The following is a 72,089-nucleotide window of genomic DNA, read 5'->3' as shown; positions in this document are numbered from 1 at the left end:
TGCAGACAATGTGACAAACGACAACGACGTCAATATATCCCACGACTTGTAATGTCCACAGTTATCTGCAAAGAACGGCCGTGTTATAAGTATCACAACGATGTATATCAAGCACGGATTACCCATACTGCACCTCTGCAAATCCTCATTTCTATAGGAAAACCTAGAGACAGCATTCAGATGACACTTTTTTAACATGATCCAGCCCAGGTTAGATGTTTTTCTGAATTTGGTCCTCACCATGATTGCGCGTTACCGGATGATACCCGGCCATTATTTCCCTATTATTGCTGATCTGTGCTTGGAATAATCAGGACTTTATGAGAGAAGCGGATGGGGAGAGGGATCCCCAGTAACGGGACAATGTTCCTTCTTCTTGGGTTCTCGGACTTGTCTCTTGCCGCCCAGGCCTCTCTCTTCATGTTCTTCCTCCTTTCTTATCTTCTCTCGATGGTTGGTAATAGTCTCATCATTTTGGCCGTCACTCTCAGTCCTCAGCTCCACTCTCCTATGTATTTTTTCCTCAAAGTTCTTTCATTTATTGAGCTTTTATCCATCAATTCCACCGTTCCTAAGGCTCTTCACGGCTTCTTCTGGGTTGGGAGGACCATCTCCCTCATGGGTTGTGCCACTCAGTTCTTCGCCTTTATCCTGGCTGCAGCTTGTGAATGCATTTTGCTGACAGTGATGGCCTTCGACCGGTACATGGCCATATGTCACCCACTCAGATACCCGTCTGTGATGACCGTGAAGGTCTGTTATGGCTTGACAATGCTCGCCTGCATATTCGCTATAGTAAATGCTATTATACACTGCAGCTTACTCTTCAGCTTGCCTTATTGTGGTTCTCATCTTATAGCTCATTTCTTCTGTGATGTTCCTCCAATCATCAGTTTATCCTGTGTCAACACGTTATCTATTGAAGTCTATCTATTTATTCTTAGTACTACTGCGACTGTGCTCCCGACCATACTAATCGTGTGTTCTTACTTCAGGATCCTGACCTCCATATTCCTCCTCCACTCTGCAGAGTCCCGGCATAAGGCTTTCTCCACCTGTGGCTCCCACCTATTCTCCGTTATTATTTTCTATGGGACCGCCATGTTTGTTCACCTTCGATTAGGAAATCCGTTTTCTTCTTATAAAGACCGAATGTTGGCATTGTCCTATTGTGTCATAATCCCTACTATTAATCCCTTGATCTACAGCCTGAAAAATAATGACATGAAGAAAGCTATCGTCAAACTTAACATAAACATTTTCATTTTCCAGGAATAAACGCATAACAAAACTACAAATAAAATTACTAAATCTAGATATCCAGACAAGTAAAAGTACAGACACAACCTTTAATGTTTCTATCCGGACTAAAGAAGATGAAAGACGCGTCTTATTCCTCCCTCCTCAGACTTGTAGTTGCTCTATGTTAGTGAGAGGTGCGCTATCTCCACACAGATCTCTGATGCTTCACATAGAAGGTTCTAGATGCCGATGGGTCTGGAAAGAAATTTACAAAGGCACCAAACAATGGTCACCAATCCTTCCACTGTCCGGAAGATCAAATACAAGTGGAGAAGACTTCACACAACTTTTCCAGAGCAGATGAGCCTAAGAGCAGATCAGAAGATGCTGAAAGACGCCCCTAAGGCTGGGTTCACACGAGCATGTTACGTCCGTAATGGACGGAACGTATTTCGGCCACAAGTCCCGGACCGAACACAGTGCAGGGAGCCGGGCTCCTAGTATCATACTTATGTACGATGCTAGGAGGTCCTGCCTCTCCGTGGAACTACTGTCCCGTACTGAAAACATGATTACAGTACGGGACAATTGTCCTGCAGTGTGTTCGGTCCGGGACTCCTAGAGTCGTACATAACTATGATGCTAGGAGCCCGGCTCCCTGCAGTGTTCGTTCCGGGACTTGCGGCCGAAATACGTTCCGTCCATTACGGACCAAACATGCTCGTGTGAACCCAGCCTTAGAAGCCAGAACATTATGCGGGACTTACAGGAAGCTGTCACCATGACTGAGGTCACCGGGCAGGAGTGGACATGTCCTGGTTTGTGACTGCTTTGTTGTGTGACAGTAAATGTATTTCTGTAATCTGAGGGTCATGCGGAGCTGAAATAATACAAATGACATTTCCCAGCACAGAGGGAATCATCATAAAGGTAGTGCAGCGTTTGCTCATCGTACTATTGTAGAAAAATAAAATACATTACGTAATAAAAAAGAGGGTAAGTAACAGAAGGTGGATTCTCGCTTTAACCCCTTAAGGACCAGGTCTATTTCGGCCTTTAGGACCAAGCATTCTTTTCCGTTTTTTCCTCCCCGCCTGCCAAGAGTCATAACTTTATTATTCTTATGTCGATATAGCCATATGGGGGGTTGCTTTTTGCGCGACAAGTTATATTTTTCAATTGCATAATTTTTGGGTGTATATACAGTATATTATATTGCTTATCATTTATTCATTTTTTAGGGAAGGATTTCAAAAAGTAACGGCTATTCCAGCATAGTTTTTCACGTTTTAAATTTATTCCGTTTATTATGAGGTGTAAACAGGGCTGGCCTTAGGATAGATGGCGCCCAGTGTGAAATGATCTTTCGGCGCCCCACCCCATCATTAAGAAAAAATGCCCCATAAAAAAATGATAATGCCCCTTTAGTGCCCCCATTCAGTATAATAATAATATTTAATAATATATTATAACCCCTTCAAGGACACAGTATTTTGAACTCAGAATCACATAAATAGTCACTGAGTGATCGTCTATATAATAGTAATAGTCTAAAGGAGAAAATGATACAGCGCCTCATTCTACAGGTCACTGTCGTCACAAAGTGCTGAAATAATGCAGTGAAAAGTGCTCACCTGAGTGGGTTGTGCAAACGTCAGGCACAACTGCGGTGTATTTATAAAACATATTACGTCAGCTGCAGCTGGGCTCCGACCGGGGGGGGCATAGCGGGCCATTGCTGGTAGACATGATAAAGCAAAGAAGAAACAACAAGAACCATTCTGAGAGAGCTGCTGACTAAGGATCAGGCAGTAGTGGCAGTATATAATGTAGCAGCAGTACTTTATTTATGGCTACGCGTTTCGATGCTGGCCTAGCATCTTCCTCAGGCCAGTGATATGGTCCAATATGTTGGGGGATGGGAGGATAATATCCAGGGCTGCCACACTTTCATATATTTCTCAGTGGTAATTGTATTCAGTTTTGTGCAAATCATATTCCGATTAATACAGGACCATGTTAAAGTTAAAATCAGGGGATGTCCATTGAAAAATATTAAGGATTCCAGCTGCTAGAAGAATATTCTCTGCTGACTTACATTGTGCATAGCTGAGATTGGGTTTTGCTCACAATATACGTACAGCTGGTGTCCTATGGAATGACGTTTGTAGAAAATCACTTACAAGGGAAACTATCCCATTCCAGAGTGGACTGACGGTAGGGCAGGCCGATCAGGGGCATAGCTAGGGGGGGCAGGCCGACCAGGGGCATAGCTAGGGGAGGGGCAGGCCAACCATGTGTGGTATTCCCTGTCCAGTGATTGCAGCCTCGGCCACACGTAGGGGGCACAATAAGGCTAATTTATCCCTTTTCTCTGGAACCATGTAGGTTCTGTGGAGAATTCATAATGAAGTTTCCATAAGAAAGACTCGTCAACTTCCTGTGCTCATCATATCACACAATATATACCATGAAGGGGTCGGCAGACACAGATATCCTCCCTGCATTGTCGCGGTAATGAGAGTTTACAATCCCCTTTCGTTGTATTTCATGACTGTAGAAGAAGGATGAGTCCTACTCTGGAGGGTTTACATATCGCTAATGGTTCATACGAAGTGTATTCTAAGTTTTACAATTCTCAGTGTAGGAATTTAGAAAAGACAACGCTCGGCTGATCCGGAAACCTCTCCCATTCATTGGGTGATGAGTGGAGTGGAAGGTGTTAATAGCGATCAATCGTGATCCTGTCATCAAGTTGTGAAGTCTTGTTAGTTTTTTGACTAATCCACCATTGAATTCACCGGGTCCAACCCAGGTGGCAGTAAGTGGTAATAAAACATGGGGAGGGCTGCGGAGATTTTGGATTGAAACTTCACCTTAAATCTGACCATTCTCCAGAGTAGGGGGGAGTGTAATGTGGCGGCTTTGCCCCAAAATTTTAGGAGCAAATGATTATGCCAAATACCGGCCAAGTGTAAGCGGCTAAGCGGGAGAACTCTAAGATAACCGAGAGAGGACCAGGACCTGCGTCATTTATCGAGGCGAGTTGTATTAGCCGTGCAGCGGGATAACATATTAGCAGGTTCGGGACTCAGAGCCCACGTAAGCGCCAGTCCAGATACAGAACTCATCTGTGGGTCTTTTGTGTGACTTAATGAGAGTAAATCTATATTTTTGTAATGTTTTCAGATTATTCAGTAAGATTAAAATAGGGAGAGTTCTGAATGAAAATCATATACGTGGGAGAACAATCATTTTCATTGCATGCACTCACGACAAGTAAGACCCGGCCCATCTGCGTCAATCCTCCATTGTAGCTTTTTAAAAGGAAAATATTTGGTTTGGTATAAAGATGTAATATGGGGTGTCAAAAAAATTCTACGTACAATAGCTTTAGGGTGCACAACTGGGATCCAAGATTAAGTTGAATCAGTTTGACGATGTGTGGGGGGTATCAGAATACATAACTACGATTATTGAACATTAACACAGGCCCCGAATGGAGAGAAGATCTATCCAAGAACGTCATCAGGGTGGGAAGGGGTGTTAATGGCTGGGATAGGCTTAGGAAAGGATCATCCACAAAAAGCCTTGATTTATATTCCAAGTCTTAATAGGCCCCCCCCCCCTCCTAATATTATGATCAGACCTAATTGCACTCGCCAGGGTCTCCATCGCCATCGCAAAGAGACAATCCATCTGGGGACAATGGACAGCCCTGACAAGTTCGTCTTGTGATGGAAATAGGTCTTAGTTATATTGAGTCCATCTAATGTCTTGGTATCTTTAAATTGATTGTTAAGTTATAGAGACGGTGATCGGGGGTCCGTAATATTCAACCAAATTAGTTTAAATTCAAAAAGTTTTGAATTTTGTTCTTTTTTACATAGTTTCATAGTTGATAAAAAAAAGCACACAGGTCCATAAAGTCCATCCTATAATCCTACTGTTTTTATCCAGAGGAAGGCAAAACCCCCGTGAGGTTGATGCCAACTGCCTCATTAGGGAAAAGTTCCTCCCCGACCAAATCTGTCAAACAGAATAAACCCCGAGATCATCGTCCCATCTCCAGAATCGAGTACTTATTACTAACCACTGACTTTACCTTATAGGACCATGAACGATGCAGATGACGAGCGTAGAGAAGAGTGGGAGGGATGAGGATACTACAATGACATTGATTCTGGAATATGAGTGATGCATTGGGGAATAATATGTATAGCGGCTGACTGACCCATTATGCTCCATGTAATGGTTTCATATTGGAGGCTGTTGGATTATTATGGAGACGGGATCTCCTCCTTGGATCTGTATTGGGTTATCTAATGGTCTTCATCACAAAGTTGTAATCCCAGCACCAAGTAATAGAGTGGTAGTTGAGATGAAATGTTGGTGACGGTGGTAAAGAACGTGATCGGGTCCCCGCCCGCTGCATACATAATAACAATACAGCAAAATTCATCTAAAACGACACCTTACAGTATAAGATAACGCCCATGAGGATCCGACTTCACCTCAGAAACCAGGATTGGAAATAATTTTTAACCAATGTTATTGTTCCCCTAGTTTAATTAACACGAGATGCAGTCTAATAAGTGGTGTACCTGGAGGTAAAATATCTGGGGCTCCGGCAAGCAATGTCGGAGGAGGGTTCAACGTGATCAAGAAACTTGAGGGGGGGATAAATTCTCTCACTTGTGGGATAAGATTTTACATTTAACCATTTAGATTCAGTACTATGAAAAGAGTAGAAACATAACCATATAATCATCGCTGGGTTATTGACCAGAGTGACATTTATCTATGCTTTGACCTCTCGAGGATGTTAACGCCTTGTAAGCCGAGAACGCCAACACGATAGAATAATAAACATAATATTTTACAAATGTGAATACCCCGTGGGAGAGGTGACGTTGTGGAGTCAACAAGATTGACCAGTCCGAGTGCAGCCATTTATTAGCACGGGACCTTCAATGATTAAACATCATCAGTAATTATTAAACCAGAATAGGAAAATATGTTCTGAACCTCGGAGCTCAAAATAGATCCAAAACTATAGCAGTATAACACTCGCTACTGTCCGGATCTTGTCACAGATATTGAAGATCTTTCCCCATCGTAAAGCAGGCACAGTGATAGTTGTCAATGAGGTGGGCCGACATGTCTGCAACCACCAACCACCTGCAAGTCCTTCTGGTGGCTTATCTGGAGGACTCTCTGCTCGGTAATGGATCTGAGGTCCCTGTAATGCCGTAGTGAGAGGCCTCATGGTGCCAGGTCATCTGGTCACGCATCACATAGCATTGGAGCTTGAGTACTATATCTTGGGGTATGTCTCTTGTATTTGCTGTAAGAATTCAGAGACAGCTCGTGGAAGTTCACTTGTTTTATATTTCCACGTAGGTCCATCTGATTTTGTTCTGCTCACCTGGGGATTGATGGTTCTGGTGACTGTAGTTGTGCCTCTTCTTCGGCTGACAAAGCGCAGTGAGCTGAAGAACTAGGACCCGCCATGTTGGGTGAGATGGACGTACGGAAGAACTCCGGTATAGTTTGAGATGGAGTTGACATGGGAAGTGGAGCTCCTCTTTTTGGTCCTAGTCATGATCCACTTTAGCTGGGTAATGTATTGCTGCTGGTGTAATGGAGGCCCGTTTGACTAAGATGGAGCGGAGGTCATACGTAGTGCGTCCTTACACGTGAGATGCGTGCATGTGACTTCATTTAGGCTATTTATTGTGAATATGAATGATTAAACATTGTCATATGACTCTGTGAAGACACTACACCCTTCTCTAATTGTCTTCCATTAAATCATTTATTTATGTATTGTTATTGCGATCAGAGTTTCTGAGGTTCTTTAGCAGTGATGTTTCCTGAGGGAAGTTATTACATCTGCACGATCCATCGTATGTGCCGCCCTGAGGTCAGTCACTGTGTAGGGAGGGATATTATATGTCACTTCTGGTACAGGGACAATACAATATCCTAATATTCCACTAAATGACCCCAGACGTGACTATGTGACCCTGTCTATAACATCACGACTACACATTGTAACATTGTTATCTCTTGTGTCCATATAATATCTCTAACCAGCGACAAACGGGTCTCTGTACAGAACCTTTATTCTGGAGATCAGCGGTGCCTGAGATCACAGACGTCACCATTATCACCTAATCACCTATATCTATGGCACATGAGATCATCACAACTGGACATCGCTTTAAGATCTACGCATGACCATGCTTTTGTGAGGAAAAGTTTGAATTCCCCTCCACGCCGTTATAATGACCTCCTAATAATGATAGTGGTGCCAATGTGTTCAGTGTCTCCATACGACTCCTCCGTTGCTGCACAACATTCATCCATGACCACTATTGATGATGTCACACAACCATTCTATGTTGATCTGTTATCATGCCCCCCTTGTTTACAGGTTCATGTCCACCTATTGTCAGGAAGGGACCTTGCATCGCAAATAAAGGGCTCTGAATCTAGAGTGAGGGTCCGGCTGCCCCCCATAACCATGGTGAAGCTCAGGGAACACCTAGGAACCTGCTGCAAAGCCCTGGAGATCTGGAGATCTACTGAACTGGATCAACACAGCGAGACGCACTTTATTTAGTGTTGTGGATTTTGGCTGTAATGAAGATTTTCAGTTGCCGTTTTTTGCTCGTAGACGTGATATTCCATGTATTACCAATGTAGAGACAGGAAAACCGGCAAAGTGGAGATGTAAACGCCGTCTAGACAGGTCCATACCTGATCCTTCAGAAAGAATAGCAGACATAATTTCCAATGACAAAAGGTAATTGCCAACAAGTGCCTCGAAAAATAGCAACGTTTCACCCACATACTGGGGTCTACGCCATTTACTGCCGGATAGAAGTCCAGTTAGGGTGAATTAACATCCAATTATCTAATAATTATAACAATAAATAAGAAAACATTTCTTTATTAGGAGACTTTATATGTAGACAAACAATATGACTCAGGAAATTGTCATTTGTCTTTATTTGTTTCAGGAATTATAACATCAAGAAAAATGTAATTCCAAAAATACCTTTCGACACTACAACCTCCTCCAACTGTCTTTCTTAAAAAAAAAATTCAGGCATTGACATCAGGAGAGAAAATGTGAGATTTCTCCACAAAGCTTTAGATATGACGGCACCCGTTGAATCTAGTGACCTACTACTGAGTACTCTCCACCCTCCAACACCTACTAGTGTATAACAACCTACAAGAAAAGAGGCCAACGCTAAAACCTACAATCTACAAGTCATAAACCAATAGGATAAAAAGTCAATTCCTGCTGTATAGGAAAGAGTTCAGTTTCCATAAAGAAGATGAAGAGAAGAGAGATCCCCAGTAACGGGACAATGTTCCTTCTTCTTGGGTTCTCGGACTTGTCTCTTGCCGCCCAGGCCTCTCTCTTCATGTTCTTCCTCCTTTCTTACCTTCTCTCGATGGTTGGTAATAGTCTCATCATTTTGGCCGTCACTCTCAGTCCTCAGCTCCACTCTCCTATGTATTTTTTCCTCAAAGTTCTTTCATTTATTGAGCTTTTATCCATCAATTCCACAGTTCCTAAGGCATTTCACGGCTTCTTCTGGGTTGGAAGGACCATCTCCCTCATGGGTTGTGCCACTCAGTTCTTCGCCTTTATCCTGGCTCCACTCTCCTATGTATTTTTTCCTATGTTCCAAAAAACACTCAACAGTTCATCTACTGTCAGGCCAAACGGAGCTCTGGGCAGTCATATTGTTTACATGGATGGACCATTATGAGAGTAAGTCCACCAGCAGGATAGCTGCCTCTGGACAACCTTACTAAGTGTCGAGCATGGAGCAAACCTTTTTGGTACAAATCAATAAGAAATTTATGTCAATTAATTTGCGTAAAAAAAAAGACACAAACCAGAGCAGAAAACAGGCACATCTATAATAATAGACCTTCCCCAAGTCCAAGGTTTTTGGGTCGAGCTTCTTTTTCCTTTTGTATTCCTCTACTGATCTGTGAATTATTTCTGTTGTTTTTATGTTATTATATTTGACAATTATTAGAAGAGGACACAGCACAGAGCACAGTAATGATTTATAATATTGTTCCTGGGACTAGACCTCTAAGGACTGAGAAGACGATATAATAAGGCAGCTCTTCTAAGCTCTACTCATCGCCGGCCTGAGGTGAGTCCCTGTGTGTGTGTTTGTGGGGGGGGGGGGATTTATTACAATTGGCTTTATCCGTTATTATAGACAATATTCTTGATCAGTTTTGCTACTGCCGAGTCAGACATTAGATCGTGGACCCAGATTTGTCATCATGACTTCACATTTGGAGAACCTGAACCCTTCCGACCCGTTCACTACAACCCTTCCAACCCGTCCATCTCATTTACTAAGCAGACGATGGATCCTGTGTATCTTCTACCTCAATATTAGGTTATCACATGAGCTCAAGTGTCACTGACTATAAATGACTGAAGCTGTGAAGCTTTTATCCAGACTAGAAGAAGTCCCAGACCAGGGAACCCCTCATTGACATCACAGTGCCCTTCTAGGGGACCTTTCCTGGACCCTTAGCCAAGTAACGTGCCACCACTGATATTCCACCTCTGTCTCATTTGCTGAGGTCCTACAATGTTAGTGAAGGGCGTTACTAAGTAATCCTGAGCTGATATCCCCATCAGATCACTATAATATCACATTCCCAGCTACTGTTATCAATAAAAGTCACGAGGAGACCAAACATGTTCACAAGTGCCGGGTTTAATATACAAAATGTGAACCAGCGACAAGAGGGAAAAAAGTGGGCGCACAGAGGGCGAGGTGAGGATCCGATGTCACATCAAGACGTTACCAACAATTCATCAACGTTTTCCACTCAATTGTCCATACATGAAGTGAAGAGGCCCCCGGGGTTCATGCAGTCGTGATAAACCCTTTACTTACCCTTTGTTTGCTGGATTGCAAGATTTGAGGCAAAGGTTGTAATGAATATTTTAAAGGCTATGTACATTGTTTTATTTTTTTATGAAAAGGTCAATCAGTGTAATTGGTGCAACTTTCTAAGTAGTTTTTATTAAAAGTTAACTATACCTTTTTTGATACAGCTGCTTTATATAGAGCAGCTGTATCATCCGCTGAATCCTGTACCTGTCGGGTCAGCGGGACTGACGGGTTCGGGTCCTGCCTGTCTCTGACAGTTCATAATATGATAGATTACAGGTGCGCAGGACCCGCTGTCACTGGACTCGTCAGTGTGGCTGACATGACGGATTCAGCTCTCAGCACTAGATACAGCTGCTCTATATACAGGATACAAAGCAGCTGAATCTCAAAAAGTAACAATAATTTTTAATAAAAAACAATTTGAAAGTTGCACCAATCACACTGACTGACTTTTTTTTTTTTAAATAAAATAAAAATGACATTTGAAGTTGTGCACAGCCTGTAAGGATTTCAGCTATTTGTATAAATGTGTTGCCGGCCAGTAGACATGAGGAAACCTTTATGTCACTTTTGAGGTTCTCGGTGATTGAGGGTCTGAGGAAATTCTCTCTGTGAAGTCCCAGCCGGCGTTTGTCTTCAGTGTCCTCATTAGTGGGATAATGTCGTCCTCTGCAGGGAATATTAAAAAAATGAACGTAACGTAGGGGATTCTAAACATTAAAGTGGGTAAAAGGTTTCTGCCCCCACCACAAGTATAAGGAATGGAAAAGATAAAAATAAAATCCAAAATAGGAAAAATAAATAAAACATAAGCGCCATTCTCACCCTACAACCAATTTCCCTCTCTACCAAATTCCTTAATTTCTCCCTCCCCTCCTCCTGTTTCTCCCCATGGACATCATCATCATCTTCTTCTTCTTCTGCTTGGACACAGATTCTTCCTTTTCTTACGCACTCCCTAGACACAATCCTTTCCTTCCTCCCGGTTTCTCCAGGGTGTAGGATTGTCAATATGGGATGAACGGCAGATTTGTTGTCAATTGTGTAACCCTTTATGGTACTGACAGCGGCTCTGGGCCGGACATGCGGTCGCAGCTTAATGACTTTTAGGTCCTTATATGAAGCTGTCTGACAAGGAAGGAGTCCTGGACCACAATGTCGCTTACTGCGCACTCCACCCAACTACTCGTAGTCCTTCTCCTCCTCTTCACACGCGGTAAATAACATGGGTCTGACATCCTGTCCAGTCCTCTCCTCGTTCTTCTCATGGACCCCAAGCAGAACATTATCCCTCCCTTCTACTAATTCTTTGGGCAGAGATTTTGTCCATTGCAGTGTTATGTGGACAATGTATGGGAGTAGTCAATGGCGGATTAAGAAGACCATGGGCCCTGGGCTGTTACCCAAATTTGGGCCCCCCTTCCGCACCGCCGCCCTGCCGCGCCGTAACTATTTTTAACGCCACCTTTTTGGTCAAGCATTAACAAATGGGTGTTATGAGTCCCCTTGTCACAGCGCGGTGTCCCCACATAATGACAGGATCACACTGTGCAGGGACACGTCCTACTGACAAGGGGAATTGTCTATCAGTCCTGGACTGCAGAAAGACTTTTTGTGAAATACAAGGATTTCCTATAATAAACATGTCAGGAGAGGTGACAGATTTTCTATAAATCTAGTGACTCACAGGTGACGACGTCTCAGATTCTAGTCGTTTTTTTCCTCTTTTCTCATCCATCCGGTCCAGAGGTCATGACGACTTCTCCCGGCCGTGACTCATTTCTGCAGAATTTGCCACTCAGATGTCTGCGGCTTCTTACTTTTTCAACATTTCAACACCTATAAACGAAAATAAAATTATCATGGTGCCACATACTGTGCCCCTAAATATAATAGCACCAAACACTGCGTGCATGAATATAATAATACCAAACGCTGTAAAACAACATACACACAGCCCCCTATACATAGTGCCACACACAGCCCCCTCTACATAGCGCCACACACAGCCCCCCTGTACATAGTGCCACACACAGCCCCCTGTACATAGCGCCACACACAGCCCCCTGTACATAGCGCCACACACAGCCCCCTGTACATAGTGCCACACACAGCCCCCTGTACATAGTGCCACACACAGGCCCTCTATAGATAGCGCCATACAACCCTTCCCCTCTTGTAAATAGCGCCACAGAGCCCCCCCCCGTAAAGAGAGCCACACACATACCACTGTGGAGAGCGCCACACAGGCCCACCCTTGTATATAGTGTCACACAGCGCTCCCCCTTTTTATATAGGGCCACACAGCGCTCCCCCCTTGCATATAGGGCCACTTAGAGCTCCCCCTTGTATATAGGGCCACATAGCGCTCCCCCTTGTATATAGGGCCACTTAGTGCTCCCCCCTTGTATATAGAACCACATAGTGCTCCCCCCTTGTATATAGTGCCACACAGCGCTCCCCTGCCCCTTGTATATAGTTTAACAGAGAACTCCCCCCTTGTATATAGTGTCACAAAGCACTCCCTCCCTTTGTATATAGTGTCACACACCGTTCTCCTCCCCCTTGTATATAGGGCCACCCAGCAATCCCCCTTATTTATAGTGTAACGGAGAACTCCCCCCCTTGTATATAGTGTCAGCGCTACCCCCACCTAAAAAAATAAATATATATTTTACTTACCTTGCTGCGTTCTCGAGGCGGCTGCACAAGCTGGACGCATGTGAAGCCTCCGGACTAGACGCATGCGCAGACCGGCGTGATGCAGTACCTCGTCACACCGGCCTGTGCAGGGAGTCTTCCCAGTGGCTGATAGGCTGCAAGCCTAATGTGGCCTGCAGCCTATAATATTCGTTTGTATCTGAGGACTCAGATACAAATAAATGTGGCTGCCGCTAGCATCGGGGCCCCCTCTGGTGCTAGCGACGCCACCGGGCATGAGGGGGCCCGTGCGGTCTTGTTCGGTTCGAGCGGCCATGGGCCCCCTGGGAGCCTTGGGCCCTGGGCGACCGCCCGAACCGCCCTAATGATAATCCGCCATTGGGAGTAGTATTTAGGCAATGTGTGGTCTCATCATATAGACACTGAATAGCACTTTTAGTTGGGTATTAAATTACAGTTTTGTTTGGCAAACATTTGGCAGCGATATTTGCGCATTAGATGGTTGTATATTTTGGATGCTGTATAGAGGTATTATATGGACATGCTAAATATAGCAAGCGGTGAGGTGGGGGAAACGCGGAGAGTCACATTTTGATAAGACCGGCCCTGCAACAGGTCAAGAAATCTGAAATTTGCTGCAGAATGATACTACATCTGTACAATCTCTCAATCTTCTGCCTAACAACCTACTGTCCAAAACATGGCAGAATTTAAAGTGTGAAGAAGTCAACTGAGGAAGGGTTGTCTACAAATAATGTGCCCAATACTTCACACTAAGACCATGATATATATATACATAAACCAACTGTCCATTCATGCTTTGTAGGGAAGAAACTCGTCTCCTAAAAGAAGATGAAGAGAAGAGAGATCCCCAGTAACGGGACAATGTTCCTTCTTCTTGGGTTCTCGGACTTGTCTCTTGCCGCCCAGGCCTCTCTCTTCATGTTCTTCCTCCTTTCTTATCTTCTCTCGATGGTTGGTAATAGTCTCATCATTTTGGCCGTCACTCTCAGTCCTCAGCTCCACTCTCCTATGTATTTTTTCCTAAAAGTTTTATCATTTATTGAAATTTTATCCATCAATTCTACAGTTCCTAAGGCTCTTCACGGCTTCTTCTGGGTTGGGAGGACCATCTCCCTCATGGGTTGTGCCACTCAGTTCTTCGCCTTTATCCTGGCTGCAGCTTGTGAATGCGCGTTACTCACAGTGATGGCCTTTGACCGGTACATGGCCATATGTCACCCACTCAGATACCAGCCTGTGATGACCGTGAGATTTTGTTATCAATTAACCCTTTATATCTCTTTTTTGGCAATTGGGAATGCAGTCATCGAATGTTACTTGATATTCAGTTTGCCCTATTGTGGTTCTCATCTTATAGCTCATTTCTTCTGTGATATTCCTCCAATGATGAGTATTGCCTGTGCCAATACATTTATTGTTGAAATCTATCAATTAGTTATTAGTTCAACGTCAACTGTGCTCCCGACCATATTAATCTTCTGTTCCTACATCAAGATCCTGACCACTTTATTCCTCACCCACTCGGCAGAGTCCCGGCAAAAAGCTTTTGTTACTTGTGGTTCTCATCTCGTCTCTGTAATTATTTTTTTTGGGACCGCCATGTTCGTTCACCTTCGATTGGACAATCCATTTTCTACTTATGAGGACAGAATGTTGGCACTTTCCTATTGTGTCATAATCCCTACGATCAATCCCCTGATCTACAGCCTGAAGAATAAGGAAATGAAGAAAGCGATAAGAAAACTCAACCTAAAAATAATAGATTTACATTAGACTACGATTGAAACAAACTTTTTCTCAATTTAAAATGAAGGACTCTTTTCTCTACACTGTTTGGTGTTCCTGTTTAGGGCCAGTTATAAAAACTACTTTTACTAATCTCAAGATAAAAACCATGAATAAATCACCCGCATAATAGACAATGCGATAAAGAGTAAATTTGGCACAATATCAGGGATGGGGGACGACGACAAATAAGACACTGACTATATCTCCCCTCGCCATCCTCTGATCATCTTCTTTTCTCCATGGGTGATCACTGTTCCCAGCCTTTCGTCCACTCACATCAGTGGATTTGTTTCCAGACGATCACTTGCACGGATTCTTGGAAAATGATCAAAACTCGATCCTGCGCTAAGGGAAAACTTTCTACAGTATTTAACAGAGAGAGTTTAGAGAAATGGAGAATCAAGTTATGACCATGTTCCAATAATCCATCCAAGTGATCGTCTGGAAACAAATCTAGTGATGTGAGGGGACGACCGGCTGGGAACATTTATCACCCGTGGAGAAAAGAAGACGCTCAGAGGATGGTGAGGGGAGAAATAGTCAATGTCTTATTTGTTCCCCCCGTCCCTGATATTGTGCCAAATTTACTGTTTATCACATTGTCTATTATGCGGGGGATTTATTCATGACTTCGATCTTGAGGTTAGTAAAAGTTGAGTTTTATACAGTATGTGGCTCTTGTCGGTGAAATATTTGATATATAATTTTTCTGCTAACTTGTACGATATACAGGTGATACTCAGTAAAAGAAATGTTTTCAATGATGATGACGCTTGAGGAAAGAATGACCATTAATGACCCTTTCCATTCACATAGTTGGCCGGTTCTTGCGCCCCATAAGATACCCAGCTATATGTATTTTACATTTATCTTTTCTCTCTGCCGGCATTGTCTCAGTAGCCCCTGAGGAAGATGGTGCGAAATATGCGTTGAGGGGCTGGACAGTGTGATACAGGAGTCCATTATGGCGGCTCGTGGGTAATTTGAATATATTGTTGTGATTTGACAGAGTAGCTCAAATAGTTGATTTTGGATTGGGATTTTTTTCCCTTTTGTTATTTTGTTTATTGCTATTATCCTGGAAGAACTTTTTGTCCATATAATCTTCCCAACATGTCTGACTCATGAATAAATGATTCCTCCTATTGGCGCCTGCACCTGACATTGTCCACTATGTTTTGAGTAGAGGTTTTATAATTGTCTTTTCTCAGCTTTGTTGTAATATGTGTAATAAAGATATATTTCTATTAGATGCGTTGGGATATTCTGTCTTTATATATTGACATATGGAGTTTACACGGGATATTGTAGGTTTCTTTCCTTCATAGAGGTTGACATCACCCCGGTCTCAGCAAAGACAAAGGGATATATTCTTCCCTAGGAGGTTCAAGACGGAGGAGGAGTGGAATAGCAGAGGCGAAGGAGCGATGCACTAGTAACTTCTCTTCCTTCTGCTTTTAAAATATATCCAAGAAGTGCAGATAGGAAGGTGGAATTTTAGTAGAAACGGAGACAGATCCTAGTGGAAGGGAGCGACGACAATTCAACCAGGACAAACAATGATGGAAACCAGAAGACCAGTGGATGGATGGAGTTGTCTAAGCCAGGGCATACTCAGAAGAAGAACTGATTAAGAACTGAAAAGTTTGAAACGCGTAGGCGTTTTCTCCCAGGATTTTTTAATTTCTTGTTTTAATTTTGACTTAAGTAAACAGTTTTGTATTTTTTCACATTATATCGTGTGCTGGACCTCTTACTTTTTTCCTTGGATTTCTACCTACTCCCGAAGTAGCTCTCTTGCCCGTGCACCGAATAATCATGGAATGTGGCGTCTTTACTTTGAATGAGTGGTGAGCGGACCCATTTTTCTTGTATATTTTTTACTCAGATTGAGGATATAAAGATCCCAAAAAGAGCCCCTTATTTTTAGATATATATTATGTGACGTAGTTTAAACAAACACGTGTGATACATCATAAGGACAGTAGACGCTCTGATTACCATGGGATTACTGTAGTCATTTTTGTATATATAGGGGAATAGACTTTGCCACCTTTGTATTGGTATCAGTATTTGTGTTGTTTGTACAGTCTGAAGAAAGGACGGAAATTTCTGAAACGTGTCACCAGTAAATGTGACTTTATCTTTAAGAGCGGCCCAAGTCATCATCATCACCCAGACAGGATTGCGCATTTAGAAAGCTTTTCCCAGAGTGGGGCCTATTGTACTAGAGCTTTGTGTATTAGGTTTTACATCACTGCCCTCCTGTTCTTTATTTATTATTTTTTGGTCTTTTTTTGTCCATGTACCTCATGGAGCAGAAAGAAATTCATATTTGTAAATGTTTTTTTTTTTTTATAAATCTGATGATAAGCAGCCCTAAGTTATAACCCCACTCTGCCCATGATGTTTAATGCTTCATCATTTCTGCTTTTTTCTTCTCTGTTCGGTTCTATTGTCATGAAATATTAGAGGTGCAGCCCATTTGTCTGGTCAGTGGTTGTCAGTTGTGCACTGGAGAGCTGGGGTACAACTATGATGGAACCCAATTGTCTGGTTTTGATGAAGGTTAATGGATTGGAGGAGCAGCTGTCACCGGAGTGGAGGAGCAGCTGTCACCGGAGTGGAGGAGCAGCTGTCACCGGAGTGGAGGAGCAGCTGTCACCGGAGTGGAGGAGCAGCTGTCACCGGAGTGGAGGAGCAGCTGTCACCGGAGTGGAGGAGCAGCTGTCACCGGAGTGGAGGAGCAGCTGTCACCGGAGTGGAGGAGCAGCTTCAGACCCGACCATCTACAAAGAAAATGACACCAACATTTCATCAAGAAATGCTCCAGGTGTCGTGGCCTTGGCTCCCATATAAACAAATCCCACAGGTATAAATTTCTTCTATTACACACAGAGCACTTTGACATTTCCTCATAAAGACCCCATAATGGCAAAATGAGCACAGATCTGATTAGAGTCATAAAGCAGCATTTGGCCAAGAGAGAAAAGATTCAGGTAGTCAAGCTGACGTCTTATAACTGTAGACTTAGGAGAACTATAAGGAGCTCAGCGGGTCACACAACGAGATAAGGTAACATTAGATCACACAGAGATTACTAAGCATCTCATTTCATAGGGGTATAACATGTAAGAATAGATCACATAGGGACAGATCATGTAAGAGTAGATCACAGGGACAGATCATGTAAGAGTAGATCACAAGGACAGATCATGTAAGAGCAGGTCACCTAGGGACAGATCATGTAAGAGTAGATCACCTAGGAACAGATAATGTAAGAGTGGATCACATAGGAATAGATCATGTAAGAGCAGCCAACATAGCAGCAGATTCCATAGGTGCAGATCACATAGGAACAGATCAAATAGGAATAGATCACATAGCAGTAGATCACATAGGAACAGATCACATTGGGACAGATCACAGATGAGCAGACCACATAGGAGTAGATCACATATCAGTAGATCACTTAGAAGACAACATAGAAGATCACATAGAAGATCACATAGAAGATCACATAGAAGATCACATAGAAGATCACATAGCCACAGATCATACAGAAGCAGATCATAATTGAGTTCTGAATTGCTTTCTGTGGGGCACAGACATTTGCATTCTAGAAATAAATACAAAATAAAGGATCAGCTGTAAACCAGAAGTCTGAATTGTTACAGATGCTGATGCGCAGATATATACAGTGTATATATATATATAGATCCAAACAAGATGTCAGCCGCACAGCCTCAATCGTATGTGGGTGCACGCCCGCCCAGGTCAGGGCTAATGGACCTGATGCAGGTAGATCCAAGAATCAGGCAGCACTCCAAATCCTATCTTTATTACCTCATATATTATATGCTATAAATTCTAATATAGAGATCTTTTATTGCCCCTCCATGTCCTGTTGGAACGGTGGGGTGTTCCCCTTTGGTTCTCCTCCCTGTCACTCTCCGTGTGTGCTGTCACACGTCATTTACTGGCAATGCCCGTTCGTGATATGGCTGAGTGGCGTTTCCGCTCTGGTCTGCGCATGCGTAGTGTGACTATCGGCTTTTTGACAGTCTGACATTTCTGAGTCTGCGCAGTAGCGACTTGGGAACGCTGACACCAATGTACACATGTGGAGTTAGGGTATGTGCACACACACTAATTACGTCCGTAATTGACGGACGTATTTCGGCCGCAAGTCCCGGACCGAACTCAGTGCAGGGAGCCGGGCTCCTAGCATCATACTTATGTACGACGCTAGGAGTCCCTGCCTCGCTGCAGGACAACTGTCCCGTACTGTAATCATGTTTTCAGTATGGGACAGTTGTCCTGCAGCGAGGCAGGGACTCCTAGCATCGTACATAAGTATGATGCTAGGAGCCCGGCTCCCTGCACTGAGTTCGGTCCGGGACTTGCGGCCGAAATACGTCCGTCAATTACGGACGTAATTAGTGTGTGTGCACATACCCTTACAGTGGAGCCGGGTCCGTATTGTGGTGAAGCCATCATATGTTGGGATATGTACGCAGAGGTACTGTTTTCACTAATCGTGTATAATTATGAGGGTTATTAGACTTCTATATTCTACACATTACAATTTGTTACTTTGATCAAAATCGTTATGGATAATGTGACCTAAATGTACCGTCTCTGTTTAACATTGTATATTCACACCTCTTGTATATCTGTTTTAAAACTTTATATATACATTTGTATTCAATTGGCACTACTTTTTTTATAATATATATTTGATTATGGTTCTCCTATATATATGTGGCTATGACATGACTTTGTTCACTTGAGAAAGGCTCTTGTGTTGAGCTGAAACGTCATGTTTTTTCTATGGACCAATAAATGCACCTTTACTATTTTGCCTATACTCTGGAGTGCTGCCTGGTTTATATATATATACAGTCCAGCAATGGAAAAACACAGCACTCCAAAATACCAGAAAATCAGGCCATGTGCTCGTCACCCGGGGATGAATCAATTCCCCTATTTTATGGATAGAAGACAACGTAGAAAGCAGTGACGGCACCAGGACTTCAAGGCAGATGCAAGCAAAGTGGATTTATTCACCTCAAAAAAAAACAGCAACGTTTCGGTTCAACAGGAACCTTTCTCTAGCTAGCTTGAGATAGTGCCCTACATATATCTCCCCCTATAAATAGTATTCCACATATAACCCACCCCTGTATAAAGTGGCTCACATATAGCTCCCCCTATAGTGCACCACAGAAGCCCACCCCTGTATATAGTGCTCCACATATAGCCCATCCCTGTATATAGTGCTCCACATATAGCCCATCCCTGTATATAGTGCTCCACATATAGCCCATCCCTGTATATAGTGCTCCACATATAGCCCATCCCTGTATATAGTGCTCCACATATAGCCCACCCCTGTATATAGCCCTCCTGTAGATATAGCTCACCCCTGTATATAGTGCTCCACATATAGCCCATCCCTGTATATAGTGCTCCACATATAGCCCATCCCTGTATATAGTGCTCCACATATAGCCCACCCCTGTATATAGCCCTCCTGTAGATATAGCTCACCCCTGTATATAGTGCTCCACATATAGCCCATCCCTGTATATAGTGCTCCACATATAGCCCATCCCTGTATATAGTGCTCCACATATAGCCCACCCCTGTATATAGTGCTCCACATATAGCCCATCCCTGTATATAGTGCTCCACATATAGCCCATCCCTGTATATAGTGCTCCACATATAGCCCACCCCTGTATATAGCCCTCCTGTAGATATAGCTCACCCCTGTATATAGTGCTCCACATATAGCCCATCCCTGTATATAGTGCTCCACATATAGCCCATCCCTGTATATAGTGCTCCACATATAGCCCACCCCTGTATATAGCCCTCCTGTAGATATAGCCCATCCCTGTATATAGTGCTCCACATATAGCCCACCCCTGTATATAGTGCTCCACATATAGCCCATCCCTGTATATAGTGCTCCACATATAGCCCATCCCTGTATATAGTGCTCCACATATAGCCCATCCCTGTATATAGTGCTCCACATATAGCCCACCCCTGTATATAGCCCTCCTGTAGATATAGCCCATCCCTGTATATAGTGCTCCACATATAGCCCACCCCTGTATATAGTGCTCCACATATAGCCCATCCCTGTATATAGTGCTCCACATATAGCCCATCCCTGTATATAGTGCTCCACATATAGCCCACCCCTGTATATAGTGCTCCACATATAGCCCATCCCTGTATATAGTGCTCCACATATAGCCCACCCCTGTATATAGCCCTCCTGTAGATATAGCCCATCCCTGTATATAGTGCTCCACATATAGCCCATCCCTGTATATAGTGCTCCACATATAGCCCACCCCTGTATATAGTGCTCCACATATAGCCCATCCCTGTATATAGTGCTCCACATATAGCCCATCCCTGTATATAGTGCTCCACATATAGCCCACCCCTGTATATAGCCCTCCTGTAGATATAGCTCACCCCTGTATATAGTGCTCCACATATAGCCCATCCCTGTATATAGTGCTCCACATATAGCCCATCCCTGTATATAGTGCTCCACATATAGCCCACCCCTGTATATAGCCCTCCTGTAGATATAGCCCATCCCTGTATATAGTGCTCCGCATATAGCCCACCCCTGTATATAGTGCTCCACATATAGCCCATCCCTGTATATAGTGCTCCACATATAGCCCACCCCTGTATATAGTGCTCCACATATAGCCCACCCCTGTATATAGTGCTCCACATATAGCCCATCCCTGTATATAGTGCTCCACATATAACCCACCCCTATATAAAGTGCCTCACATATAGCTCCCCCTATAGTGCACCACAGATAGCCCACCCCTGTATATAGTGCTCCACATATAGCCCATCCCTGTATATAGTGCTCCACATATAGCCCACCCCTGTATATAGCCCTCCTGTAGATATAGCCCACCCCTGTATATAGTGCTCCACATATAGCCCATCCCTGTATATAGTGCTCCACATATAGCCCACCCCTGTATATAGTGCTCCACATATAGCCCACCCCTGTATATAGTGCTCCACATATAGCCCATCCCTGTATATAGTGCTCCACATATAGCCCACCCCTGTATATAGTGCTTCACAGATAGCCCACCTCTGTATATAGCCCCCTGTAGATATAACCCACCCCTGTATATAATGCTGCACATATAGCTCACCCCTGTATATAGTGCTCCACATATAGCTCACTCCAGTATATAGCCCCCCTAGATAAAGACCCCCGTAGATAAAGCCCCCCCTTTAGATAAAGCCACCCCCCTGTAGCTAAAGCCCCCCCCCCCCATAGATAATGCCACACACTTTACTTATTAGGGTAAAAAAACAATCTATAGAAACTCACCTTAATCCTGTTACCACGCCGTCCAGCGGCAATGGAGACCTGCTCTCTTCTGCGCAGGTCTCCTGGGGTTGAACGACGCAAGCAGTGCCATGACGTGATCGCGCCACTTGCGTCTATGAATGGTGCTGATTGGCAGGACAGAATGACTTTCCCCGTCAATCAGCGCCTTTCAACGAATGCAAGTGGCGCGATACTCGTAGAAAGGCACTGAATGGCCGGGCATGGAACATACCCGGCCATTCATTGCTTTTAATTGTACCTGTGTCCTATAGATGCAGGTACAATTGTAGTGCAGTAGGGGGTGGCGGCGGCTGGTTTCAGTGGTGCCGCCGACCCCTCAGAGAGGCAGAAGGCCGCCATCATAGACTGTGCGGCCCTGGCATCCCCTCTAAGTTGCGCCCGGGGGCACATGCCTTGCCTGCCCCCCCCCATAGCTGCGCCCCTGTGCTGCACCCACCACTCTCTCCTGTACCTGCTACTGTCTCCAGCACCCACAACTGTCTCTTGCACCTGCCACTGTCTACGGCACCCACCACAGTCTCCTGCACCCGCTACTGTCTCCTGCACCTTCCACTGTCTCCTACACCCTGCCACTGTCTCCTGCACCTGCCACTGTCTTCTACACCCTGCCACTGTCTCCTGCACCAACCACTGTCTCCTGCACCTGCCACTGTCTCCTGCACCAACCACTGTCTCCTGCACCCACCACTGTCTCCTGCACCCACTACTGTCTCCTGCACCCGCTACTGTCTCCTGCATCCACTACTGTCTCCTGCCCCCACTACTGTCTCTTGCACCCGCTACTGTCTCCTGCACCCACTACTGTCTCCTGCACCCGCTACTGTCTCCTGCACCCGCTACTGTCTCCTGCACCTGCTACTGTCTCCCGTACCCATGACTGTCTCCTGCACCACTGTCTCCTGCACCCGCGACTGTCTACTGAACCCACCACTGTCTCTTGCACCCACTACTGTCTCCTGCACCCGCGACTGTTTCCTGCACCTGCTACTGTCTCCTACACCCACTACTGTCTCCTGCACCCACTACACTCTCCGGCACCCACTACACTCTCCGGCACGCGCTACTGTCTCCTGCACCCGCTACTGTCTCCTGCACCCGCTACTGTCTCCTGCACCCACTACTGTCTCCAGCACCCACTACTGTCTCCTGCACCCACTACACTCTCCGGCACCCACTACACTCTCCGGCACCCGCTACTGTCTCCTGCACCCACTACTGTCTCCTGCACCCGCTACTGTCTCCTCCACCCACTACTGTCTCCTGCACCCACTACTGTCTCCTGCACCCACTACTGTCTCCTGCATCCACTACTGTCTCCTGCCCCCACTACTGTCTCTTGCACCCGCTACTGTCTCCTGCACCCACTACTGTCTCCTGCACCCGCTACTGTCTCCTGCACCCGCTACTGTCTCCTGCACCCGCTACTGTCTCCCGTACCCATGACTGTCTCCTGCACCACTGTCTCCTGCACCCGCGACTGTCTACTGAACCCACCACTGTCTCTTGCACCCACTACTGTCTCCTGCACCCGCGACTGTTTCCTGCACCTGCTACTGTCTCCTACACCCACTACTGTCTCCTGCACCCACTACACTCTCCGGCACCCACTACACTCTCCGGCACGCGCTACTGTCTCCTGCACCCGCTACTGTCTCCTGCACCCGCTACTGTCTCCTGCACCCACTACTGTCTCCAGCACCCACTACTGTCTCCTGCACCCACTACACTCTCCGGCACCCACTACACTCTCCGGCACCCGCTACTGTCTCCTGCACCCACTACTGTCTCCTGCACCCGCTACTGTCTCCTCCACCCACTACTGTCTCCTGCACCCACTACTGTCTCCTGCACCCACTACTGTCTCCAGCACCCACTACTGTCTCCTGCACCCACTACACTCTCCGGCACCCACTACACTCTCCGGCACTCGCTACTGTCTCCTGCACCCGCTACTGTCTCCTGCACCCACTACTGTCTCCCGCACCCACTACTGTCTCCCGTACCCATGACTGTCTCCTGCACCACTGTCTCCTGCACCCGCGACTGTCTACTGAACCCACCACTGTCTCTTGCACCCACTACTGTCTCCTGCACCCGCGACTGTTTCCTGCACCTGCTACTGTCTCCTACACCCACTACTGTCTCCTGCACCCACTACACTCTCCGGCACCCACTACACTCTCCGGCACGCGCTACTGTCTCCTGCACCCGCTACTGTCTCCTGCACCCGCTACTGTCTCCTGCACCCACTACTGTCTCCAGCACCCACTACTGTCTCCTGCACCCACTACACTCTCCGGCACCCACTACACTCTCCGGCACCCGCTACTGTCTCCTGCACCCACTACTGTCTCCTGCACCCGCTACTGTCTCCTCCACCCACTACTGTCTCCTGCACCCACTACTGTCTCCTGCACCCACTACTGTCTCCAGCACCCACTACTGTCTCCTGCACCCACTACACTCTCCGGCACCCACTACACTCTCCGGCACTCGCTACTGTCTCCTGCACCCGCTACTGTCTCCTGCACCCACTACTGTCTCCCGCACCCACTACTGTCTCCTGCACCCACCACTGTCTCCCGCACCCGCTGTCTCCTGCACCCACTACTGTCTCCTGCACCCACTACTGTCTCCTGCACCCACTACTGTCTCCTGCACCCGCTACTGTCTCCTGCACCCACTACTGTCTCCCGCACCCACTACTGTCTCCCGCACCCACTACTGTCTCCTGCACCCACCACTGTCTCCCGCACCCGCTGTCTCCTGCACCCACTACTGTCTCCTGCACCCACTACAGTCTCCTGCACCCACTACTGTCTCCTGCACCCACTACTGTCTCCTGCACCCACTACTGTCTCCTCACCCACCACTGTCTCCCGCACCCGCTGTCTCCTGCACCCACCACTGTCTCCCGCACCCGCTGTCTCCTGCACCCACTACTGTCTCCTGCACCCACCACTGTCTCCCGCACCCGCTGTCTCCTGCACCCACTACTGTCTCCCGCACCCGCTGTCTCCTGCACCCACCACTGTCTCCCGCACCCGCTGTCTCCTGCACCCACTACTGTCTCCTGCACCCACTACTGTCTCCTGCACCCACTACTGTCTCCTGCACCCACTACTGTCTCCTGCACCCACTACTGTCTCCTGCATCCACTACTGTCTCCTGCCCCCACTACTGTCTCCTGCACCCACTACTGTCTCCTGCACCCACTACTGTCTCCTGCACCCACTACTGTCTCCCGCACCCACTACTGTCTCCTGCACCCACCACTGTCTCCTGCACCCGCTGTCTCCTCACCCACCACTGTCTCCTGCACTTGCGGCTGACTCTCACACCAGGCTTCAGGAAGACTCAATTGTTTGGAGCTGAAACGCCGCCATCTTTATATGCACTTGTATTTGCCATAAATAAAACGTACATTTTCTTCAGTGGAGATTCTGTCATCTGTCTCTTTTTCTTGTTTGATTACATGATTGGGAAAGAACCATCCACCTCAGACGGCATCCACAGGCTACGAGAAAGGGGTTTCTGTTCCCAAAATTGTATATTTCAGACCTTTAATCCTGACACCCTTCACACCGCAGGATCCAGAACGTGCACTCAGTGGCCCATAACATTTTTCAATTCTGCACTTTTTAGGGCAATATATTGGACCTCATTTTCTAATATAAAGGGCCAGCACGTCTATAGTAATCTCTGCTGTTACCAGTGCACACAGAACGCATCATCATTTATAGGCTGTTTGTAGAATAACATCTAATAAAATCACTTCTGCTACATCTGACAAACCCCTCTCTGCTGCACCTGAGGGCCACTCTGCTGCACCTGAGGGCCACTCTGCTGCACCTGAGGGCCACTCTGCCTCACCTGTGGGCCACTCTGCTGCATTCAGTAAATTCCTCTCCTGACCGCCCCCCCTGATGTTATTCTTATGTCAGCTCCTTTCCCGGAATCACTGATGGTTTCACTTTCCTCTTGACTCAGTTATTTAACCAGTTCTTGCCCACGCGCTTGGTATGAACAGCATTCCTGCAGCTCAACCATCAGACCGACCACTGCCAGGAATTTATAGAGGGGGAAGGCGTGAAAATAAACAGTAAATTCATGAATTCTTAACCAGGATGTCGATAACAGCTGAGAAGTTCTAAAAGAGGCAGAAACTAAGAATAAAAGATCCATCAACAGCAGCTGGACTTTTATTAGAGACAAATAATACGTGGCAGAGATGACAAAGAATCAATTATTAATCTCCAGGAGAAAACTAGAACGGGGGGGGGGGGGGGGGGAGACATCTTTATAAAAGGACTTTTACCGAGAGGTTCGAGAATCCGAGAGTTTCCGTGATTTGTAATTGATGATGAGGAGTCAGAACAAGACGGGAAGATTTGTCTAATAAATGTTCAAGTGGATTCAGGGAATTACAGATCCATTGAGTCAAACAACGTCAGCGGAAATCTAAAGAGAAGTGGAGGAAGAACAAACTAAAATAAGGGAAAACTTTCGGTTGAAGAAACATAATAAGGAATTAGACGAAAAATGTTAAAAAACTGTGAACAGGAGACACGAGAAGAAGCGCTCAGTGTAAAGAAAGACTCGTAAACGACCGTCAGTAAGATCGCCGATACACATGGAGGCCAACTGGGGATGGTTCCCTGATCTTTGCCGCGGTCTGGATCAGCATCGTCCTTCACCTCACGAGGAACATTTACAAGTTACAGATAAAAGTTCGGCTGATGTGAAGATAATGTCCATGGATGTAATTCCTCCAGGAGAGACGAGGGCCAAACGGGAAATGCCCCCGAATTACCAGCACGGGAAAACATTAGAAATAAGTTGGAGGTCACTCATTTATCTTCTCATGTCCTCTCTGATTTAACATGGTGACCCCCGGGTTCAGTGCTGGGACCCCTATTATTCACCTTATTTATTAATGATATAGAGGATGGGATTAATAGCACTATTTCTATTTTTGCAGATGACACCAAGCTATGTAATATAGTTCAGACTATGGAAGATGTTCATGAATTGCAGGCAGATTTATACAAACTAAGTGTTTGGGCGTCCACTTGGCAGATGAAGTTTAATGTAGATAAATGTAAAGTTATGCATCTGGGTACCAACAACCTGCAGCATCATATGTCCTAGGGGGAGCTACACTGGGTGTAATAATCTGCAGCATCATATGTCCTAGGGGGAGCTACACTGGGGGTAATAATCTGCAGGATCATATGTCCTAGGGGGAGCTACACTGGCGGATTCACTTGTTGAGAAGGATCTGGGTGTAATAATCTGCAGGATCATATGTCCTAGGGGGAGCTACACTGGGGGAGTCACTTGTTGAGAAGGATCTGGGTGTAATAATCTGCAGGATCATATGTCCTAGGGGGCGCTACACTGGCGGATTCACTTGTTGAGAAGGATCTGGGTGTAATAATCTGCATGCATCATATGTCCTAGGGGGAGCTACACTGGGGGAGTCACTTGTTAAGAAGGATCTGGGTGTAATAATCTGCAGGAATCATATGTCCTAGGGGGCGCTACACTGGGGGTAATAATCTGCAGCATCATATGTCCTAGGGGGCGCTACACTGGGGGTAATAATCTGCAGCATCATATGTCCTAGGGGGCGCTACACTGGAGGAGTCAATTGTTGAGAAGGATCTGGGTGTAATAATCTGCAGCATCATATGTCCTAGGGGGCGCTACACTGGGGGAGTCACTTGTTGAGAAGGATCTGGGTGTAATAATCTGCAGCATCATATGTCCTAGGGGGAGCTACACTGGGGGTAATAATCTGCAGGATCATATGTCCTAGGGGGAGCTACACTGGCGGATTCACTTGTTGAGAAGGATCTAGGTGTAATAATCTGCAGCATCATATGTCCTAGGGGGCGCTACACTGGGGGAGTCACTTGTTGAGAAGGATCTGGGTGTAATAATCTGCAGCATCATATGTCCTAGGGGGAGCTACACTGGGGGATTCACTTGTTGAGAAGGATCTGGGTGTACTTGTAAATCATAAACTCAATAACAGCATGCAGTGTCAATCAGCTGCTTCAAAGGCCAGCAGGATATTGTCGTGTATTAAAAGAGGCCTGGACTCACGGGACAGGGATGTAATAATGCCACTTTACAAAGCATTAGTGAGGCCTCATCTAGAATATGCAGTTCAGTTCTGGGTTCCAGTTCATAGAAAGGATGCCCTGGAGTTGGAAAAAATACAAAGAAGAGCAACGAAGCTAATAAGGGTCATGGAGAATTTAAGTTATGAGGAAAGATTGAAAGAATTAAACCTATTTAGCCTTGAAAAAAGACGACCAAGGGGGGACATGATTAACTTATATAAATATACTAGCTTATATACCCGGCGTTGCTCGGGAGGGTGACTTACGGTGTAGATAGAGTAAACACTCACTATGTAAATACCTCTCAGTATGAATTTAATTGCTAGAGAGTGTAAAGAATGTTATTGGAAGCAGAAAAGGAATGAAGCGATATATTCAAGTGGCTTGGATGGTCCACACGTCGTGAGCATGACAGCAAATAGGTTTGTTAAGCTTGCTGGTAATTGGCAGGTTGCTGCTTCCTCTAAGGCCTCATGCACACGAACGTATATTTTTCCTCCCGTAAATACTGCCGTAAATACGGGTCCGTCGTCACCAGTATTCCACCCGTATTTACGGACACGTTTTCAATGCAAAACTGCACTGCACTAATCGGCAGTCCCTTCTCTCCATCAGTGCTGGATAGAGAGAAGGGGCAGCCATTTCGGGCAGAGATTCTGCAGCGATTGTAAATAAAAGAAGTTCATACGTACCCCGGCCGTTGTCCTGGTGATGCGTCCCTCATTTGACATCAAGCCCGACCTCCCGGGATGACGCGGCAGTCAATGTGACCACTGTAGCCTGTGAATGGCCTGTGATTGGCTGCAGCGGTCACATGGGATGAAACGTCATCCTGGGAGGCCGGACTGGAGGAAGAAGCAGGGAGTTCAGGGTAAGTTAACTCTTAATACTATTAAAACTCCAGCGGTAGTCACTGTCCCGGATGCTGAGAGTTACTGCCGATCAGTTAACTCTTTCAGCACCCTGGACAGTGACTATCCCCTGACGTTGCCTAGCAACGCTCCCGTAATTACAGCCTGAAATAGGACATGTTGTATACTTTTCAACGGCCCGGGCATTTTCCCGTAAGCAAACGGGGAGGTACCCGTGGCCAATAAAAGTCTATAAGCCCGTAATTACACAGGCTGTAGCGGCAGTCACATGGATGATACGTCATCCCAGGAGGCCGGCCTGGATGACGTCTGAGGGCCGGCCTCCTTGGATGACGCTTCATCCCATGTGACCACTGCTGCAGCCAATGAAAAATTGGGCTTCAAACAAACTTTCTAAAATATATATAAGATTAATGGCACATACAAAAAATATGGTGAAATCCTGTTCCATGTAAAACCCCCTCAAAAAACAAGGGGGCGCTCCCTCCGTCTGGAGAAAAAAAGGTTCAACCTGCAGAGGCGACAAGCCTTCTTTACTGTGAGAACTGTGAATCTATGGAATAGCCACCGCAGGAGCCATCACAGCAGGGACAGGAGACACCGCAGGAGCCGTCACAGCAGGGACAGGAGACACCGCAGGAGCCGTCACAGCAGGGACAGTAGACACCGCAGGAGCCGTCACAGCAGGGACAGTAGACACCGCAGGAGCCGTCACAGCAGGGACAAGAGATGCTGCAAAAAAGGCAAAGATCATTTCCTAGAACAGAAAAATATTAGCTCCTGTGTGTAGAAATGTTTTTATATGTAACTATATATACTATGTAAGTATGTAACTATATGTAACTATGTAACTATATGTAACTATATGTAACTATATATCTATATGTAACACTATGTAACTATATGTAACTATATATACTATGTAACTATGTAACTATATGTAACTATGTAACTATATAACTATATGTAACACTATGTAACTATATGTAACTATGTAACTATATATATACTATGTAACTATATGTAACTATGTAACTATATAACTATATGTAACACTATGTAACTATGTAACTATATGTAACTATATGTAACTATATATCTATATGTAACACTATGTAACTATATGTAACTATGTAACTATAGGTAACTATATGTAACTATAGGTAACTAGGTAACTATATGTAACTATGTACTGTAACTATATGTAACTATAGGTAACTATGTAACTTTATAACTATATGTAACACTATGTAACTATATGTAACTATGTAACTATAGGTAACTAGGTAACTATATGTAACTATGTAACTATAGGTAACTATATGTAACTATGTAACTATATGTAACTATGTACTGTAACTATATGTAACTATAGGTAACTATGTAACTTTATAACTATATGTAACTATGTAACTATATGTAACTATGTAACTATAGGTAACTAGGTAACTATATGTAACTATGTAACTATAGGTAACTATATGTAACTATGTAACTATGTGTAACTATGTACTGTAACTATAGGTAACTATGTAACTTTATAACTATATGTAACACTATTTAACTATGTAACTATATGTAACTATATGTAACTATGTAACTATATGTAACTATGTAACTATATGTAACTATGTACTGTAACTATATGTAACTATAGGTAACTATGTAACTTTGTAACGATATGTAACTATATGTAACTATGTAACATTCCCCCCAGTAAGACATTTAATTTTTCCCCAGTCATGAAGGACTTGTTTCTATTTTCACCTAAACTGATTTAAAGAAATTGCCTCGTGAGGGTGAGGTAGATGTGGGTTAGGACCCTCGAGGAACTCTCACAAGAACAAGTCACAGACACACAAGGTCAATCATTCCGAAATCCATAAACTCTCCTCCCTTGTCACCATGTCCTCAGGTGGAGATCTGGTGGTGGAGGAATTTATACAGAATTATACATGATAACCGGACACTCGCTCAGTGGTTCGCTTCTTCCTGGGAATTAGCGTCTGGGGGAGCGGCACTTGTAGATTGAATTTAGATCTTTTGCAATATGTTTTGCCGCATTATAATTTTTTTTAAGGATACATTTTATTTACATAAACAGGTCATTGCCATGGACGCGGCGCGTGAGCCATCGTATGCAGACCTGTTCATGCAACAACTAAATGAAAACATATTTCATATTTTAACAACTTAGGACTCATGCACACGGCCGTGCCCGTAATCACGGACCGCGGTTGTGGGCATGGCCAGCCGCCTGAATTTTTGACCTGTTCTCCCATACAAAGTATGGGAGCACGGGCCATAAAAATCAAAAGATAGGACATGTCCTATCTTTTGCGGTACACTTCTACGGCCTGAACACCTTTCCGTAAATACACGGGAAGGTGTCCATGGACAATAGAAGTGTGCATGGGCCTTATGCGCGTCTTTGGCCGTCCCTGCACCGGAAAGGGAAATCTATTGTAGCTAAGAGCTGTTGTAGGTTTCCACTATAATCTACTCCAGTTTCTGCCATTATTTATTGCAATATTTTTAGGGCTTTGGAAGACTCCATTCCCTTTTACTCAACTCCCCCCATTCTTTGGTGCAATGTCGTGAGCGGCAAAGATGCCCCAAAAGTCACATGTTTTGCACAAGTTGCAGCTTTTGGGGAATTTGCGTCTTTGCTGCACCAGAAAACTGGCAAAGAGCTATAGAAAAATGACAATGAAACAAATAGGAAAAAATAAATAAAAACGCTCCACGGCTTCCAGTGCAGACGCAGATCTACTATCCTTCCTATATAGAAAACGGATGTCCTATCAGAGGCCACGTACATGCCAAGCGAGGGGGAGAAGTACCCAAGAGGGGTCTGTGTTCTGCGCTGTAAGAGCTCCGTCGGGGGACACATTTATTATCATTATTCTCCGGAGAAATAGAGGAAGATTTTATGCACTTAATCGATTTTAACGACATAACAAAGAAGTGAAAGAATTAAGGACAATTGTATTTTTTCCAATTTGTGTCCGTTTTTCCCGATATAATGCCGAGAAACTGAAAAGATAGAGGCTCCAGTCTGATCTGTAAGAGAGGCCGTGAAATAAGAAAAATATTCACCTTGAAAATATTCTCCATTGGAGCACGTTGCTGACCCCTGGTCATGAGAGGGTTAATAGCCGGGCGTCTGCTGCAGTCAACGTTTCGCTTCTATTATTTTTGTCTATTTTTGCTGTACGTCTTCATGACTTCTCCTTCCTTCAGATGTCTTGTAGTAGATCTTCCCAGCCGACAATTGGGGTCAGTTCACACACAGCTTTTTTGGGCTGATTTTGACCCGGAAACTGCATTGGAATCAGTGCCAAGAAACGCCAAAAATCGCCCCCCATTGATTTCAAAGCGAGGCAGAGGTGTTTTCTTCCTGGGAAGCTTTTGTGGAGAAATGCTCTTTCTTTGAGCGGTTTCCGCCTCCGACCTCCCATCGAAATCAATAGGAGGCAGCAAAACCTGCGACGCTGCTTTGGAGCATTTTTTGCAGCGGTTTTCACATTAGATTCAACGGCTTAAAAAAAAGATGCATTAAACGTGAAAAAAAAGCATCAAAAACATCGACCGTTCAAAATCTGCCTTTAAAATTGCTGAAGGAATTTTGAGGCAGATTTTTTCTGCCTGTCAAAAACCTCAGTGTGAACAAGGCCTAAGTGTTGGATGCAGATGAGACATTGGGGATTATTAGAAGGATTATTGGGGACTTTCTATTTCATGGTTTCGTTCATCGCTAATAAAATATTGGTGCGTAGCGGCCGACGGCGACCGAACTTACAGATATTGACGCTGGTCGGACCTCGTCTGAGATGAATGTCGGTGAAGACGATTCTGGGCGGTCAGTCTATACGGCATGAACAGCTCCGCGTCTTCTGGGGCTCTGCCTCCCCCGTGCCCCCAATGTTTGCAGTGAACTACTAGAGTAAAAGACAGGAAGTGTTGCCATGGTAATTTACACTTTCTAGAACGCCTTCCATCGGCAATGATAATAAAAATGTGGACTCAGCAACGTCTGAGAGCTCCGACCAGTCGTCTTATACAGCAGATATTCCTGAAAATGACTGACCCTCCGGTTATAATGTCTGCGGAGCCGGCCACGTACAGATGTAGCCAAGTTTATCTGCGGTGTGATATCCCATAACAAAAGCCATGTCAAAGTTAACGATCATAGAAGGCGGAACCTTCTAGGAAAGACTCGTGAGAACGCTGGAATATTTCGCGGTTTCTCTGCTCACAATCTCTCCGTTCATTCGGGACACGTCTAGAAGTTTCCTATGTATAACTAGGGGACTGATGACATTTACCCCCATTTGTCTGCTTTGTGTTACATGACTTGAGATTGTCGTTATAATAACCCCCCCCCACCCCCCACACCCCCTCCCCCACCTGACGAGCTTTTCGGCTTATGTCTTTTGCTTATGGTAGAAATAAATGGATGAGATTGTAATTAATTGAACCGGACATTGAATAGATTTTATTTTGATCAGCAAAAAGTAAATGGAAACTTCTTTGGAGTTTTGGGATTACAGTTCTAACCAATGACATTGACATCAGGGGTTCATGGCACGGCCTCATGACGGACCTGCGGATAAGGTGCGCGCCGCTGCGTGGATCCTGTGCGAGCACCGCGTTCTCCTCTATAAGCAATGGTTCTTATACCTGGAGATGTAGCACAGAACTGAGCATGTCAGGATATAGTCACAGTCATCCGAGGGACAAATCCTCCATGTGCCCGTGTATAAAACCTTATGGAGGTACAAGATGGACGTGCGCATGAGACCTAAGAGTCTGCGATATAACCGAGTCCCCGCACATCTCTACGTGTTCTTCAGAGACCGGCAGCAATTTCTGAAACATATTGAATATTTAATAAAATCATTAAAGAAAAGCTCTGAAGATAATTGTTACACCAAAGCATCTTGTATGGAGGTGGCGGCGCGCAGGATTTGGCTGCTTCTATTGAGGACGCGATGCCGGAGAAGAATTGAAATTGTGTAAGAATCCCGAGAGCGAGACTTTGATCAACGTTTTGCGTCCTTTTTTCTGCTTTCTGATTGGTCCAGTATTTCATTTATAACTGTAGCAGAATCCTTCACTTGAGACTCTAGTTCTTGTGTTCTGGCGGTAAGACTCTGGATTTCGTGATCCTGTCGCTGTATTGTCGCCTTCAGCTGCTCTATCAGGTCATCCGCCGGGGTCAGACTTTGCGTCTCTGGGGGGTTTGGCCAATGATTATTCATTCTATCACTTCTGTCCAATAGAAAACCTTCATCCATCTTCTGACCTTTCTTCCTGTCCCAGTCAGAAGTTGTGTGTTCACGTTGGGTCACTTGATCCCCTCCTTGTCCAGGTTTCGCACTCCTTCCTTCACATCGTTCGTCTCCTCCGGTTCCCCGGCTCTGCTCGGTCTGTTCTTGCTTTGGTTTGTTTTCCATTTCATGGATTTGTTTCTGTAGCTGGAGAATTTTCTGTTCCATTCTCTGGATTGTTTCATGATTCTCCGCTATGGTCCTATCCTTGTCCCGCAGATCTTTTTGAAGCTTCTCTACAGTCGGTTGTGTCTCTTTTCTGAGTTGCATTTCATCTATTTGTAAATCTTTTTCTCTTAGTTTCTCCTGCAGTTCTGGAATTCTCTGTTCCATTCTCTGGATTGTTTCATGATTTTCCGCTATGTTCCTATCCTTGTCCCGCAGATCTTTTTGAAGCTTCTCTACAGTGTGTTGTGTCTCTTTTCTGAGTTGCATTTCATCTATTTGTAAATCTTTTTCTCTTAGTTTCTCCTGCAGTTCTGGAATTCTCTTGATTGTTTCGTGATTTTCCTCTATGGTCCTATCCTTGTCCCGCAGATCTTTTTGGAGCTTCTCTATGGTGAGCTCCTTCTCTTGGACGGTCCTGTATAATTCTAGGTTCTTGTCTTCATTTTCTCTCATCTTCTTGAGTAGGTCGTTATTCCTACTTTGAAGTCCCTCCGTTTCTCTTTTGTGCCTCTGCATTATTTGGTCCATTATCCTCTGCCCTTCTGCATTTGCTGCACTAATTTTCTGATGAAGAAGGGAAGAACAAGAAAGGACGTCTTGAAATGTGCTGTTCATCTCAGCAACGGGAACAGAACTATCAGTGGGCAGAATTCTTGGGTCTAGAACAATCTTTTTGTTTTCTGGTTCCCCTGAATCATCGGCGCCTCTCCAGGTTCTTCCACGAGCCCCGGACACGTTGCGCTCTTCACTGTGTGTTGTACGTGACCTCCCTGGAGTTGTAGTCCTCTCCCTGGACTCGTAGTCCACCCTGTCCTGGGAATCCTCCTGTTCCACAGATATCGCAGACTTGCTTGAGTTATTCGATTTCCCTTTAACATCAGCGCGTCCATAATCTACACGGGGAGGAATAAAAATAATGAATAAGAGGCGAACATTAAGTGACTTTCTATCATTGGCCCCATAAATCTGCAACCATCATAATCTGCACTTTTCTATCAGTGAGACAACATTGTCCTGGGGACCACGAGGGCGTCAGAAGAGAAGACGAGCGGATCTCACGTTTAGCTGGTGCGACCGGCTGGATCTTCGACTCTCAGGGAAAAGAAAATAATAAATGTCTTACAAGAAAATTCCAGTTTCAGCAAATAAATGTTAATCTTTGTACAATGGAGAGTTATATCATTTTATAATAAACCTTCTATATTAATTCCTCACAGTTTTCATGATCTCTGCTTGCTGTCATTCAATAGGATCCTTCATGATTTACTTCCAGTGGATAAAATTTGCACTTGTCACGTGATGGACATACAGGTGCACAGCTTATTATAGGGTCATGTGATGGACACACAGGTGCTGGGCTCGTTATAGGGTCATGTGATGGACACACAGGTGCTGGGCTCGTTACAGGGTCATGTGATGGACACACAGGTGCAGGGCTCATTATAGGGTCATGTGATGGACACACAGGTGCTGGGCTCGTTATAGGGTCATGTGATGGACACACAGGTGCTGGGCTCGTTACAGGGTCATGTGATAGACACACAGGTGCAGGGCTCATTACAGGGTCATGTGATGGACACACAGGTGCAGGGCTCATTACAGGGTCATGTGATGGACACACAGGTGCAGGGCTCATTATAGGGTTATGTGATGGACACACAGGTGCACGGCTCGTTACAGGGTCATGTGATGGACACACAGGTGCAGGGCTCATTATAGGGTCATGTGATGGACACACAGGTGCAGGGCTCATTACAGGGTCATGTGATGGACACACAGGTGCAAGGCTCGTTACAGGGTCATGTGATGGACACACAGGTGCAAGGCTCGTTACAGGGTCATGTGGTAGATAAACAGATGCTGGGCTCGTTACAGAGTCATGTGATGGACACACACGTGCTGGGCTCATTATAGGGTCATGTGATGGATAAACAGGTGCTGTGCTCGTTACAGGGTCATGTGATAGACACACAGGTGCTGGGTTCGATACAGGGTCATGTGATGGACACACAGGTGCACAGCTTATTACAGGGTCATGTGATGGACACACAGGTGCTGTGCTCGTTACAGGGTCATGTGATAGACACACAGGTGCTGGGCTCGATACAGGGTCATGTGATGGACACACAGGTGCATGGCTTGTTAGAGGATCACGTGATGGACACACAGGTGCAAGGCTTGTTAGAGGATCACGTGATGGACACACAGGTGCAAGGCTTGTTAGAGGATCACGTGATGGACACACAGGTGCAAGGCTTGTTACAGGATCACGTGATGAAAACACAGGTGCTGGGCTCATTACAGGGTCATGTCATAGACACACAGGTGCACGGCTCGTTACAGGATCATGTGGTAGATAAACAGGTGCTGGGCTCGTTACAGGGTCATGTGATGGACACACACGTGCTGGGCTCATTATAGGGTCATGTGATGGATAAACAGGTGCTGTGCTTGTTACAGGGTCATGTGATAGACACACAGGTGCTGGGCTCGTTACAGGGTCATGTGATGGACACACAGGTGCTGTGCTTGTTACAGGGTCATGTGATAGACACACAGGTGCTGGGCTCGTTACAGGGTCATGTGATGGACACACAGGTGCTGGGCTTATTACAGGGTCATGTGATAGACACACAGGTGCAGGGCTCATTACAGGGTCATGTGATAGACACACAGGTGCAGGGCTCATTACAGGGTCATGTGATGGACACACAGGTGCAGGGCTCATTACAGGGTCATGTGATAGACACACAGGTGCAGGGCTCATTACAGGGTCATGTGGTGGACACACAGGTGCAAGGCTCGTTACAGGGTCATGTGATGGACACACAGGTGCAGGGCTCATTACAGGGTCATGTGATGGACACACAGGTGCAGGGCTCATTACAGGGTCATGTGGTGGACACACAGGTGCAGGGCTCATTACAGGGTCATGTGATGGACACACAGGTGCAGGGCTCATTACAGGGTCATGTGATGGACACACAGGTGCACGGCTCGTTACAGGGTCATGTGATGGACACACAGGTGCAGGGCTCATTACAGGGTCATGTGATAGACACACAGGTGCTGGGCTTATTACAGGGTCATGTGATGGACACACAGGTGCTGGGCTTGTTACAGGATCATGTGATGGACGCACAGGTGCTGGGCTCGTTACGGGATCATGTGATGACACACAGGTGCTGGGCTCGTTACAGGGTCATGTGATGGACACACAGGTGCAGGGCTCATTACAGGGTCATGTGATGGACACACAGGTGCAGGGCTCATTACAGGGTCATGTGATAGATACACAGGTGCTGGGCTTATTACAGGGTCATGTGATAGACACCCAGGTGCAGGGCTCATTACAGGGTCATGTGATGGACACACAGGTGCAGGGCTCATTACAGGGTCATGTGATGGACACACAGGTGCAGGGCTCATTACAGGGTCATGTGGTGGACACACAGGTGCAGGGCTCATTACAGGGTCATGTGATGGACACACAGGTGCAGGGCTCATTACAGGGTCATGTGGTGGACACACAGGTGCAGGGCTCGTTACAGGGTCATGTGATGGACACACAGGTGCAGGGCTCATTACAGGGTCATGTGATGGACACACAGGTGCAGGGCTCATTACAGGGTCATGTGATAGATACACAGGTGCTGGGCTTATTACAGGGTCATGTGATAGACACACAGGTGCAGGGCTCATTACAGGGTCATGTGATGGACACACAGGTGCAGGGCTCATTACAGGGTCATGTGATGGACACACAGGTGCAGGGCTCATTACAGGGTCATGTGGTGGACACACAGGTGCAGGGCTCATTACAGGGTCATGTGATAGACACACAGGTGCAGGGCTCATTACAGGGTCATGTGATGGACACACAGGTGCATGACTTTTTATATGGTCATGTGATGGACACACAGGTGCAGGGCTCATTACAGGGTCATGTGATAGACACACAGGTGCAGGGCTCATTACAGGGTCATGTGATGGACACACAGGTGCAGGGCTCATTACAGGGTCATGTGATGGACACACAGGTGCAGGGCTCATTACAGGGTCATGTGATAGACACACAGGTGCAGGGCTCATTACAGGGTCATGTGATGGACACACAGGTGCATGACTTGTTATATGGTCATGTGATGGACACGCAGGTGCAGGGCTCATTACAGGGTCATGTGATAGACACACAGGTGCAGGGCTCATTACAGGGTCATGTGATGGACACACAGGTGCAGGGCTCATTACAGGGTCGTGTGATAGACACACAGGTGCAGGGCTCATTACAGGGTCATGTGGTGGACACACAGGTGCAAGGCTCATTACAGGGTCATGTGATGGACACACAGGTGCAGGGCTCATTACAGGGTCATGTGATAGACACACAGGTGCAGGGCTCATTACAGGGTCATGTGGTGGACACACAGGTGCAGGGCTCGTTACAGGGTCATGTGATGGACACACAGGTGCAGGGCTCATTACAGGGTCATGTGATGGACACACAGGTGCAGGGCTCATTACAGGGTCATGTGATAGATACACAGGTGCTGGGCTTATTACAGGGTCATGTGATGGACACACAGGTGCAGGGCTCATTACAGGGTCATGTGATGGACACACAGGTGCAGGGCTCATTACAGGGTCATGTGATGGACACACAGGTGCAGGGCTCATTACAGGGTCATGTGATAGACACACAGGTGCAGGGCTCATTACAGGGTCATGTGATGGACACACAGGTGCAGGGCTCATTACAGGGTCATGTGATGGACACACAGGTGCAGGGCTCATTACAGGGTCATGTGATGGACACACAGGTGCAGGGCTCATTACAGGGTCATGTGATAGACACACAGGTGCAGGGCTCATTACAGGGTCATGTGGTGGACACACAGGTGCAGGGCTCATTACAGGGTCATGTGATGGACACACAGGTGCAGGGCTCATTACAGGGTCATGTGGTGGACACACAGGTGCAGGGCTCATTACAGGGTCATGTGATAGATACACAGGTGCTGGGCTTATTACAGGGTCATGTGATAGACACACAGGTGCAGGGCTCATTACAGGGTCATGTGATGGACACACAGGTGCAGGGCTCATTACAGGGTCATGTGATGGACACACAGGTGCAGGGCTCATTACAGGGTCATGTGATGGACACACAGGTGCAGGGCTCATTACAGGGTCATGTGATAGACACACAGGTGCAGGGCTCATTACAGGGTCATGTGATGGACACACAGGTGCAGGGCTCATTACAGGGTCATGTGATAGATACACAGGTGCTGGGCTTATTACAGGGTCATGTGATAGACACACAGGTGCAGGGCTCATTACAGGGTCATGTGATGGACACACAGGTGCAGGGCTCATTACAGGGTCATGTGATGGACACACAGGTGCAGGGCTCATTACAGGGTCATGTGATGGACACACAGGTGCTGGGCTCATTACAGGGTCATGTGATGGACACACAGGTGCAGGGCTCATTACAGGGTCATGTGATGGACACACAGGTGCAGGGCTCATTACAGGGTCATGTGATGGACACACAGGTGCTGGGCTCATTACAGGGTCATGTGATGGACACACAGGTGCAGGGCTCATTACAGGGTCATGTGATGGACACACAGGTGCAGGGCTCATTACAGGGTCATGTGATAGACACACAGGTGCAGGGCTCATTACAGGGTCATGTGATGGACACACAGGTGCAGGGCTCATTACAGGGTCATGTGGTGGACACACAGGTGCTGGGCTCATTACAGGGTCATGTGATGGATAAACAGGTGCAGGGCTCATTACAGGGTCATGTGATGGACACACAGGTGCAGGGCTCATTACAGGGTCATGTGATGGACACACAGGTGCAGGGCTCGTTACAGGGTCATGTGATAGACACACAGGTGCAGGGCTCATTACAGGGTCATGTGATAGACACACAGGTGCAGGGCTCATTACAGGGTCATGTGATGGACACACAGGTGCAGGGCTCATTACAGGGTCATGTGATGGACACACAGGTGCAGGGCTCGTTACAGGGTCATGTGATAGACACACAGGTGCAGGGCTCATTACAGGGTCATGTGATGGACACACAGGTGCCGGGCTCATTACAGGGTCATGTGATGGACACACAGGTGCAGGGCTCGTTACAGGGTCATGTGATGGACACACAGGTGCAGGGCTCATTACAGGGTCATGTGATGGACACACAGGTGCAGGGCTCATTACAGGGTCATGTGATGGACACACAGGTGCAGGGCTCATTACAGGGTCATGTGATGGACACACAGGTGCAGGGCTCATTACAGGGTCATGTGATAGACACACAGGTGCAGGGCTCATTACAGGGTCATGTGATGGACACACAGGTGCAGGGCTCATTACAGGGTCATGTGATAGATACACAGGTGCTGGGCTTATTACAGGGTCATGTGATGGACACACAGGAGCACGGCTCATTACAGGGTCATGTGATGGACACACAGGTGCACGGTTCATTACAGGGTCATGTGATGGACACACAGGTGCAGGGCTCATTACAGGGTCATGTGATGGACACACAGGTGCAAGGCTCGTTACAGGGTCATGTGATGGACACACAGGTGCAGGGCTCATTACAGGGTCATGTGATGGACACACAGGTGCAGGGCTCATTACAGGGTCATGTGGTGGACACACAGGTGCAGGGCTCATTACAGGGTCATGTGATGGACACACAGGTGCAGGGCTCATTACAGGGTCATGTGATGGACACACAGGTGCACGGCTCGTTACAGGGTCATGTGATGGACACACAGGTGCAGGGCTCATTACAGGGTCATGTGATAGACACACAGGTGCTGGGCTTATTACAGGGTCATGTGATGGACACACAGGTGCTGGGCTTGTTACAGGATCATGTGATGGACGCACAGGTGCTGGGCTCGTTACGGGATCATGTGATGACACACAGGTGCTGGGCTCGTTACAGGGTCATGTGATGGACACACAGGTGCAGGGCTCATTACAGGGTCATGTGATGGACACACAGGTGCAGGGCTCATTACAGGGTCATGTGATAGATACACAGGTGCTGGGCTTATTACAGGGTCATGTGATAGACACCCAGGTGCAGGGCTCATTACAGGGTCATGTGATGGACACACAGGTGCAGGGCTCATTACAGGGTCATGTGATGGACACACAGGTGCAGGGCTCATTACAGGGTCATGTGATGGACACACAGGTGCAGGGCTCATTACAGGGTCATGTGGTGGACACACAGGTGCAGGGCTCATTACAGGGTCATGTGATGGACACACAGGTGCAAGGCTCATTACAGGGTCATGTGATGGACACACAGGTGCAGGGCTCATTACAGGGTCATGTGATAGACACACAGGTGCTGGGCTTATTACAGGGTCATGTGGTGGACACACAGGTGCAGGGCTCATTACAGGGTCATGTGATGGACACACAGGTGCAGGGCTCATTACAGGGTCATGTGATGGACACACAGGTGCAGGGCTCATTACAGGGTCATGTGGTGGACACACAGGTGCAGGGCTCATTACAGGGTCATGTGGTGGACACACAGGTGCAGGGCTCATTACAGGGTCATGTGATAGACACACAGGTGCAGGGCTCATTACAGGGTCATGTGATAGACACACAGGTGCAGGGCTCATTACAGGGTCATGTGGTGGACACACAGGTGCAGGGCTCATTACAGGATCATGTGATGACACACAGGTGCTGGGCTCGTTACAGGGTCATGTGATGGACACACAGGTGCAGGGCTCATTACAGGGTCATGTGATGGACACACAGGTGCAGGGCTCATTACAGGGTCATGTGATAGATACACAGGTGCTGGGCTTATTACAGGGTCATGTGATAGACACCCAGGTGCAGGGCTCATTACAGGGTCATGTGATGGACACACAGGTGCAGGGCTCATTACAGGGTCATGTGATGGACACACAGGTGCAGGGCTCATTACAGGGTCATGTGATGGACACACAGGTGCAGGGCTCATTACAGGGTCATGTGGTGGACACACAGGTGCAGGGCTCATTACAGGGTCATGTGATGGACACACAGGTGCAAGGCTCATTACAGGGTCATGTGATGGACACACAGGTGCAGGGCTCATTACAGGGTCATGTGATAGACACACAGGTGCTGGGCTTATTACAGGGTCATGTGGTGGACACACAGGTGCAGGGCTCATTACAGGGTCATGTGATGGACACACAGGTGCAGGGCTCATTACAGGGTCATGTGATGGACACACAGGTGCAGGGCTCATTACAGGGTCATGTGGTGGACACACAGGTGCAGGGCTCATTACAGGGTCATGTGGTGGACACACAGGTGCAGGGCTCATTACAGGGTCATGTGATAGACACACAGGTGCAGGGCTCATTACAGGGTCATGTGGTGGACACACAGGTGCATGACTTGTTATAGGGTCATGACTGTGTTTTAGAACACTTCCAGCACCAGTGTGTCCAGCAGAGATCTTGCAAACTATAAGAAATTCGTACAGAAATTCTATTATAAAATGGTATAACTCTCCAATGTACCAGCAATAACCTTTATCTGCTGACACTAGACTGTCCATTATTTCTTCAGTTTTAGGGTCTCGGTGGCTTTTTAGGACAGTAAACGTCTGCCGCCGGGTGTAATATACGCTGTCACTGACATTGGCTTGAAGGAGAATACAGGGATCGTTATACAGGGATCGTTATACAGGGATCGTTATACAGGGATCGTTATACAGGGATCGTTATACAGGGATCGTTATACAGGGATCGTTATACAGGGATCGTTATACAGGGATCGTTATACAGGGATCGTTATACAGGGATCGTTATACAGGGATCGTTATACAGGGATCGTTATACAGGGATCGTTATACAGGGATCGTTGGGTCCATGAGAGAGGGGAACAGAATACTCAGATCCCGAGTGAAATGAAGGGGCCCGAGCTGGGAACTAAAGGGTCTCTCCTCGTATGTACCCTAAACGTGTAGAACTCCCTCTATACAGACGCTGCACTTATAGAAGAGCTGAAACTTTCTCTTACAGGGACATTTAGTGTCACAACCTGTAGTATGTGTGATAATGTGATACAATGTGTCAAGAGCTGGAGGCTGGATACATACCGGGGGCCATGATTTCATTGTTTCGTGGTTTTGTGGATAGGATTTGCCTTATTTTTTCTAAACTTTCATTGTCTTTCTTTTTGTCATTGAACAGAAATAGATCCTTGGCCTGAATTCCAATGCTGGGCTGGGAGGTCAGAATCCGGCTCTTCTCGGCTGAGCTTGTGGTCTTCACATCATCGATCACCACAATTACATTTTCCCTACCTGTAAAAAATGACAGAGAAAAAGTCAAATGACCTCACAGGAGCTTCTGAAGTGACGGAATCAGCGCAATCCGCATGATATTTGCTACGCACCGAGACGCTGGGAGAGCGCGGCGAGCTCCTCATCGTACAAGGAGTCGGTGACGTCGGTGATGTTGAGTCGTCCTTGATTTTGTGTGTGATACAGGATGGCGAACGAGCAGCTTCTGAGCTCAGAGTAAAACTTTGTGGAATTATTAGTGATGTGAACGCCCTGGACCTCGGCTGGTCCCGCCGTGCGCGTGCTCTGCAGCCATTCCATCAACCACTTGTAGTTACTTTCTGCAGACCGGGAGAAGATGCTGATTCTCAGACCTGGTTTGATGGGTCGTCTAATCTCTGCTGTTTCTTTCGGATGGTTATTCTGTTTGGAATATGAAGATGTTTTGCTGCTATTCTGAAAATGAAATAAGATTTATGAACGGGCCGCCACGTCGATCCACGTGAAAACGTCATTATTAAAGGACAGGTGAATGGCCACCAAGAACACGGGCTGGTGTGTTTACTTATAGAACGGGAATGGATATCACATCTTCTACATTTAGTGTAACTAGAACATGACTGTCCAATAAACTACTAATACGCATTACCGCAGCTCAGTGTGAACGAGGCCCCTCTGGATTATGTCTCAGATGATATTTTACAGCATAGATCCCCCTTATACAATGTAAAGGAAAGAGCTATGTCCCTCAGTCCCCCTCAGGCCGGCCGGCTCAATCAGCCGGACGTCCAGTCATGATAGGCAGAAAGCTCAGAAAATTAGATGAACTTATAAAAGTTTTAGAAATTGATTTTGTATAGGACTTACGTCAGATGAGAACAGTGAGAATTCAGAGAGATTAGGAAATTTCCAGCCGCCTGTGGAGAAAGTCAATAATCTTCGTTATTTCGGTCCTGATGATGGTGACGATGCTACACATGAGGTTATCGGTACTGCAGACCCTATGGACATCTCCCAACCTCATCACATAATATAATAATATATACATAGACACGGAAATGACCCAGGATCGTAGGTCGGGAGCTGCACTGAGAATGTCCCGGGTACAGCAATGATTTCCATGGTAGACCCTTATACCTCATAGTATGGGACATATGGAAAGTAATCGTGGCGCTGCCATTACACACGTGTCATTCTAACCTGTATGTTTCAAGGGGCAGGAGAGATGTAAAGGTTTTCATGTTTCTTTCACATTGAGGTCATTGGAGTTCAGTTTAGAGAACTCACAAAAAACCATTATCAGTTATTCTCTCCCTCAAACACCGAAAAACTGACAAAATGAAACTTTTCATAAAATATCAGTGTAAACTCGGCCATAAAATGTTCTATAAACCAACGGCGAACCTAAGAGGGCTGGCAGAGAATGTGCCCCGGGTGCCAGGGATCAATGTGCGGACATCAACAAGCCATCAAATCCATAGGATATGCCATGAATGTGTGATAGATGCAGGTCCCAGTTCTAAGACTGGCATCCCCCGACCCCTGTCCCACCGGGTGAAGTGGCTGCATCTAGGGGGCTAATGATTGGAGAGAGCCACGATCATGCATCTCCATTTATTTCTATGGGAGGTAAGGAGACAGCTGAGCTCGCCTGTTGGCGGTTTCCGTTGGTCCCATAGAACTGAGTGGAGAGAGACATGAACATTTATAATCTGTAAAATAGCGGCCGGTGCTTACCAGTGACTGACATCGTGCCGCAAACCACAAAAGTTTTAAAATTTGCTGAATCCAAAACTTTTGGGAAATTCAGACTAAATATTTCATGCTGAGTCCCTTCCACTGAAGGAAGAATCTTCTCCATTTTATTATATGTTTGTATCATTTGGCTGGAGAGACCCCATGATTAGGTGACAAGCGCTGGTTGATGCTGTTCTCTGCTTCTCATCCTCCACAGGGACTCGGATATGTGATGTGTCCGTCCTTGGTAACCATCACCTGCAGATGTCGTCTAAAACCCTCCGATAATTTATCAAAACCTGGAGCAACCGTCTGTCAAGGTCAAGCCGGAAGTCCGTCATCTGATTATTAGGAGCGGTTGTATAAGCAGTTTTTATATCTAGTCTTAATTTATTACACATAATTATTTCCTAGTATTGTTTGCACCTTCTTTTTACATTTTAAACTACCTGCAGACTTCGCGGTGCTGGATGGGAGATCCGCAGCTGCTTCATTGTTGCCCAGGATCTTAATAAATTCTTCTATCTTCCCGTGGGCTCCTTCAGCTTTACGTTCTTCAGGGAAGAGGAGAAGCTGGGAGGACTGAGCTCTCAAGTTGGGTTGCGCGTCCAGGATCCTTTTGCTTTCACTGTCAGAGCAATCCTCCAGATCATCCAACACGACCAGGACCTTACTTTTACCTGTAGAAGTCGGCACATTTAACAAGATGCAGATCATACAATAGAATAATACATTGAAAAGGAATAATCTGTGGGATAATGTCGATAGCAGCTCTAGTCACATACAAACACCCTTTACCTTATCTCAGGTCAGTGGCAATTGCAATCAAGCCAACGAGTCTAATTTTTTTTGTTATTTTATTTCACACACTTGCAAAGTCTCCATATGTACTTCATTATTTCATTAGACTGGACAGGGGAGACCAAGACTGAACATAACAATTACCAAGACTGGACAGGGGAGACCAAGACTGGCCATAAAAGACCAAGACCAGACAGGGAGAGCAAGACTGGACACAAAAAATACCAAGACTGGACAGGGGAGACCAAGACTGGACACAAAAAATACCAAGACTGGACAGGGGAGACCAAGACTGGACACAAAAGACAAGTACGGACAGAAAAGACGAGACTGGAAAGCGAAGACCAAGACTGGACAGGGGAGACCAAGTCTGGACATAAAACACCAAGACTGGACAGCGGAGACTAAGACTAGACATGCATTTTTTCGCGTATGATTCAGATTCCTCTAATAAAGATTTTTACATTGCAAAAAAATAATTAATAAACAAAGTCTAAACCCAGTGTGTGAAATAAGACAGCGAGCCTTCAGTAAAGCAGTTTAACCGGTGAGCAACACGTCATAAAATCATCAAGCTCCATTAGAGGTTTTATTAACACATTCGTCCTGACCACAGATCTCGATGACGGACACGTGTAACAAGGATGAGATGTCACCGTTACCTAGAAGTCTGGACATTGCTAGAAGTTCCTCATCATATAACGCTCCATCTACATTAACAATATTAATCCGTCCCTGGTGTTTGGAGTGATACAGGATCCCGGCCGAGCATCTCCTCACTTTATCCTCCCACTCGTGTCTGTTTGTGTTGGTGATCGGCAGGTACTTCACATCGGACACAACATCCCGAAATCTCTCTCTGATAAAATACATTAACCATTGCAAGTTCTTCTCTGAACATCTGGAACTGATCCCCACCACAGCCTTGTTACTGAAAAAAAATATATATACCTCAAGTTGTGACCGTAATCAATGTTTTCTTCACAAAAATATCCCATTCACTGGAGTCCTGCAACGACTACGAGCGGTTACTTGCTTGAAAGGCGTGACCAGGGAGTTTGTCTTTATGATCTGTGATCCCCTCACCTGATCTTCATGAAGACGGAATAAAGTATTTAGGTTTAATGTTTACTGGACCTTTCCTCATCACTATTGGTCAAGTGTTCAGAGTGACTCGGTGCATGGGCCATCCTATGAGCGTCCTCGAGCAGCTGGAGTCCTGTACCAATCATCGCAGCAGGACCTACATGGAAGACCATACTTCCGGGTGGGGTTTAGTTGCTCATCCGGGACAGTTCCTTTTTAATACCTTCATAATTTATTTTTATATTTTATATCTTTATCTCCCCGGCTAAACATATTCTACAAGTGAGTGGGAAACGGCTTATAATTGGTCAATGGTACGCAGAGCCGGTTTTATAGAAAATAAGGCCCAACGCAAGAAGCAAAACTGAATCCTCACGCTGCCCATTTTCTACAATTTTTCCATTGTGCCAACATACAATGCCAAGGAAATCCTGCCCATATAATACCACCATAAAGTGCACAAATAGTATGGAGTATTCAGAAAATACTGATAAAGAGTCCACATAATAACGCCATTTTTGAAATATTATATGCGCTAAATTATATTGGATGGTTTTTAATGCTCCCAGAATATCCTCATGAGCCCCCTAGGAAACAGCCCCGATGGTGCAGCAGCTGTCATTAAAGAGGGTCCAAACTGAGGTCAACAATGGTAAAGATCTCAGCTATCTGTGGTTCTGCATGGCTGGTCGCCTTACGTCAGTATGGGTTCATATAAGTAAACTATTAAGTGTCCATACCAAGAGCACTGGTTATGAATCCAGGGTGGGTGCACGTCTCTGTAGAGCCTGATCGTGGGTTCAAATAGAGACCGCACCCCAAAAATATAAAGTTCAAAATGAGATTTATCATACAGAATGCACCACTGGGATAAATGTGGCACAATTTCTGCCGGTCTCCCCTAGTTTTCTACTGTTTAACTTTAGCACAGTAATAATAAGTCTCCCCCTATATATCAATATTTAAATAATCCAGTGATAGAATGCAACATGCCTGACCCTTTATTATCAGCAGATACAATGTATCATCACATGCCTGACCCTTTATTATCAGCAGATACAATGTATCATCACATGCCTGACCCTTTATTATCAGCAGATACAATGTATCATCACATGCTTGTGAATAAGAAAGGGTCAGACATGTAGTGATGCTGCATATATGACTATATATCTATATGTATCCGCCGCATATGTGACTATATATCTATATGTATCAGCTGTATATGTGACTATATATCTATATGTATCAGCTGTATATGTGACTATATATCTATATGTATCAGCTGTATATGTGACTATATATCTATATGTATCAGCTGTATATATGACTATATATCTATATGTATCCGCCGCATATGTGACTATATATCTATATGTATCAGCTGTATATGTGACTATATATCTATATGTATCAGCTGTATATGTGACTATATATCTATATGTATCAGCTGTATATGTGACTATATATCTATATGTATCAGCTGTATATGTGACTATATATCTATATGTATCCGCCGCATATGTGACTATATATCTATATGTATCAGCTGTATATGTTACTATATATCTATATGTATCAGCTGTATATGTTACTATATATCTATATGTATCAGCTACATACATGACTTTATATATATCTATACAGCTGTATATGTGACTATGTTTCTTATGTATCCACTGCATATGTGACTATATATCTATATGTATCAGCTGCATACAGTGAAGGAAATAAGTATTTGATCCCTTGCCGATTTTGTAAGTTTGCCCACTGTCAAAGACATGAACAGTCTAGAATTTTTAGGCTAGGTTCATTTTACCAGTGAGAGATAGATTATATAAAAAAAAATTAAAAAAAATCACATTGTCAAAATGATATATATTTATTTGCATTGTGCACAGAGACATAAGTATTTGATACCTTTGGCAAACAAGACTTAATACTTGGTGGCAAAACCCTTGTTGGCAAGCACAGCAGTCAGACGTTTTTTGTAGTTGATGATGAGGTTTGCACACATGTTAGATGGAATTTTGGCCCACTCCTCTTTACAGATCATCTGTAAATCATTAAGATTTCGAGGCTGTCGCTTGGCAACTCGGATCTTCAGCTCCCTCCATAAGTTTTCGATGGGATTAAGATCTGGAGACTGGCTAGGCCACTCCATGACCTTAATGTGCTTCTTTTTGAGCCACTCCTTTGTTGCCTTGGCTGTATGTTTCGGGTCATTGTCGTGCTGGAAGACCCAGCCACGAGCCATTTTTAATGTCCTGGTGGAGGGAAGGAGGTTGTCACTCAGGATTTGACGGTACATGGCTCCATCCATTCTCCCATTGATGCGGTGAAGTAGTCCTGTGCCCTCAGCAGAGAAACACCCCCAAAACATAATGTTTCCACCTCCAGCTTGACAGTGGGGACGGTGTTCTTTGGGTCATAGGCAGCATTTCTCTTCCTCCAAACACGGCGAGTTGAGTTAATGCCAAAGAGCTAAATTTTAGTCTCATCTGACCACAGCACCTTCTCCCAATCACTCTCAGAATCATCCAGATGTTCATTTGCAAACTTCAGACGGGCCTGTACATGTGCCTTCTTGAGCAGGGGGACCTTGCGGGCACTGCAGGATTGTAATGTGTTACCAATGGTTTTCTTGGTGACTGTGGTCCCAGCTGCCTTGAGATCATTAACAAGTTCCCCCCGTGTAGTTTTCGGCTGAGCTCTCACCTTCCTCAGGATCAAGGATACCCCACGAGGTGAGATTTTGCATGGAGCCCCAGATCGATGTCGATTGACAGTCATTTTGTATGTCTTCCATTTTCTTACTATTGCACCAACAGTTGTCTCCTTCTCACCCAGCGTCTTACTTATGGTTTTGTAGCCCATTCCAGCCTTGTGCAGGTCTATGATCTTGTCCCTGACATCCTTAGAAAGCTCTTTGGTCTTGCCCATGTTGTAGAGGTTAGAGTCAGACTGAGTCATTGAGTCTGTGGACAGGAGTCTGTTATACAGGTGACCATGTAAGAGCTGTCTATAATGCCGGCACCAAGGTGATTTGGAGCAGTAACTGGTCTGGAGGAGGCTGAACTCTTAATGGTTGGTCGGGGGTCACATACTTATTTCTCTGTGCACAATGCAAATAAATAGAGATCATTCTGACAATGTTATTTTCTCTTTTTTTTTTTTTTATATAATCTATCTCTCACTGGTAAAATTAACCTAGCCTAAAAATTCTAGACTGTTCATGACTTTGACAGTGGGCAAACTTACAAAATCAGCAAGGGATCAAATACTTATTTCCTTCACTGCATCTGACTATATATCTATATGTATCCGCTACATACATAACAATATATCTATATTTATCAGCTACATACATGACTATATATCTATATGTAATGGCTGCACAGTTTTGCACTCATCTATAATAATTGCATAATTCCTAATCCTCCATAACACCAGAAAATCCAAAGAAAGTCCAGGGCTCACCTGGTTCTGTGACTGAAGCTCATGTCTCCTTCCTGAGTAGTGGCTTCGTTTTCTGTCCCTTTTTCTCTTTGTGCGATTGTCTCTCTCTCAGTCTCACTCTATCTTTGTGTGGTTGTATCCTCTCTGTCTGTCACTGTCTCTCTCTCTTTGTCTATCTCTGTCTATCTCTAACTGTCTCTTTGTGGCTCTCTCTGGGTGGTTATCTCCTCTCCCTCTATCTCTGTCTCCTTTTTGTCTCTCTCTCAGTAGTCTCCTCACTGTCTCTCTCTGAGTAGTTTCCTCTCTGTCTCTTTCTCTCTCTATCTCTGTCTCTCTCTGAGTAGTCTCCTCTCCCTCTATCTCTGTCACTTTCCTTCCGCCTATTTCTCTCTGTCTCTGTCTCCTCTCTGTCTCTCTCTCTGTGTAGTCTCCTCTCCCTCTGTCACTTTCCCTCCGTCTCTTTTTCTCTGTCTCTGGATTTTGCCTTCTCTCCTTTTTCCTGTAAGTCGGTGTCACAATCTCCCCTCCTCTTGTCAGTTATTCTGCACGTTTTCTGTTCTACTTTCACTTTTACTTTTACGTTTCTGTCTTCACCACACCCAGGAAGGCGCAGAGACAGAGCAGAGTCTGCGGCTGCTACTGGTCAGGGTAATGGAAGGGTCTCTCTGTGCTGGGGGGGGGGCAGTGTGTACACCTGGGGGTCATTGATTATACATTTACTGATTCTCAGATCCCGCAATGTCATGATCAGATCTTGTGACATCAGGGTCTAGTCTCGTGTTGTTGGCATCTGGTCTTGTGATATTGAGTTCATATCTCATGTCGTCTGGATCAGATCTTGTGATGTCGGGATCTAGTCTTGTATTGTCGGGATCAGATCTTGTGACATCAGGATCTAGTCTCAAATTGTCATGGAGGCTCACAGGTGTCTAACCGCTGAGCCAGGGACTGTTGCGGATAAGGGGTTAATGTTGGGGTAGTCTCCCTCCCCCTTCCCTGGGTGGGTGAGTCAGAGTTAGGTAGGGGCATTAGGGTAGGAAAGGGGGTGTGTTTAGGGTAATTGGGGTAGGGTATATAGGGCCATATACCCGTGTGTGAGGCCTCTTTCCTGGATTTTCCCTCTCTCCCTCCCTTATGTAATGTTGGTTATTTGTGTCATTTGGTTGGTTGGTTGGTTGGTTGGTTGGTTGGTTGGTTGGTTGGTTGGTTGTGTACTGTATATTTAAAAAATAAAACAAAAAATGGAAAAGCTTTACGTTTATATGGAAGGTGTTATATATAAACAAAAACAAAAAAAACTGAAAACAGGAAAAGTTAAATAAAAAAAGAAACAAAAAAAAAACCAACAGGTGAAACTGTTCTGAGTACTGGAAAAGAGTGTTTAAAAAAAAAAAATAGGGGAACTCCACGAAGAGAAAGACATTTGTTTACTGTGTGGTTTTATGACACGTTGGTGTCTTGTTGGTATATTTTGTACTATGGTGTTTTATGTCACAGCGGGCGGTAGTAGAAGGAGATTTACCTACATGTCCTTGGTTAGGCCGGCATACAGGTTGTTCATTGAGGTCATTTAGTGTTTATATATTTTTGTCAAATGTTATTTCAATTTTTATTGTATTAATAAAGCTGTGGCCGACCCCCGGGTCACCCCCACTTTCAAAGAGAGTTACGTGTCGGTGGTTATATTATTTGAGATAATGGGGGGAGACTAATAGGGGTTATATAAGTTGCTATATGCATACAGTCAGGATCAGATCTTGTGATATCAGGATCTAGTCTCGAATTGTCAGGATCAGATCTTGTGATGTCGGGATCAGATCTTGTGATGTCAGGATCTAGTCTTGTACTGTCGGGATCAGATCTTGTGATGTCGGGATCTAGTCTTGTATTGTCGGGATCAGATTTTGTGATGTCAGGATCTAGTCTTCTATTGTCGGGATCAGATCTTGTGATGTCAGGATCTAGTCTTCTATTGTCGGGATCAAATCTTGTGATGTCAGGATCTAGTCTTCTATTGTCGGGATCAGATCTTGTGATGTCGGGATCTAGTCTTGTATTGTCGCCATCAGATCTTGTGATGTCAGGATCTAGTCTTGTATTGTCGGGATCAGATCTTGTGATGTCGGGATCTAGTCTTGTATTGTCGGGATCAGATCTTGTGATGTCAGGATCAGATCTTGTGATGTCAGGATCAGATCTTGTGATGTCAGGATCTAGTCTTGTACTGTCGGGATCAGATCTTGTGATGTCGGGATCTAGTCTTGTATTGTCGAGATCAGATTTTGTGATGTCAGGATCTAGTCTTCTATTGTCGGGATCAGATCTTGTGATGTCAGGATCTAGTCTTGTACTGTCGGGATCAGATCTTGTGATGTCGGGATCTAGTCTTGTATTGTCGGGATCAGATCTTGTGATGTCAGGATCAGATCTTGTGATGTCAGGATCAGATCTTGTGATGTCAGGATCTAGTCTTGTACTGTCGGGATCAGATCTTGTGATGTCGGGATCTAGTCTTGTATTGTCGAGATCAGATTTTGTGATGTCAGGATCTAGTCTTCTATTGTCGGGATCAGATCTTGTGATGTCAGCATCTAGTCTTGTATTGTCGGGATCAGATCTTGTGATGTCAGAATCTACTCTTGTATTGTAGGGATCAATTATTGTGATGTCAGGTTCTTGTCTTGTATTGTCAGGATCAGAACTTGTGATATCATGATCTGGACTCATGACGTTGGGATCTGTTGGGCTTTGTGTTTTCAGATTCTGGTCTTATAATATTGAGATCAGTTCTCTATGAAGACCTTTCCTGGTAGATTGTAAGCCTTTGCGGGCAAGGTCCTCTATCCTTCTGTTCCTGTCTGTCATTCAGTAACTCAGGTTTATGGTATTTGTTTTTATTTAAGCCTTTTATCATGTGAACAACGCCCTGGAATTAAAGAAACTTTATAAATAATAATAATAATAATAATAATAATAATAATATGGGGGAAACATTTGTAAGCAACTTTGGGGCCATCACAAAACATCTGACATATAATAGAAGTAATATTAAAAGTAAAAGTAACAGTATTAGTAGCAGAAGTAGTAGCATTAGAAGCAGCTACAGACTTGCCACAGATTTCAGCAAAGGCTGAAATCCGCAGTGAAATTCCGCTTCTTCTCCGCATGCACACAGTGCATGCTGCGGACTGAAAATTTCACACCGCAGCCTATCGTCCGCAGCAGAGTTTTCCGCAACGTCTGAACTAACTTTCCAAAAAATGTATAGAAACAAATGTAAAAAACGGCCGCAGTAGAATTCCACAGCAATTCCGCCACGTGTGAATGTGCCCCTAAGAGTAATAATAATAGTAAGAGAAAGCGTAATAATAATAGTAAGGCTATGTTCACACTGAGTTTTTTTACGCGGAAACCGCGCCGCAAAATGCCTCCCATTGATTTCAATGGGAAGCATCTTTTTCCCGTGAGCGGTAAAACCGCCTCGCGGGAGAAAGAAGGTACAAGCCCTATCTTCGGGCGTTTACGCCTCTGACCTTCCATATTAAACGGCGTTTTATGCCCGCAGTGCTCAATGGCCGCGGGCAAAAAAACGCTGCGAAAATCGGCGTGCAGGGAGAGGAAAACCTGTCTCAAACTTCCAAACGGTATTTTGAGGCAGAAATTCCGCCTGCAAAAAACTTTGTGTGAACATAGCCTTAGAGTAAGAGTAATAATAATAGTAAGAGTAATAGTAAGAGTAATAATAATAGTAATAATAATAATAATAATAATAATAATAATAATAGTGATAATAATAATAGTAAGAGAAAGAGTAATAATAATAGTAATAATAATAATAATAATAATAATAATAATAATAATAATAATAATAATAATAATAGTAATAGTAATAATAATAATAATAATAATAATAATAATAGTAATAGTAAGAGTAAGAGTAATAATAATAGTAATAATAATAGTAATAGTAATAATAATAGTAATAATAAGAGTAATAATAATAGTAAGAGCAATATTAAGAGTAAGGCCGGATTCACACGAGCGTGTTCAGTCCGTGATATATGGTCCACAGGTCGGCTGCATTTCCCCGACCGAACACAGGATAGATAGATAGATAGATAGATAGATAGATAGATAGATAGATAGATAGATAGATAGATAGATAGATAGATAGATAGATAGATAGATAGATAGATATGAGATAGATAGATAGATATGAGATAGATAGATAGATAGATAGATAGATAGATAGATAGATAGATAGATAGATAGATAGATAGATAGATAGATAGATAGATAGATAGATAGATAGATAGGGGTCACATATATAGCACAGGTTATGATGAAGTAGTGCCGGAGCTGGAGGTGACAGGATGGGACACCCCATGAGTTCTTCCTTGTGACCTCTAGCATTATTATGGTGACCCCCGGATTAGACTGGAGATCAGTTTTTGAGGTGACATGAAGTTACACATTATTAAGAACTGATCCACTTCTCTTGTTCATCAGTTACCGCTATGAAATCAGGAAAACTAGATGTAGCGGTCACCTCCCGGGCAGCAGAAGACAATGCTCTTTGGATGATCAACCACCTGAGGTCCCAAACGTACCGAGATCTACTGGGCAGAGTCACCTTCCTCCCTATAAGCAACAGAAACCAGGCAGAATGGAGGTCTGAGATACAGAATCATTCCTTTTCCATCCTTTACCATAGCAAATGTCAGGGAAGGATAAACCTCACAGATGTCACAGACTCCTTGTACGACCTCGAGCTCCAGGAACTTTCCGTGACACTAGGTGAAGTATTAGGCAATAATCTAGGGTGGGGATCGTGGCTTCATCTTTATTTAATTACAACATTGTGATTGTTGTTCTTCAGATTATGACGGGCTCTATCTACATTCTCTAGTCTATGAGGACACCCCGACTGTCCCCAGGACATCTACTGTCTGGTGAAACAAGGCTACGGCTGGCATGGGAACTTTACTTTTCCGACCCTTTGTTTCCTCTGATATAAGTGGCCCCGGAGGTGTCGAGCAGCGTTTACACCTCTCCGCTCCTGTATTACATGGGGTTACTCGTCCTCTTCCAATATCTAAATCTTTCTCAATATATGAGATGGTTGTTTGCATGATAGCAACTCAATTCCCATTCCATAGTCTGACTCAAGGACTGAGGCGCTTTTCACATTAGTGTTATGGCTATAGGCGTAGCTTTAGGGGGTGCCGAAATCCGGGGCCTGAGGAGTCCAGAGGTCTAAATCCACATGGCACGACACCCGCATTATACAGGGTACATGGTGGGTTTGGGACTACAACATCTTTGATGGATCCTTTTTGAAGTGAATCTTAATGAACCCTACTGAACCCCAGACTTACCAGGTTGACGTGAGGTTTTGCGTAGGACTAGGGTTACTAACCTCATTAAACGGAGATCATCACTGTTACGGCAGAGAATTATATTTGCTGGGATGTTTAATGCCTATATTTTTTATCCCAAATATTAATGATGAAGTAAATATCTCTGGGCTTCTACCACAAACATTTGAGCCTTTCCCTTGCCAGCCCCGGATGTGACTCATGAAGCTTTGTCTTGTGTCTGGACCTCAGTGTAAAGTTAATGGTGGGACATCTCTTCTAAGGCCGTGACAATGTGATGGTGGTTGTGGACGACTTACCCAAGAGTGATGAGGAGGAGAAGCAGCGAATTCTTGAGGGTCAGCCCAGCATCTCCCGATGGGCCTCACAACTTGTGCTCTTTTCTGTGGATGACAAGAACCCGATTCCTGCACACAAGCAGCAAATCCTTCTCCAAAACTTCCGGACAGGTAATCCAGACACGTGTGGCTCCTCCGTCCTATGATAAACAGGAGCCCACGCAACAATCTCCAGACTGTCTGCACTTTCACATCTACGACTTTCATGAAGACGATTGATCCTGTCCTGCCGGAAGATGTGGTTTGTTATTGGATGTTCCTCAATCTTCTGTGTCTCTTTTTTTTTTCTTTCAGCGCATAAGAAAAATCTCCCGCAGGCCAATATACTGGTAGGTAACGTGTATACGTGGAGGACATTGAAAATGACCGCACAATCTGAATGACTGCAAATTTCTAGCAAAAATAGGGATCAATGCTGAACCCTTACAAATGTATTGATTCGGATCTGGTAGACATAGACACCCTGATAGCTGCATAGGGGCAGACGTGGCTAAAAATGAAGCTTGACATGAAATAGCTGACTCCTATATCATTTAGATGACATTTAAATCAGACACCGGAGCTATGAGGCCCTCTAGTTGGACCCACTTATGCTATGCCAGGGCTGACCATCATTATAGACGTGGCCGTGCAGTCCATTAGTCCCTCTTACTATAACCCCTTTAACCTTTAGTCCCCTGTTATTGGAATATAGAATTTTCTACAAATCATCAAGAATATCCATATTTATCATAAGGGTATGTCCACACGGGCTATTTTCGGCTGTTTTTCGGGCCTTAAATGGCCAAAAATTGGAAGCAGATCGCCTATTCCTGTTTTGAAAAATGGCTGCGTAAAAAAACGGCCGTGAAAAAAAAGTGCAGGTCACTTCTTAGGACGTTTTTGGAGCCATTTTTCATAGACTCTATAGAAAACAGCTCCAAAATCGGCCGTAAAAAATGCTGCGAAAATTGCGAGAGTTAAAAAACGTCAAAAAATCAGGAGCTGTTGTCCCTTGAAAACAGCTCCGTATTTTCAGACGTTTTTGAGTTTGCGTGTGAACACGGCCTTAGACTTCACTGTAACTTGCTTATGACCTACAGACCTGAGATCTCTGCATCTGCCGATGTTTCACATACAGGACAATGTAAGGCTCTTCCTTGGACTGTCACCGGCTATAAATATTATAAAGGAGTAAAAGTAACAACAGACATTGCAGAGAACTTCTTCTGTAAGTCTTTCTAAAAATCTAAACCCCAGGAATCCAATGAAGTCGACCCCTACTGCCCAACTATCAGCTGAAGTTGCTCCATTGAGTGTTTTTGAGTCCCATGTCCACTAGATACAGTGGATACAGTAGATACTAGATACAGTGGATACAGTAGATACTAGATATAGTGGATACAGTAGATACTAGACTCTACAAAAAAAAATTGTATGTTTATATTATGGCTGTCTGTCATCAGTGTTGACTAATACGGAGTCGAAGATCTCATGGCTCCAAACCGTCTCACCTGATATCATCACGACAGAGTCAGCAAATCATCTACTGCGTAACAACATTTATATCTCTTCCCACAGAGGATGGTCGTCTTTGTCTCATTCGGATGTTTGTCACTTCTACTGGCCAGAAGATTATGGAGGAAAAAAGGAACTTTCTAGACGCCACAGACAGGAGATCTCAGGGACCCCTTCCCCATAACATGCTGCAAAATGTCTTTATTAAATCAAATAAATCTTTTTTTTTTTTATCACATTTGTTTTTATTGAGTTTTTCAAATCGAACATACAAGTAAGCAGGAACTAAGCTTACTTACAAAACTTAACATAGTAAAAATAGAAATAAATTTACATAACTTAACATAACAAAGGTATCAGTACAATATCATAGCTTTGTGTACAATAAATCATTATGAACAATAAAACAATATGTAAGGGAATACATCAGGGAGTCTCAATGGTATTTTTGCACAATAATATATGGTTTGTATGTGTGAATATCCATAAATCTAGTGTATCGCATTACAATACTGGCTGGAGGTCCAAACATCCCACATGTTATCAAATGAGCTTTTTTTATTTAAAGAAGAGGCGATCATAGATTCAAACCAGCAGTTGTTGTTTATTCCCTGAATAATTTCTGACAAGGATGGGATTTTATTGGTTTTCCAGTATTTTGCTATTTTGAATCTAGTCACTATAATAGTGTGTAGGATAACTGCTCTGTGAGTGCGATCATACTTGTCGGCACCAATTGCCAACAAGCATAGTGGGGCATCTAGGATAATTGGGTAACCACATATATTTGACAGAAAACGACCCATTTTTCTCCACACTTCCAGGATATGTGGACACTTCCACCAGATGTGCAACATAGTGCCTGTATTACTACATCTCCAACACTCTTTTGATTCTTCGTAAAATTTATGAAGTTTCTCCGGGGTGAGGTACCATCTATACAAGAGTTTTCTGGCTGTTTCAATATGATTAGTACATCTGGAGATCGATGAGACAGCATAGAAGGCCGAGTTCCATTGATCTTCAGATATAGTGACCTCAAGATCATGTTCCCACTTTTGTTTGTATATATGCAAGTCATTTGGGAAGGAGTTTAGTAAAAATTTATAACATTGGGAGATATTACCTCTGGAGGATGAGTTATTTGCTAACCATTTGCTTAATTTGGATTCTGATGTTGGGAGAGGTTTGGGTATGGATGTCAGTGCATGCCTAATTTGTAGATATTTATAAAAGTCATGTTTCTGAATATTGTACATTTGGGCCAGAGTTTGGAAGGGTATCAGGATGTCATTTTCCCATAAATCAGACATGAGGAGTAATCCATTAGCCATCCAAGTAGAGATGTCAAGATCTGGAATGAGAGCCATCAGTAGTGCAATACTAGATTTCTCATAATCCGTAGAATACAGGCTATGTTTAATAACTAGGTGGTGCCATAACTCCGTGATTGCCCTTATTGTAGGATGTGTGGACCTCATATGGTTCCCAAATAAAGAGGAAGCAGATAGGGATATTGCTAATGAGTGCCTTCCCAATACAGATGATTCAATGGAAACCCAATGTTTAGAAGCATCCTGTGACCATAACGATTTTAATTGGTCGAATATAGCGGCTCTATAGTATTGTAATAGAGTGGGACATCCCAATCCCCCCTCACGCATGGGTCTGTAAAGAATATCTGCTTTAACTCTTGATTTGGTTTTCCCCCATACGAATCTCATTAAGATGGATTGGAGTTTATTTATGAAAGTGTTTGTCACAAATATGGGAACATTCCTAAAAGTGTATAGAATCTTAGGAAGAGTTAACATTTTGATGGCAGCTATTCTACCTAACCAAGAAACACCGTGGTGTTTATAGTTATGTAGGTCCTCAATGATTTTCTTGTGGAGAGGAATATAATTTTGGTCAAACAATTTTGAGACTGGAAATGTTAGATTAACCCCTAGATAAGGCAGGGCGTCTTCCACCCATTTGAAGGGGAATGATGCTTTAAGTTGTGCTACCATTTTCTGGGAAAGCCCCATATTCAGAATTTGTGACTTAGAAGTGTTTATTTTGTAGTAAGACGCATTACTAAATTCTGATAAAACTTTACTTATTTCTGGAAGGGATGTGGTTGGGGAAGAGCATATTATTATTACATCATCCGCGAACAGACCTATACGGTGTTCCTTTTTCCCTATTGTGATTCCAGAAATTGAACTAGAAGACCTTATTTTCTCAGCCAGAGGTTCCATTAAAAGCGCAAAAATTAAAGGGGACATGGGACATCCCTGTCTAGTTCCATTTGTAATGTCAAAGCGTGAGGATAAAAATCCGGCTGAGTATACGGAGGCGGAAGGACCGGAGTATAGAGCTAAAATGGCTTTCCCAAACGGGCCCACTATTCCTATTTTATCCAGAACCGACTCTAGATAACCCCAATGGATCCTATCAAAGGCCTTCTCTGCATCTAATGATAGGAGCAGAGAAGGGGTGTTATGCGTTTCTGCATAGTGAAGGATGTTGATTAGTCTTCTAGTTCCATCTACCGTTTGTCTATTTTTAATAAATCCTACTTGATCAATATTGATTAGAGAAGGAAGGATATCGACCAGCCTGTTGGCCAACACTTTTGAATATATTTTCAAATCGCAATTTAGCAAAGAAATTGGTCTAAAATTTTCGGGTCTGTCAGGAGATTTACCTGGTTTCGGGAGGGTAATTATTAGTGCTTGTAGCATTTCTTTAGGAAAACGACCTGAAATAGTGGCCTGATTGAACATTGATACTAGGTGAGGGGCTATAATCTGAGAGAACTGTTTATAATATTCGTTTGTTAGACCGTCTGGTCCGGGAGATTTATTAATCTTGAGTTGTTTAATGACATTTTGTACCTCTGATACTGTGAATTGTGCATTAAGGAGTGTCATTTGATCACTCGGGATCGACGGTAAATTGACCGAATCTAGAAAGCCATCTATAAGTTGCTGCGTAGGTTGTTTGGTGAGAGGATCTTTGTTTAAATTGTATAAATGACCATAATATTCAGCAAAGGCTTCAGCTATCCCCTGTGGGTTTAAGATTTTATCCCCAGATGGTTTAAAAATATAGGGTATTTTAGCCTTCAATGTTTTGTTTTTAAATTTGTTAGCTAACATCTTCCCAGCCTTATTACCCTGCCAGTAATAGATCATTCTGCTCCTTCTCAGGGCGTATTCACACTTGTGGTATAACAATTGGTGAAGTTGTGTTCTTAATTGTTTTAATTCGATTGTTAGACCTCTCGTGGTTCTCTTTTTATTAAGATCTTCTAATTTCTTAATTTTAAGCAACAATTCTTCTGTTTTAGCTAATCTTATTTTCTTTGCTGTTGCCGCAATTTTGATAAGGTGACCTCTGATTACTGCTTTGTGTGCGCACCAGTTGTTAAAGGTGGACGTGTCATCCGGTTTATTAGTTTCGAAAAAGTCAGTCAACGCTTTGTTTATCTGTGCATTGTATTCCTCTTTGTTTAGTAAGGAGTTGTTTATGCGCCAGGGGGAGGTGGGAACTCGATTATATTGCTCATTAATAGAGATAGAGACCGGGGCGTGGTCCGACCAAGTGATTGTCCCGATGCTAGGGTTGATCACACGCTGGAGTAACCATTGGTCAGCAATAATAAAGTCAATTCTAGAATAGCATTTGTGGGGGTGAGAGAAAAAAGTATAATCTCTTTCTGAGGCATTACAAGTTCTCCATGTGTCATAGAGATTTCCCCTGAATAAAATGTTATAGATATCTGTGTTTTTTTCTTTTGGTTTGCTCCTACTCTTGTCTAATTGAGGAATCAGTACTTTATTGAAGTCCCCACATAGTATTAGGGAACCAAATTTATTATTCTCAATTCGTTTAAGTAGACGTTTGAGAAATCTGCCTTGATGCTTATTAGGAGCGTATAATGAGACCAAGGTGTATTTCTCATTGTTAATAAGGCACTGTATGATTACAAACCTATCACATTTATCATAAGTTACTTGTATAAGTTGAAAGGCCACAGAATTTTTGATAGCAATCAACGTCCCCTTTTTCTTGCCTGAGTTTGGGGTACAAAAAATATGGGGGAACTGTGCATTTTTAAGCCTGTGGATGTCTTTCTCCAAGAGGTGTGTCTCTTGTGCACATAACACATCACATTTCAGCATTTTACACTCTTTCCACATGAGAGAGCGTTTGAATGGACTATTAAGGCCCTTCACATTCAAAGATGATATTTTAAAGACCATTATACCCTAAGAAAGATCGATACTGTGTACTCTTGTAGCATACCTGATCTCTAAATATCTCCCCTACGTGAGTAATATTATGTGAGTGAGGACCACTCATCTCCGTTATTCCCCAACAAGAAAGACTATATGTACATAACGTATTTTTCTTATCAATCAGTAGTGATACCTTGTAACATAAAAACCTGAGAACACATATGAAAATATGTTCAAATATATCTAGCCAACTCCTTGTAAAGGTAGTTGGCCTCATGGGGGGGGGGAAGAGACACAACACGTGTAACATAAGTGCCTTCCTAGCCCACATGGTTATTTAAAGGCACAGTACAACCTGCAGCAATAAGATTATCAAAAAGAAAAAAAAAGGATATCAGACAACACCGTGAGTTCCTTATTCTGGATTCAACAGGGAGTCCAAAATTCTTGCTGGGTCATTCTCCTCTATATTCAATCAGATTGAAATCAGGGATTCTTAGGAGATCCAACCTGTGTCCATTCCTGGGATAATACCGGTGGTTTCTTTTTCGCCATCATTTGATGATCTCGAGGCTGAAAGTCGGGAAACCATTTTGCTAGAAGAGACGCTGCTTCTTTGGGTGTGTGAAGGACATGGGTGGCTCCATTTTTCGTGATGAGGAGCTTGACCGGGTAACCCCATTTATAGGGAATTTCTTGGTCACGTAGATGCTTTGTGAAAGGCGCAAATTCTCTTCTGCGATTCATCGTGGTTGGTGATAAATCTGCGTACAACGAGATGCCCACAAACCGCTCAGGGATGTCGTTATTTTTAAACGCCGACTTCAAGATGGCCTCTTTTGTTTGATAGAAATGGATTCTTGCCAGAACATCTCTCGGCGTTGTTTGCGGTAGATGTTTGGGTTTTGGCAATCTGTGTACTCTATCAATCATCAAATCTCTTTGATCCGCCTCTGGGATTAAAGCAGAAAAATAATCAATCAGGAACTCTCTGAGCTGCGCTGGCATGATGGATTCCGGTATTCCGCGGAAACGAATGTTGTTCCTTCTGGAGCGGTCTTCCAAGTCAGCCAATTTTAATTTTACTGCTAGCATGTCTTCATCTGTCTCATTTTGAGCGTCCACTAAAGTATTAAAAGCAGAGGAAAATTCATCCATTTTTGTTTCAAGATGAGCTGTGCGATCACCAATATCTCTAATGTCCTTAGACAGTGTGGTAAAGGCAGTTTGGAAATCGTTTTGCATGGATGTCCTTAATTCTGACAATAGACTCCTCATATTAGATAAGGTGATGGCTGATTCCTCAGACGGGCTGCTTTCCCTAGATTTCCCCAGATTGGGCAGACTAGGAGGGAGAGAGACTGACCTGAAATCCAGTGCATACAGCTTGTCTGGTGTGCTTGAAGTTCCTTCCACACTTGGACTGCCTGCTGTGCAATGTGCTGCCTGGGAGAGGATAGGAGCTCCTAGGACCGGAGCGTTTTCCTGCAGAGTGTGGCCGGCGCCATTTTGTGAGTTTCCCGCCGGGGGATAGAAGGACGTGAGTTTAACCGGGGCAGCCGGTTTAGATCTTCCTCTCACCATCCCTGCTGCTTTGTGGCTACTTCAGGAGTCTCCAGGTATATTTTTGTGTCGGTATCCGACCTTTAAGGGTGGTTATGAGCCGCTTTATCTGAGGCTAGGAGAGGAGCTCAGACTTATGTGACCGCTCTCCTCGGCATCCGGACACGCCCCCCCCAAATAAATCTTATACACTGTACAGTATGGAGAGTGTAATGACCGGGGGGTAGGGAAACGGACAAGTGAGCCCTAATCTACCCGCCACTCTGTCCCTGCCTACTTGCAACGACCCGCCCTAGGCGACGGGGTACAACTGGGCGGCGGTCCCTGCACTCAGTAAGTGCACGACAAACACGACAAACATACAAGGGAATACAAGCAAGGGAAAGGGGCAGTTGCCCATGGCAACACCGTGAGCAACCAGAGTGGTGAACGAGCCGAGTCAAGCCAGGAGTGTGCAAGGTACCAAATGAAGAGCAGAAGAGTAGTCAGTAAGCCAGGGTCTGTATGGAGCAGGAACAAAATAGAAGGAGCTGTAGCTGGGCCAGGAAACCACATGAAAAAGAATAACAAGCAAGGAGGAACAGGAAATGCAGGTATAAATAGACAGAGGGCGGGAGCTAGCTGAGTCTGGCCAGGCTGCGATAGGCTCTCCCACTCCTAAGCCTGCCAGCCTGAGTGGTGGAAGCTGGAGTCAGTCTCAGGGATGTAGATTCAGGTGCTGACTGATTAATTAAGGGAGTTAACCCCGAAGCTGTGCCTGGCAGATCCTTTACAGTACCCCCCCTTTTATGAGGGGCCACCGGACCCTTTCTAAGTGGACCTGGCTTACTGGGGAAACGCAGGTGGAACCTCCTCACCAATACCCCAGCATGAGCATCCTGGGCGGGTACCCAAGTCCTCTCCTCGGGCCCGTAACCTCTCCAATGGACCAGGTACTGGAGGGAGCCTTGCACCATCTTGCTGTCCACAATCCTGGCCACCTCGAATTCCACCCCCTCAGGGGTGAGGACGGGAACAGGACGTCTCCTCGAGGGAGCCAAGGACGGGGAGCAGCGTTTAAGGAGGGAGGCATGAAACACGTCGTGTATACGAAAAGACGGGGGTAACTCCAGCCGGAAGGAGACAGGATTGAGGACCTCAATGACCTTATACGGCCCAATAAACCGGGGAGCAAACTTCTTGGACGGAACCTTGAGACGCAAGTTCCTAGACGACAACCACACCAGATCCAGACCATAAACAGGGGGTTAGCAGAACGTTTTCTATCAGCCTGAGTTTTTTGTACGCTCTGGGACGCCTCTAGGTTCTTCTGAACCTGGGCCCAGATTGTGCACAGTTCCCGATGAATGACCTCTACCTCGGGATTGTTGGAACTACCAGGTGAAACGGAGAACCGTGGATTAAACCCAAAATTACAGAAAAAGGGGGAGACCCCTGACGAGTTACTGACCCGGTTATTAAGGGAAAATTCGGCGAGGGGAATGAATGAGACCCAATCATATTGACAGTCAGAGACAAAACACCTTAAGTATTGTTCTAGAGATTGATTAGTCCTCTCCGTTTGACCATTGGTTTCAGGATGGAAGGCAGAGGAGAAGGACAGATCAATCCCCAACTTCATACAGAAGGCTCTCCAAAACAATGAAACAAATTGTACCCCTCTGTCCGAAACAATATTGACAGGGACCCCATGGAGACGCAGGATGTGTTTGACAAACAAGGTAGCCAACGTCTTGGCATTGGGTAGTTTCTTGAGGGGCACAAAGTGGCACATCTTATTGAAGTGGTCTACCACCACCCACACCACCGACTTGCCTTGGGATGGAGGCAAATCGGTGATAAAATCCATGGAGATATGTGTCCAAGGTCTCTGGGGAATGGGCAACGAACGCAGTAAGCCCGCTGGTCGGGACCTGGGAGTCTTGGACCTAGCACAAACCTCACAAGCGGCGACGTAGGCCTTAACGTCTTTAGGCAACCCAGGCCACCAATAATTTCTGGTAATGAGGTGTTTGGTACCCAGGATGCCTGGATGACCAGATAGTGCGGAGTCATGATTTTCCCTAAGTACCCTTAGCCGGAATTGCAGGGGAACAAACAGCTTGTTCTCAGGAAGGTTCCCGGGAGCTGAACCTTGATCAGCAGCAATTTCAGAGACTAAATCAGAATCGATCGAGGAAATGATTATACCTGGAGGCAAAATACAAGCAGGATCTTCCTCCGAAGGAGGGCTGGCCATGAAGCTACGTGACAGTGCATCAGCCTTAATATTTTTAGACCCAGCCCTATAGGTAACCAAAAAATTGAATCTAGTAAAAAATAACGCCCATCGAGCTTGTCTCGGGTTTAGCCTCCGGGCAGATTCTAGGAAAACCAGATTCTTGTGGTCGGTAAGGACCGTTACCTGGTGTCTAGCCCCCTCCAGGAAGTGGCGCCACTCTTCAAATGCCCATTTAATGGCTAAGAGTTCGCGGTTGCCAATATCATAGTTACTCTCAGTTGGCAAAAACTTCCTGGAGAAGTAGGCACAGGGGCGGAGATGGGTGAGGGACCTGGTACCCTGGGACAAGACAGCCCCCACTCCCAGCTCAGATGCGTCAACTTCCACGATAAATGGCTCCATTTGGTTGGGCTGAACCAGCACCGGGGCCGAGATAAAGCACTTCTTAAGGACCTCAAAAGCCTGGACAGCCTCAGGAGGCCAGTAGAGGAGATCAGCACCTTTGCGAGTGAGGTCCGTAAGAGGCTTAGCGATGACCGAGAAGTTAGCAATAAATCTCCTGTAATAATTAGCGAACCCCAAAAAACACTGTAACGCCTTCAGGGAGGCAGGTTGGACCCATTCCGCCACAGCCTGAACCTTGGCGGGGTCCATGCGGAATTCATGAGGAGTGAGGATTTGACCCAAAAATGGTATCTCCTGCACCCCAAACACACATTTTTCGGTTTTGGCAAACAGTTTGTTTTCCCGAAGGACCTGGAGCACCTTCCTGACATGCTCAATGTGGGAGGACCAGTCCTTGGAAAACACCAGTATGTCATCAAGGTACACTACAAGAAATATCCCCAGGTAATTTCTCAAAATCTCATTTATGAAATTCTGGAAGACCGCAGGGGCATTACACAACCCAAAGGGCATGACGAGGTATTCGAAATGGCCTTCGGGCGTGTTAAACGCAGTCTTCCACTCATCCCCCTCTTTGATGCAAATAATGTTATACGCCCCCTGTAGATCCAATTTAGAGAACCATTGGGCCCCCTGAACCTGATTAAAGAGATCAGGTATCAAAGGAAGGGGATACTGGTTCCTTACCGTGACCTTATTCAGGCTACAGTAGTCAATGCATGGCCTAAGACCACCATCCTTCTTCCCCACGAAGAAGAAGCCAGCACCTACCGGAGAAGAAGAGGGACGAATGTAACCCTTGGCCAGGGATTCCTGGATATACACTCTCATAGCTTCACGTTCGGGACAAGAAAGGTTAAATATCCTACCCTTAGGAAGCTTAGCTCCTGGTACCAATTCGATAGCGCAATCGTATTCTCTATGAGGCGGTAATACTTCGGAGGCCTCTTTAGAGAAAACATCAGCGAAGTCCTGAACAAACTCGGGTAGCGTATTCGCCTCCTCAGGGGGAGAAATAGAATTAACAGAAAAACATGACGTACAACATTCATTACCCCATTTGGTTAGCTCCCCAGTATTCCAGTCAAACGTGGGATTATGCAACTGCAACCAGGGAAGGCCTAGAACCAAATCGTACGATAATCCCTGCATCAACAGTACAGAGCATTGCTCCAAATGCATGGAGCCAACAAGGAGTTCAAAAACAGGGGTATGCTGTGTAAAATAACCATTAGCAAGAGGAGTGGAGTCGATACCCACTACCGGGACAAGTTTAGGCAAATCAATCAGAGGCATAGCAAGAGACATAGCAAATTCCACAGACATAATATTAGTAGAGGACCCTGAATCCACGAAGGCACTGCCGGTAGCAGACCTACCACCAAAAGAGACCTGAAAGGGAAGCAAGATCTTAGTACGTTTCCTATTTACTGGAAATACCTGTGCGCCCAAGTGACCTCCCCGATGATCACTTAGGCGCGGAAGTTCTCTGGCTGCATTCTTACGCTTAGGACAGTTGTTCACTTGATGCTTGTCATCCCCACAGTAGAAGCAGAGACCATTCTTCCTGCGGAATTCTCTACGTTGTTGGGGGGACACGGAGGCCCCGAGTTGCATAGGTATCTCTGAGTCTTTCCTGGAGGAACGAAGCAACGGAACTTCGGGAGGCATCATGGGGGAGTCGGAGGAGAAAACACATAAACGTTCATGTTGTCGTTCCCTGAGACGTCGGTCAAGTCGTACCGCTAAAGCCATAGCCTGGTCTAGGGAGTCAGAAGAGGGATAGCTAACTAGCAGGTCTTTCAGGGCATTCGACAGACCCAACCTAAACTGGCACCTTAAGGCAGGGTCATTCCACCGAGAAGCTAAGCACCACTTCCTAAAGTCAGAGCAATACTCCTCAACAGGTCTCTTACCCTGACGTAAGGTCACCAGCTGACTCTCGGCAAAGGCAGTCCTGTCAGTCTCGTCATAAATAAGTCAGAGAGCAGAAAATAAACAATCAACGGAGGAAAGTTCAGGGGCGTCAGGAGCCAAGGAGAAGGCCCACTCTTGGGGCCCTTCCTGGAGCCGGGACATAATTATACCCACCCGCTGGCTCTCAGAACCTGAGGAATGAGGCTTTAAACGAAAGTAAAGCCTACAACTCTCCCGAAAGGAGAGAAAAGCCCTCCGGTCCCCTGAGAACCGGTCGGGCAACTTGAGGTGGGGTTCAAGAGGTGCGGTGAGGGGAACTACCAAGGTAGCATCAGGCTGGTTGACCCTCTGAGCCAGGGCCTGGACCTGTAGGGAGAGACCCTGCATTTGCTGAGCCAGGGTCTCACGGGGGTCCATAGTGGTGTCAGGGACCAGGGTAGACTAGGTATGGGCTTGTTATTATGTAATGACCGGGGGTAGGGAAACGGACAAGTGAGCCCTAATCTACCCGCCACTCTGTCCCTGCCTACTTGCAACGACCCGCCCTAGGCGACGGGGTACAACTGGGCGGCGGTCCCTGCACTCAGTAAGTGCACGACAAACACGACAAACATACAAGGGAATACAAGCAAGGGAAAGGGGCAGTTGCCCACGGCAACACCGTGAGCAACCAGAGTGGTGAACGAGCCGAGTCAAGCCAGGAGTGTGCGAGGTACCAAACGAAGAGCAGAAGAGTAGTCAGTAAGCCAGGGTCTGTATGGAGCAGGAACAAAATAGAAGGAGCTGTAGCTGGGCCAGGAAACCACACGAAAAAGAATAACAAGCAAGAAGGAACAGGAAATGCAGGTATAAATAGACAGAGGGCGGGAGCTAGCTGAGTCTGGCCAGGCTGCGATAGGCTCTCCCACTCCTAAGCCTGCCAGCCTGAGTGGTGGAAGCTGGAGTCAGTCTCAGGGATGTAGATTCAGGTGCTGACTGATTAATTAAGGGAGTTAACCCCGAAGCTGTGCCTGGCAGATCCTTTACAGAGAGATACAGATAACACCCAGGAGATACAGGAATCTTATACACTATGGAGAGATACAGATAACACCCAGGAGATACAGGAATCTTATACACTGTACACTATGGAGAGATACAGATAACACCCAGGAGATAGAAAGTAAATGGGAGGGGACCTCCAGCTCACCTTAGGGCAGAAGAATTTCAAATGCCTGTTGCGCACGGATCCTCGTGTCGGCACACGTTGGTGAAATTGTAGCAGAGAAGTGGTGAGATCCAGCGCAAAAAATGGAAGGTTATTCAAAGATGTGTTAAAATGGAATCTGGTTCCAATTTTATTTGATAAATATACATAAAACAGGGAGTCTTGATCCCCCAGCGGGTAAGGTGGATGTAGATGGAAGAAAAATGAATGCGTAGCCTACGCGTTTCAGACGATAGCCTCGTCCTTAGTCATGGCTGAGAATGAAACCAGCCATGACTAAGGACGAGGCTATCGTCTGAAACGCGTAGGCTACGCATTCATTTTTCTTCCATCTACATCCACCTTACCCGCTGGGGGAACAAGACTCCCTGTTTTATGTATATTTATCAAATAAAATTGGAACCAGATTCCATTTTAACACATCTTTGAATAACCTTCCATTTTTTGCGCTGGATCTCACCACTTCTCTGCTACAATAACACCCAGGAGATACAGGAATCTTATACACTGTACACTACGGATAGGCCATCAATAGGTGAATAGTCTGGGTCCCACTCCCGGGACCCCTGCTGATCAGCTGTTTTGAAGGGGGTGCAGTACTCGTAAGAGGGCTGCTTCCCCTTTATTTATTTTTTCTCACTGTGAATCTATCAGGATAGGCCATTAATAGCTGATTGGTAGGGGTCCGACTCCCCGCCGATCACCTGTTTTCGAACGAGCGCTGCTTCCTCTTTATTTCTTCTTGCTCACTGTGAATCTTTGACACGCACGTAGCGGCTATACACAGGTCAATGGGAGAAGGCGGCTGCAATACTTGGGAATCGCCGCTACATTCGTGTCAAAGATTCACAGTGAGCAAGAAGAAATTAAGGGGAAGCAGCGCTCGTACGAAAACAGCTGATCGGCGGGGAGTCGGACCTATACCGATCAGCTGTTGATGGACTATCCTGAGGATAGTCCATCAATTTTTAGTGGCTTTATATCCCTTTTATTCCTGGCCCTTCATAGAATCCACTGCCCAGATGTAAAGTTCTCCACTGGTTTACAGGGACGATCACTAGGAGTCTCCTGGCAATTATATGATTGTTGGATGAACATTTCCTTATTATATTTATAGATTTTGTTTCCTTTTTCTATTATAAAGGCCCAGAGATTATTGAAAAGGATAAAAATGTCAACATCTACCAAGGCCGAGGTGTTTCCAGGGCTCAATGATATATAGTGACCAGGTATACGACCCCGGGGGAACTTCTTGTACTTTCACAGTATGATGCAATCTCATAGTCTGTGGCCCCAACACGACCCCATGAATGTGTCATTGCCAGGGCCAATAGTGGGAATTCATGAATACTGTGTAGACATTCCCACTATCCAATGTCAAAGAACTTCCGATCTAAAATACAACAATAACAGCTACAAAATAATCCCAATATAGGTGTGGGACGAGTTTTATTCACAGTCATAGGGAATGACAGCACTTGAGTCTCTTGCTCCCTGATAGATCAGATTCACACTCGGAGCAGATCATGGATCACTTGGCTTCACATCTTCTATTACGATCTTGCCTCTGTTCTTTGAATTTTTTTCTATCTTAATTAGATACAAATAATTAGAAATTAATCGGGATCAATTTCTGCTGCATTCTGGGTGTGATGGACGGTCAATTTGCTTATATTCTCTGTATGAAATTACATTATCAAGCAGGAGGCCGAATTACTAAGATCTGTATTCTCGATTTTGTAATGAACTTTCCTCTATATAATTCAAAGAAACATCTTATCTTCATGTCTTAAACGTGTGGCCTTCATAGCCCATTGTAGCGGGTTGGCTGAACTCCCAGACAGAAAACTGCAACAAACTCCCCCATGAGAACAAACAGCTGCCCATTATACGCCAGTCTCCAGGTGTTACCCGATGTCAGCATTTTAATGAAGAATTAGACTTATATACTTGAAATATTCTCATTGTCTGCTATTGGCTGAATAAGAGTTATTGTCACATTGCCTCTGATTGGTTCACCTCAAGTCTACATCCCATTTGAATGATATTATTGTAATTGAGTTTGGCAATAAACCTCCAGAGGAGTATTTTTGAGCATATCAGCAGCGTCTGTGTGTTATTTCTCCTCTCTCGATATATAACGGTATGAAATCTCCTGATTAGGATGCTGGATAAAGTTCCTGGCGTCAGTGTCGATTGGACTCGTCTAAATTTCAGTCTAATATATTTTGAGCCATTGACTTCCACGACATGGGATACTTATAGGTGTAAGGGTTGTGTCTTAACTTCTTAATTTACACAAAAACAGGAAC

At 45.0% G+C, this 72,089-nt stretch overlaps 3 protein-coding genes across 3 annotated transcripts in view; 2 read left to right on the top strand and 1 right to left on the bottom strand.

Moving 5' to 3' along the window:
- LOC142656709 (olfactory receptor 2G3-like) overlaps positions 1 to 1,278 on the top strand; it is a 2,683-nt gene extending 1,405 nt beyond the window's left edge. Inside the window, exon 2 of the mRNA XM_075831636.1 lies at positions 1 to 1,278. This exon is cut by the window's left edge and continues 72 nt beyond it. Coding sequence (XP_075687751.1) covers positions 334 to 1,278 — 945 coding nt within the window. The 5' untranslated portion in view covers positions 1 to 333.
- A 12,434-nt stretch (positions 1,279 to 13,712) lies between these two features.
- Positions 13,713 to 14,682, top strand: LOC142656108 (olfactory receptor 10J4-like). Its single transcript, XM_075830995.1, has one exon. The coding sequence runs from the start codon at positions 13,713 to 13,715 to the stop codon at positions 14,655 to 14,657; it is 945 nt and encodes a 314-aa protein (XP_075687110.1). The 3' UTR covers positions 14,658 to 14,682.
- An 18,897-nt stretch (positions 14,683 to 33,579) lies between these two features.
- Positions 33,580 to 51,445, bottom strand: LOC142656708 (uncharacterized). Its single transcript, XM_075831635.1, has 7 exons — positions 51,044 to 51,445; positions 47,140 to 47,408; positions 46,126 to 46,356; positions 44,807 to 44,856; positions 44,053 to 44,395; positions 43,754 to 43,960; positions 33,580 to 35,486 (listed from the first exon to the last, which is right to left on the bottom strand). Exons 1-7 carry the CDS (start codon positions 51,064 to 51,066, stop codon positions 34,138 to 34,140), a joined length of 2,472 nt encoding a protein of 823 aa, XP_075687750.1. The 5' UTR covers positions 51,067 to 51,445; the 3' UTR covers positions 33,580 to 34,137.
- Between the last annotated feature and the right edge of the window lie 20,644 nt (positions 51,446 to 72,089).

Source organism: Rhinoderma darwinii, chromosome 6, assembly GCF_050947455.1.
Source record: "Rhinoderma darwinii isolate aRhiDar2 chromosome 6, aRhiDar2.hap1, whole genome shotgun sequence".
Lineage (NCBI taxonomy): Eukaryota > Metazoa > Chordata > Amphibia > Anura > Rhinodermatidae > Rhinoderma > Rhinoderma darwinii.
The sequence above is the reverse complement of the archived record's forward strand: the minus strand, read 5'-3'. Positions and strand labels throughout refer to the sequence as shown.

Bases quoted from the DNA above. Each gene is read 5' to 3' on its own strand.
- LOC142656108 (XM_075830995.1), top strand. From the start codon at position 13,713: ATGAAGAGAAGAGAGATCCCCAGTAACGGGACAATGTTCCTTCTTCTT.
- LOC142656708 (XM_075831635.1), bottom strand. From the start codon at position 51,066: ATGAGCTTCAGTCACAGAACCAG. The intron at 44,857-46,125 runs GTAGTTTAAAAT...CTTTCTCCACAG, and splicing joins CAGCACCGCGAAGTCTGCAG to GCGGCTGGAAATTTCCTAAT. The intron at 35,487-43,753 runs GTATGTATCCAG...CTCCCCGTGTAG, and splicing joins CAATGAAATCATGGCCCCCG to ATTATGGACGCGCTGATGTT.